The 72,089-nt window shown below is 46.5% G+C and overlaps 1 protein-coding gene and 1 non-coding gene across 4 annotated transcripts; one reads left to right on the top strand and one right to left on the bottom strand.

The window, feature by feature from the left end:
- The first annotated feature begins 24,700 nt into the window (after positions 1-24,700).
- Positions 24,701-55,463, top strand: b3gnt2b (UDP-GlcNAc:betaGal beta-1,3-N-acetylglucosaminyltransferase 2b). Of its 3 annotated transcripts, none has more exons than XM_071394517.1 (5): positions 24,701-25,083; positions 38,424-38,547; positions 43,083-43,222; positions 45,371-45,919; positions 49,404-55,463. In XM_071394517.1, exons 3-5 carry the CDS (start codon positions 43,103-43,105, stop codon positions 49,968-49,970), a joined length of 1,236 nt encoding a protein of 411 aa, XP_071250618.1. In that variant the 5' UTR covers positions 24,701-25,083; positions 38,424-38,547; positions 43,083-43,102; the 3' UTR covers positions 49,971-55,463. The 3 variants fall into 3 exon arrangements, with proteins under 3 accessions (XP_071250618.1, XP_071250619.1, XP_071250620.1); XM_071394518.1 differs by lacking the exon at positions 24,701-25,083 and adding an exon at positions 25,320-25,752; XM_071394519.1 differs by lacking the exons at positions 24,701-25,083; positions 38,424-38,547 and adding an exon at positions 38,806-38,823.
- trnaa-ugc (transfer RNA alanine (anticodon UGC)) lies at positions 34,798-34,874 on the bottom strand. Its single transcript has one exon. It is a non-coding gene; the product is annotated as a tRNA-Ala (tRNA).
- Positions 55,464-72,089: the final 16,626 nt, after the last annotated feature.

Here is a 72,089-nt window from a genome sequence, read left to right as displayed (position 1 = left end):
TTGGTCTGGTGGTCATCGTGTCTGCCTTGGTCTGGTGGTCATCGTGTCTGCCTTGGTCTGGTGGTCATCGTGTCTGCCTTGGTCTGGTGGTCATCGTGTCTGGCTGGACTCTGGTGGTCATCGTGTCTGCCTTGGTCTGGTGGTCATCGTGTCTGCCTTGGTCTGGTGGTCATCGTGTCTGGCTGGACTCTGGTGGTCATCGTGTCTGCCTTGGTCTGGTGGTCATCGTGTCTGCCTTGGTCTGGTGGTCATCGTGTCTGCCTTGGTCTGGTGGTCATCGTGTCTGGCTGGACTCTGGTGGTCATCGTGTCTGCCTTGGTCTGGTGGTCATCGTGTCTGCCTTGGTCTGGTGGTCATCGTGTCTGCCTTGGTCTGGTGGTCATCGTGTCTGGCTGGACTCTGGTGGTCATCGTGTCTGCCTTGGTCTGGTGGTCATCGTGTCTGCCTTGGTCTGGTGGTCATCGTGTCTGCCTTGGTCTGGTGGTCATCGTGTCTGCCTTGGTCTGGTGGTCATCGTGTCTGCCTTGGTCTGGTGGTCATCGTGTCTGCCTTGGTCTGGTGGTCATCGTGTCTGCCTTGGTCTGGTGGTCATCGTGTCTGCCTTGGTCTGGTGGTCATCGTGTCTGCCTTGGTCTGGTGGTCATCGTGTCTGCCTTGGTCTGGTGGTCATCGTGTCTGCCTTGGTCTGGTGGTCATCGTGTCTGCCTTGGTCTGGTGGTCATCGTGTCTGCCTTGGTCTGGTGGTCATCGTGTCTGCCTTGGTCTGGTGGTCATCGTGTCTGCCTTGGTCTGGTGGTCATCGTGTCTGCCTTGGTCTGGTGGTCATCGTGTCTGCCTTGGTCTGGTGGTCATCGTGTCTGCCTTGGTCTGGTGGTCATCGTGTCTGCCTTGGTCTGGTGGTCATCGTGTCTGCCTTGGTCTGGTGGTCATCGTGTCTGCCTTGGTCTGGTGGTCATCGTGTCTGCCTTGGTCTGGTGGTCATCGTGTCTGCCTTGGTCTGGTGGTCATCGTGTCTGCCTTGGTCTGGTGGTCATCGTGTCTGCCTTGGTCTGGTGGTCATCGTGTCTGCCTTGGTCTGGTGGTCATCGTGTCTGCCTTGGTCTGGTGGTCATCGTGTCTGCCTTGGTCTGGTGGTCATCGTGTCTGCCTTGGTCTGGTGGTCATCGTGTCTGCCTTGGTCTGGTGGTCATCGTGTCTGCCTTGGTCTGGTGGTCATCGTGTCTGCCTTGGTCTGGTGGTCATCGTGTCTGCCTTGGTCTGGTGGTCATCGTGTCTGCCTTGGTCTGGTGGTCATCGTGTCTGCCTTGGTCTGGTGGTCATCGTGTCTGCCTTGGTCTGGTGGTCATCGTGTCTGCCTTGGTCTGGTGGTCATCGTGTCTGCCTTGGTCTGGTGGTCATCGTGTCTGCCTTGGTCTGGTGGTCATCGTGTCTGCCTTGGTCTGGTGGTCATCGTGTCTGCCTTGGTCTGGTGGTCATCGTGTCTGCCTTGGTCTGGTGGTCATCGTGTCTGCCTTGGTCTGGTGGTCATCGTGTCTGCCTTGGTCTGGTGGTCATCGTGTCTGCCTTGGTCTGGTGGTCATCGTGTCTGCCTTGGTCTGGTGGTCATCGTGTCTGCCTTGGTCTGGTGGTCATCGTGTCTGCCTTGGTCTGGTGGTCATCGTGTCTGCCTTGGTCTGGTGGTCATCGTGTCTGCCTTGGTCTGGTGGTCATCGTGTCTGCCTTGGTCTGGTGGTCATCGTGTCTGCCTTGGTCTGGTGGTCATCGTGTCTGCCTTGGTCTGGTGGTCATCGTGTCTGCCTTGGTCTGGTGGTCATCGTGTCTGCCTTGGTCTGGTGGTCATCGTGTCTGCCTTGGTCTGGTGGTCATCGTGTCTGCCTTGGTCTGGTGGTCATCGTGTCTGCCTTGGTCTGGTGGTCATCGTGTCTGCCTTGGTCTGGTGGTCATCGTGTCTGCCTTGGTCTGGTGGTCATCGTGTCTGCCTTGGTCTGGTGGTCATCGTGTCTGCCTTGGTCTGGTGGTCATCGTGTCTGCCTTGGTCTGGTGGTCATCGTGTCTGCCTTGGTCTGGTGGTCATCGTGTCTGCCTTGGTCTGGTGGTCATCGTGTCTGCCTTGGTCTGGTGGTCATCGTGTCTGCCTTGGTCTGGTGGTCATCGTGTCTGCCTTGGTCTGGTGGTCATCGTGTCTGCCTTGGTCTGGTGGTCATCGTGTCTGCCTTGGTCTGGTGGTCATCGTGTCTGCCTTGGTCTGGTGGTCATCGTGTCTGCCTTGGTCTGGTGGTCATCGTGTCTGCCTTGGTCTGGTGGTCATCGTGTCTGCCTTGGTCTGGTGGTCATCGTGTCTGCCTTGGTCTGGTGGTCATCGTGTCTGCCTTGGTCTGGTGGTCATCGTGTCTGCCTTGGTCTGGTGGTCATCGTGTCTGCCTTGGTCTGGTGGTCATCGTGTCTGCCTTGGTCTGGTGGTCATCGTGTCTGCCTTGGTCTGGTGGTCATCGTGTCTGCCTTGGTCTGGTGGTCATCGTGTCTGCCTTGGTCTGGTGGTCATCGTGTCTGCCTTGGTCTGGTGGTCATCGTGTCTGCCTTGGTCTGGTGGTCATCGTGTCTGCCTTGGTCTGGTGGTCATCGTGTCTGCCTTGGTCTGGTGGTCATCGTGTCTGCCTTGGTCTGGTGGTCATCGTGTCTGCCTTGGTCTGGTGGTCATCGTGTCTGCCTTGGTCTGGTGGTCATCGTGTCTGCCTTGGTCTGGTGGTCATCGTGTCTGCCTTGGTCTGGTGGTCATCGTGTCTGCCTTGGTCTGGTGGTCATCGTGTCTGCCTTGGTCTGGTGGTCATCGTGTCTGCCTTGGTCTGGTGGTCATCGTGTCTGCCTTGGTCTGGTGGTCATCGTGTCTGCCTTGGTCTGGTGGTCATCGTGTCTGCCTTGGTCTGGTGGTCATCGTGTCTGCCTTGGTCTGGTGGTCATCGTGTCTGCCTTGGTCTGGTGGTCATCGTGTCTGCCTTGGTCTGGTGGTCATCGTGTCTGCCTTGGTCTGGTGGTCATCGTGTCTGCCTTGGTCTGGTGGTCATCGTGTCTGCCTTGGTCTGGTGGTCATCGTGTCTGCCTTGGTCTGGTGGTCATCGTGTCTGCCTTGGTCTGGTGGTCATCGTGTCTGCCTTGGTCTGGTGGTCATCGTGTCTGCCTTGGTCTGGTGGTCATCGTGTCTGCCTTGGTCTGGTGGTCATCGTGTCTGCCTTGGTCTGGTGGTCATCGTGTCTGCCTTGGTCTGGTGGTCATCGTGTCTGCCTTGGTCTGGTGGTCATCGTGTCTGCCTTGGTCTGGTGGTCATCGTGTCTGCCTTGGTCTGGTGGTCATCGTGTCTGCCTTGGTCTGGTGGTCATCGTGTCTGCCTTGGTCTGGTGGTCATCGTGTCTGCCTTGGTCTGGTGGTCATCGTGTCTGCCTTGGTCTGGTGGTCATCGTGTCTGCCTTGGTCTGGTGGTCATCGTGTCTGCCTTGGTCTGGTGGTCATCGTGTCTGCCTTGGTCTGGTGGTCATCGTGTCTGCCTTGGTCTGGTGGTCATCGTGTCTGCCTTGGTCTGGTGGTCATCGTGTCTGCCTTGGTCTGGTGGTCATCGTGTCTGCCTTGGTCTGGTGGTCATCGTGTCTGCCTTGGTCTGGTGGTCATCGTGTCTGCCTTGGTCTGGTGGTCATCGTGTCTGCCTTGGTCTGGTGGTCATCGTGTCTGCCTTGGTCTGGTGGTCATCGTGTCTGCCTTGGTCTGGTGGTCATCGTGTCTGCCTTGGTCTGGTGGTCATCGTGTCTGCCTTGGTCTGGTGGTCATCGTGTCTGCCTTGGTCTGGTGGTCATCGTGTCTGCCTTGGTCTGGTGGTCATCGTGTCTGCCTTGGTCTGGTGGTCATCGTGTCTGCCTTGGTCTGGTGGTCATCGTGTCTGCCTTGGTCTGGTGGTCATCGTGTCTGCCTTGGTCTGGTGGTCATCGTGTCTGCCTTGGTCTGGTGGTCATCGTGTCTGCCTTGGTCTGGTGGTCATCGTGTCTGCCTTGGTCTGGTGGTCATCGTGTCTGCCTTGGTCTGGTGGTCATCGTGTCTGCCTTGGTCTGGTGGTCATCGTGTCTGCCTTGGTCTGGTGGTCATCGTGTCTGCCTTGGTCTGGTGGTCATCGTGTCTGCCTTGGTCTGGTGGTCATCGTGTCTGGCTGGACTCTGGTGGTCATCGTGTCTGCCTTGGTCTGGTGGTCATCGTGTCTGGCTGGACTCTGGTGGTCATCGTGTCTGCCTTGACTCTGGTGGTCATCGTGTCTGGCTGGACTCTGGTGGTCATCGTGTCTGCCTTGGTCTGGTGGTCATCGTGTCTGCCTTGGTCTGGTGGTCATCGTGTCTGCCTTGGTCTGGTGGTCATCGTGTCTGCCTTGGTCTGGTGGTCATCGTGTCTGCCTTGGTCTGGTGGTCATCGTGTCTGCCTTGGTCTGGTGGTCATCGTGTCTGCCTTGGTCTGGTGGTCATCGTGTCTGCCTTGGTCTGGTGGTCATCGTGTCTGCCTTGGTCTGGTGGTCATCGTGTCTGCCTTGGTCTGGTGGTCATCGTGTCTGCCTTGGTCTGGTGGTCATCGTGTCTGCCTTGGTCTGGTGGTCATCGTGTCTGCCTTGGTCTGGTGGTCATCGTGTCTGCCTTGGTCTGGTGGTCATCGTGTCTGGCTGGACTCTGGTGGTCATCGTGTCTGCCTTGGTCTGGTGGTCATCGTGTCTGCCTTGGTCTGGTGGTCATCGTGTCTGCCTTGGTCTGGTGGTCATCGTGTCTGGCTGGACTCTGGTGGTCATCGTGTCTGCCTTGGTCTGGTGGTCATCGTGTCTGGCTGGACTCTGGTGGTCATCGTGTCTGCCTTGGTCTGGTGGTCATCGTGTCTGCCTTGGTCTGGTGGTCATCGTGTCTGCCTTGGTCTGGTGGTCATCGTGTCTGGCTGGACTCTGGTGGTCATCGTGTCTGCCTTGGTCTGGTGGTCATCGTGTCTGCCTTGGTCTGGTGGTCATCGTGTCTGCCTTGGTCTGGTGGTCATCGTGTCTGCCTTGGTCTGGTGGTCATCGTGTCTGCCTTGGTCTGGTGGTCATCGTGTCTGCCTTGGTCTGGTGGTCATCGTGTCTGCCTTGGTCTGGTGGTCATCGTGTCTGCCTTGGTCTGGTGGTCATCGTGTCTGCCTTGGTCTGGTGGTCATCGTGTCTGCCTTGGTCTGGTGGTCATCGTGTCTGCCTTGGTCTGGTGGTCATCGTGTCTGGCTGGACTCTGGTGGTCATCGTGTCTGCCTTGGTCTGGTGGTCATCGTGTCTGCCTTGGTCTGGTGGTCATCGTGTCTGCCTTGGTCTGGTGGTCATCGTGTCTGCCTTGGTCTGGTGGTCATCGTGTCTGCCTTGGTCTGGTGGTCATCGTGTCTGCCTTGGTCTGGTGGTCATCGTGTCTGGCTGGACTCTGGTGGTCATCGTGTCTGGCTGGACTCTGGTGGTCATCGTGTCTGCCTTGGTCTGGTGGTCATCGTGTCTGGCTGGACTCTGGTGTGGTAAGAGAAACTGTGGAGAAACAACATTTGAATCATTCGTTTTAAATGACAGTTATTTCTCAACTCAGAAGTCATGCGTTTTTCAGTGTGTGACACCGACTGTGTGGCTCAGTTGGTAAAGCATGGTGCTTACAACATCAGGATGCTCCTGCTAGAGCAACTCATTAAAGGCATACCGTGTTTATACAGTTTTATGGTTCGACAAAGCAAATTACAAGATAGAATTTCCCCCCTCAGCTGGAACCGAAACACTTCAGTGGCCCCTGCGGTTCGTCAAAGGAGACCCCAATAAACTGGTAACAGTGAGATCAAGTGAGGAATGACCCTGCCTGCTCACACCACAGAGGATATGTAGATGGCTGGACCTTTAGGGTCATAACCCGATTTGACGCCTTGGTAGAGGTACGCCTCCTTCACACACACAGAACGATAATGGTCTATAAACAAAGACAGACAGATATATTAAAAAAAGAAGGGCTGTCAAGGATGTCCAATTTTATGGGAGGATATTCCCAAGGCGTCTATCTGGTCAGCAGTTTTATTGTTCTTCTGGCAGAGGGGATATTCCTATTTTAAACACACCATGTAAACACACACGTGGTGACAGAGTATTCATGCTGAATTCAGTGACCTTGTGATGTTACCAGTGGCAACAAACGATCTGCAGGAACTCTGAGTTCCATATGAGACACAAATTCAACCACTTCAGAGAGAGAGAGAGACGTGTTTCACCAGTTCGGCTTCTCACCATCTGACCAAAAGGGGTAATAGTTGTTAAGAGTTTGATGTACTGGTGCCCGAGCTCACCACCTTCTGTAGCGCCTTCCGGGTCGGTTGCCTTGCAGTTGCCGTACCAAGCGGTGATGCAGCCAGTCAAGATGCTCTCAGTGATGCAGCCAGTCAAGATGCTCTCAGTGGTGCAGCCAGTCAAAATGCTCTCAGTGGTGCAGCCAGTCAAAATGCTCTCAGTGGTGCAGCCAGTCAAAATGCTCTCAGTGGTGCAGCTGTAGAACTTTTAGAGAATCTGAGGGCCCACACCAAGAACAGAATATGACTTGGCCTACTGTATGTTATCTGGCAATGCTCCATCTCATTGGCTGTAGGCTTGTTTAGCTGACAAGATATGCTTTCAAGTCCCATGCAATTATTATTATTTTTAATGATTTTATAGTAAGAAGAATATAATTGAACATTCTTGAGCGAGTGTGCTTATGAAGTGCCTATGTTTAGTGTAAAAGTGATCATTTGAAACTGGTCCTATATGCTAGATTTAGAGTTATTTGGCAACTTTAGATGTGACTGATACAAACCTTAGAATGTCTTAGAAATCAGAACATATATGGGCTGCATGATGTGAATATAGTCTATTGATGATTTGAGAAAGTAGCACAAAAAGATTGTGTTCTGTTCCTTGCCTCAGGCTGCAACAGCTGTTCTCTCATCAAGTGATCTTATTTTAACCCTTCAGACTATTCTCGATTTTATCTTGTCTTTACTAATGTGTAAAATTAGTTTTGATTTAGAATGGTCCATTATTAAATGGGGAGGAACAAGGGCAGGGGGAAAATACATGTCCTCTGTATCCCCTCGATTAGCAAACGCGGCAGTTAGCCTAGTGGTTAGAGCGTTGGACCAGTAACCAGCAGGTAGCCTAGTGGTTAGAGCGTTGGGCCAGTAACCAGCAGGTAGCCTAGTGGTTAGAGCGTTGGACCAGTAACCAGCAGGTAGCCTAGTGGTTAGAGCGTTGGGCCAGTAACCAGCAGGTAGCCTAGTGGTTAGAGCGTTGGCCCAGTAACCAGCAGGTAGCCTAGTGGTTAGAGCGTTGGGTCAGTAACCAGCAGGTAGCCTAGTGGTTAGAGAGTTGGACTAGTAACCAGCAGGTAGCCTAGTGGTTAGAGCAGGTAGCCTAGTGGTTAGAGCGTTGGGTCAGTAACCAGCAGGTAGCCTAGTGGTTAGAGCGTTGGGTCAGTAACCAGCAGGTAGCCTAGTGGTTAGTAAGTTGGGCCAGTAACCAGCAGGTAGCCTAGTGGTTAGTAAGTTGGGCCAGTAACCAGCAGGTAGCCTAGAGGTTAGAGCGTTGGGCCAGTAACCAGCAGGTAGCCTAGTGGTTAGAGCGTTGGGTCAGTAACCAGCAGGTAGCCTAGTGGTTAGAGCATTGGGCCAGTAACCAGCAGGTAGCCTAGTGGTTAGAGCGTTGGGCCAGTAACCAGCAGGTAGCCTAGAGGTTAGAACGTTGGGCCAGTAACCAGCAGGTAGCCTAGTGGTTAGAGCGTTGGGCCAGTAACCAGCAGGTAGCCTAGTGGTTAGAGCGTTGGCCCAGTAACCAGCAGGTAGCCTAGTGGTTAGAGCGTTGGGTCAGTAACCAGCAGGTAGCCTAGTGGTTAGAGCGTTGGCCCAGTAACCAGCAGGTAGCCTAGTGGTTAGAGCGTTGGGCCAGTAACCAGCAGGTAGCCTAGTGGTTAGAGCGTTGGACTAGTAACCAGCAGGTAGCCTAGTGGTTAGAGCGTTGGCCCAGTAACCAGCAGGTAGCCTAGTGGTTAGAGCGTTGGGCCAGTAACCAGCAGGTAGCCTAGTGGTTAGAGCATTGGGTCAGTAACCAACAGGTAGCCTAGTGGTTAGAGCGTTAGGTCAGTAACCAGCAGGTAGCCTAGTGGTTAGAGCGTTGGACTAGTAACCAGCAGGTAGCCTAGTGGTTAGAGCATTGGGTCAGTAACCAGCAGGTAGCCTAGTGGTTAGAGAGTTGGACTAGTAACCAGCAGGTAGCCTAGTGGTTAGAGCATTGGGTCAGTAACCAGCAGGTAGCCTAGTGGTTAGAGCGTTAGGTCAGTAACCAGCAGGTAGCCTAGTGGTTAGAGCGTTGGACTAGTAACCAGCAGGTAGCCTAGTGGTTAGAGCGTTAGGTCAGTAACCAGCAGGTAGCCTAGTGGTTAGAGCGTTGGACTAGTAACCAGCAGGTAGCCTAGTGGTTAGAGCATTGGGTCAGTAACCAGCAGGTAGCCTAGTGGTTAGAGAGTTGGGCCAGTAACCGACAGGTTGCAAGATCGAATCCCTGAGCTGACAAGGTAAAAATCTGTCATTAACCCACTGTTCTGAGGCCGTCATTGAAAATAAGAACTTGTTCTGAACTGACTTGTCTAGTAGAATAAAAATATATAAACAGAGACCACACGCTTTCCCACTGGTTGGTGTTTCGATGATAGGTAGGTTACTTCGTTCTTATAGCGGAGCATCTGCTAAGAATTAAATACAGGAACACTTTCCACGCAATATAACACACTCCACGCATCGACCATTGTTTGAGGAGCATGTTCTTGCTGTGCGCCAGGTGATATTCTGCCCAAACTCTGTGTACCATGGGCTCTCCGACCCTTTTCCTGCAGCCCAAACTCTGTGTACCATGGCCTCTCCGACCCTTTTCCTGCAGCCCAAACTCTGTGTACCATGGCCTCTCCGACCCTTTTCCTGCAGCCCAAACTCTGTGTACCATGGCCTCTCCGACCCTTTTCCTGCAGCCCAAACTCTGTGTACCATGGCCTCTCCGACCCTTTTCCTGCAGCCCAAACTCTGTGTACCATGGCCTCTCCGACCCTTTTCCTGCAGCCCAAACTCTGTGTACCATGGGCTCTCAGACCCTTTTCCTGCAGCCCAAACTCTGTGTACCATGGGCTCTCCAACCCTTTTCCTGCAGCCCAAACTCTGTGTACCATGGCCTCTCCGACCCTTTTCCTGCAGCCCAAACTCTGTGTACCATGGCCTCTCCGACCCTTTTCCTGCAGCCCAAACTCTGTGTACCATGGGCTCTCAGACCCTTTTCCTGCAGCCCAAACTCTGTGTACCATGGCCTCTCCGACCCTTTTCCTGCAGCCCAAACTCTGTGTACCATGGCCTCTCCGACCCTTTTCCTGCAGCCCAAACTCTGTGTACCATGGGCTCTCAGACCCTTTTCCTGCAGCCCAAACTCTGTGTACCATGGCCTCTCCGACCCTTTTCCTGCAGCCCAAACTCTGTGTACCATGGCCTCTCCGACCCTTTTCCTGCAGCCCAAACTCTGTGTACCATGGCCTCTCCGACCCTTTTCCTGCAGCCCAAACTCTGTGCACCATGGGCTCTCAGACCCTTTTCCTGCAGCCCAAACTCTGTGTACCATGGCCTCTCCGACCCTTTTCCTGCAGCCCAAACTCTGTGTACCATGGCCTCTCCGACCCTTTTCCTGCAGCCCAAACTCTGTGTACCATGGCCTCTCCGACCCTTTTCCTGCAGCTACTGTACCAAGCGCTTCATTTGGGAAACCAAGTGTGAACATCGATAGTAACATATGCATGCGCTCTAATATGTTCATGGGTGTTCTGAATGAATCATAATCTTAGTAAGCGCTGTCCGTTTGGTTGTGTTAGGCTTTAAAACAACATCCACAACGGACATGTTTTACACTCAGTTTGCAACCTGCGGTTGAACTGCTTTCTTCAAATTGATCATCACAGTGAGGTGAGTTTTAAAAGAATGATTTTGATGTTTTGATGATCAGTGTTTGATGTGATTTTAGAATGCATTTGCAATGATGTCACAGTGATTAGAGGAACAATTGAGCCCTGAGTACCAGACCATTGGGACCTGATGGAGGGACAATAGAGCCCTGAGTACCAGACCATTAGGACCTGATGGAGGGACAATAGAGCCCTGAGTACCAGGCCATTAGGACCTGATGGAGGGACACTAGAGCCCTGAGTACCAGACCATTAGGACCTGATGGAGGGATATTAGAGCCCTGAGTACCAGGCCATTAGGACCTGATGGAGAGACACTAGAGCCCTGAGTACCAGGCCATTAGGACCTGATGGAGGGACACTAGAGCCCTGAGTACCAGGCCATTAGGACCTGATGGAGGGACACTAGAGCCCTGAGTACCAGGCCATTAGGACCTGATGGAGGGAAACTAGAGCCCTGAGTACCAGGCCATTAGGACCTGATGGAGGGAAACTAGAGCCCTGAGTACCAGGCCATTAGGATCTGATGGAGGGACACTAGAGCCCTGAGTACCAGGTCATTAGGATCTGATGGAGGGACACTAGAGCCCTGAGTACCAGGCCATTAGGACCTGATGGAGGGACAATAGAGCCCTGAGTACCAGGCCATTAGGGTCTGATGGAGGGACAATAGAGCCCTGAGTACCAGGCCATTAGGATCTGATGGAGGGACACTAGAGCCCTGAGTACCAGGCCATTAGGACCTGATGGAGGGACACTAGAGCCCTGAGTACCAGGCCATTAGGACCTGATGGAGGGACACTAGAGCCCTGAGTACCAGGCCATTAGGACCTGATGGTAGTTAGCTATTTGGATTCTACCAAAGCATGTCCAGAGATGCATAACAGGAGATTACAGTGACATGGAATTTTACTGCTGTCTTGACTCATGACTGCTGGTGTGGTGGTAATACGGTCACTGCAACAGCCCTAATACAAGGTTCATTTACTAAACAATATAAGACAAATAGAAACTCTCTCGCACTTCTTCAAACAAAATCAATCAGGTGATTTATAATGTTAACATAAGATCTTACTGTTTACCACTGAAGAGAGGATCATCAGCATTCTGAATGTCTGAGTCACTTCCTGGTAGTGACTCAGGCTGCCTCTCTGAAACTGAAAGTTAGAACGTTTTCCCAGAAGCTAAAAACTCCATAACAAGAAAGTTATCACATGTTGCCACAATAGTGACTTATTTTTTACACCCGTGTGTTCTCCTAGCAATCCCCATCTGCAAACACACACAAAATACACTCCATTTAATCACATCTGATTTTGGGTGGAAACAACCCTTTTAAAAGCTTTTTTTAAGCATGCTTAATTGTGTAATATATACCATTTAGCTGACACTTTTATACAAAGCGACTTTCCTGCGTATATTTTCGATATGGGTGGTCCCTGCTGGAATCAAACCCACAATGCTGGCGTTGCAAGCGATGTACAATTGTGTGTGTATATCAGATGACTTAAAAGCCTTCACTAAGAGATGTGGAAAGTACCTGATCCAAAGTTATTGACTGTATAAACCTAATCTCTGTCAGGCTGATACAGGCCCTGGGGTTCTGTTCAATGTCCCAGGATCAAGGTTTCCTATGAAGCCATATCGTGACGAAGAGGCTTTCGTGGGGTAAACAGACACAAACAACGGGTGTGGTGTGTGTGTGTGTGTGTGTGTGTGTGTGTGAGGTGGGCTGCAGCTGGTAGGTTCACACACAGCTGCTCTCTGTGTCTGGTTCTTTCTCTGTCTGTCAGCTAATCACCAACAACATGCAGTGTGTCTCACACACACACACACACACACACACACACACACACACACACACACACACACACACACACACACACACACACACACACACACACACACACACACACACACACACACACACACACACACACACACACACACACACACACACACACACACACACACACACACACACACCTCATAATTAGCCAATCAGCAGCCCCTGCTCACATATTATGACCCAGGACAAGGACCATTCTCTCGCCGACCCATCTTGTTAGATTCATTCAACCAAACAAACGTACAGATCACCTCAGAGATCACGTCATCAGAGTTCACAGCTGAACACGGTATGTTGGAAACACTAAGTTTGTTGTTTTTCTTGTTTTTGGAAAAAAGAAAAAAAAATCTTCGTAAGATTTAAATACTGAACATGTTTTTGCATGGATTCCGCAACGCGGTTAGCTTTTAACAGCTAGGACCGCTATTTCTTGTCCCGGGATCCCACTTAATAGATGCTTGCTTGACAGAGTCCCCGCTAGTTAAGCTGCTAGCCATCAAGCTAACGAAGTTAGTCCCAGATGAGTTTTGCAATGGAGCCCTTTTTGTCTGGAGAAGTAAATGAATGGTTCCAGCGCTGTAGGAGCTGTATCTACGGTGTTTCGGGACAAGCTGGATCACTCTGAGTTCCAACGCGCCGAGGATTATAGGATTTAAGTGGCTTCCTTGATCAAGCAGATCGCCAGTCTACGTAAGAAACTGGAAACCGCAGAGTGGAATGTTTTACATTTTCTACGCCGGTGGCTGGACAGCGTTCGCGCTTGTTGGATGCATCTCCACCTTGCCGTTTGTCATTGTCCAACTGGCCGGTGTTGCCCAGAGTTCGTTCGCCAGGGGAGCCATCTCCTGCCTCTCCTCCCCCATCTGATAGCGGAGTCAAAGGAGCACAGCAAGAAGAGCATGCTAATCAATGATGGGCGCATGTCACGAGCAGCGGAAGCCGAAGACAGCGGCCACCCACAAAGCAGGCTACACTCCCAACGAGAGGCCTGGAGCAGATACAAACAATGAATAGTTTCGCTGCCCTGGAGCCTGATCTTCCTGCACCTTCATCGATGTGGGTACCTGTGTCTGCAGCCTGATCTTCATCGATGTGGGTACCTGTGTCTGCAGCCTGATCTTCATTGATGGGGTACCTGTGTCTGCGGTTGCTGTGCCTACTCCTTCCCCTATGATTTCAAAGTCAACGCCGGAAATCTTCCGTCCCTGCTCTGGATTGAGCGGGGCTTCTCCATCTGTCGAACGCCTGCACCAGGCGCTGGGAGCTACGGGCTCAAGTTATCCTGCTGCTCGCCCGTCCTTAAAGAATTCTTAGAATCCTGTGAAGCGTGGGAGTGGGCGGATTTTCTTGTCCTTCTCACCAGCCGTGATTTTGGGCAGCTCCGTGGTAAGAAATGTCACTGTTCCTGGTGCATAAACACTGTCCTATCCCGGAGCCCGAGTAAATTACATTACTAAGCTGCTCCCAAATGTTCTACACCCCTGTCACGCCCTGACCTTAGAGAACCTTTTATTTCTCTATTTTGGTTAGGTCAGGGTGTGACTAGGGTGGGTAGTCTAGTTTTTTATTTTCTATGTTGGCCTGGTATGGTTCCCAATCAGAGTCAGCTGTCTATCGTTGTCTCTGATTGGGGATCATATTTAGGCAGCCTTTTTTCCACCTGTGTGTGTGGGATCTTGATTTTGTATTGTTGCTTTTAGCCCTACAAAGCTGTACGTTTAGTTTGTTACTCTTTCTTGTTTTGTGCCGGTTATCATAAATAAAAATGGTTAATCTACCCCACGCTGCATCTTGGTCCGACCATCCTTCCAACAACGATCGTTACAGCCCCATGTAAATCGATTCTATCGTAGTCCATGTGGGTTTTAATGACATTATGAAGGATTTTAAAAGAGGTGATTGATTCTCTGCTAGAAACGTATAAAAGACCCATCATATCTGGCCCTGGGCCATCTCTGAATCATATCTGGCCCTGTGCCCTTTCTGAATCATATCTGGCCCTGTGCCCTCTCTGAATCATATCTGGCCCTGTGCCCTCTCTGAATCATATCTGGCCCTGTGCCCTCTCTGAATCATATCTGGCCCTGTGCCATCTCTGAATCATATCTGGCCCTGTGCCATCTCTGAATCGTGGCATTGAACGCTTTAGCAGGATGATTCTCTTCACAACAGCTACGTGATTATCGCAGCTTAATTGGTGTAACTTTTGTTGACAATTTCGATACCTTTTGGTAACAAAACACATTTTATAAGGAGGATGGGATCCACCCGAATAATTTGGGTTCCTGGATCCTTTCACAACATTATAAGGGTGCGTTGAGACAATGACTTATCAATGACCCAAGCCCAGCTCAGTCAATCCCTACCATTGTGTCGCTGAGTTGTCATAATGCTTCAACAAATGTACATTATCCCAGGGACGTTGGTAGACACAATGTAAGTAACCTAACTTATGTCCCTCTTACTGCCCTGAATGCCTCTGCTGATCCCACAGCTATTGTATACAGTATCATGTGCCTATGATCCAGCGTTATACTGTTAGCACTGAGGCGGTGTGCCCTAGTAGGAAGTCCATTGTGTGCAGCTCACCCGACACTAACATAAATAACATGAGCATGTCTACTTCTGCTATGCTTCCAGTAAAGCAATGAAAACAATCAAGCATCACAGAAAAGTGCAAAAAATAGCCCACAATCAATAACTTGGTAGAAACAGATGACATTCGTATTCTGACAATCTCAAACTCAGTTAGATGAATACCTTTGATACAGTGGTAGCAATACCTGGTTATAACATCTACAGAAAATACAGAAATACCAATGGCGGAGGTGTTGCTGTTTTTATTCAGGACCACATTCCTGTAACGTTTAGAGAGGATCTCATGTTATTAAATACTGTTGAAGTAATATGGCTACAGGTTCATCTGCCTCACCTAAAGCTCATTCTTGTGGGAATATGCTATAGACCACCAAGTGCTAACAGTCAGTATCTGGATAACATGTGTGAAATGCTTGAAAATGTATGTGATATCAACAGAGAGGTATATTTTGTGGGTGATTTAAATATTGACTGGCTTTCATCAAGCTGCACCCTCAAGAAAAAGCTTCAAACTGTAACCAGTGCCTGCAACCTGGTTCAGGTTATCAGTCAACCTACCAGGGTAGTTACAAACAGCACAGGAATGAAATCATCAACATCTATTGATCACATCTTTACTAACGCTGCAAAAATGTGCTTTAAAGCAGTATCCAAATCCATCGGATGTAGTGATCACAATATAGTAGCCATATCTTGGAAAACCAGTTCCAAAGGCTGGGCCTAATATTGTCACGCCTACCCCCGCTCTCCATCTCTGGCACTCGAGGGCGCCAGGCTGCCCTTCATTACGCACACCTGTCACCATCATTACGTGCAGCTGTGCAATATTGGACTCACCTGGACTCCATTACTTTGTTGATTACCCCCTCTTTTTCTGTCTGCTCCTCAGTTTGTTCCCTGTGTCAGCATTGATGTCGTTATTTTTCCCCTGTCCAGACGCTGTTCCTGTTCTGTTTCATGTCCGTATTTCATTAAATGTTCACTCCCTGTACCTTCTTCTTGTCTTCAGCGTTGGTCCTTACAAATATAGTGTAGAAGAGGTCATACAATACGTTTTGTAGTGATTCCTATGTTGTTGATGTAAAGAATATTCATCACAAAACCCACTGATATTGCCAATTACTTTAATTATTTTTTATTTGCAAGATTAGAAAATGTAGGCATAACATGGCAGCAGCAAACGCTGACACTACACATCCAAGTATAACTGATCAAATGAAAGACAAGCATTGCACTTTTGAATTCCGTAAAGTGAGTGTGGAAGAGGTTCAACGATTGTTGTCTATCAACAATGACAAGCCACAGGGTCTGACAACTTGGATGGAAAATTACTGAGGATGATAGTGGACAATATTGCCACTCCTATTTTCCATATATTCAAATCTAAGCCTACTAGAAAATGTGTGCCCTCAGGCCTGGAGGGAAGCAAAAGTAAAACCGCTACCAAAGAATAGTAAATGCCCCTTTACTAGCTCAAATAGCCGACCAATTAGCTTGTTACCAACCCTTAGTAAACTTTGGGAAAGAATTGTGTTTGACCAGATACAATGCTATTTTACTGTAAACAAATTGACAACAGATGTTCAGTGAATAAAGAGTTACCTGTCTAACAGAACACAGAGGGTGTTCTTAATGGAAGTCTCTCCAACATAATCCAGGTAGAATCAGGAATTCCCCAGGGCAGCTGTCTAGGCCCCTTACTTTTTAAAATCTTTACTAATGACAAGCCACTGGCTTTAAGTAAAGTCGGTGTGTCTATGTATGCGGATGACTCAACACGTCAGCTACTACAGCGGGTGAAATCACTGCATTACTTAACAAAGAGCTGCAGTTAGTTTCAGAATGGGTGGCAAGGAATAAATTAGTCCTAAATATTCCAAAAACTAAAAGCATTGTTAAGCATCATGCATCATTCACTAAACCCTAAACCTCAACTAAATCTTGTAATAAATCATGTGGAAATTGAGCAAGTTGAGGTGACTAAACTGCTTGGAGTAACCCTGGATTGTAAACTGTCATAGTCAAAACATGTTGATACAACAGTAGCAACGATGGGGAGAAGTCTGTCCATAATAAAGCGCAGCTCTACCTTCTTAACAACACTATCAACAAGGCATATCCTACAGGCCATAGTTTACTCTGGACAACTAAGAATCCATAATAAACCCCAGGAAGAGTAGCTGCTGCCTTGACAGGAACTACTGGGGATCCTTAATAAACCCCAGGAAGAGTAGCTGCTGCCTTGGCAGGAACTAATGGGGATCCTTAATAAACCCCAGGAAGAGTAGCTGCTGCCTTGGCAGGAACTAATGGGGATCCTTAATAAACCCCAGGAAGAGTAGCTGCTGCCTTGGCAGGAACTAATGGGGATCCATAATAAACCCCAGGAAGAGTAGCTGCTGCCTTGGCAGGAACTAATGGGGATCCTTAATAAACCCCGGAAGAGTAGCTGCTGCCTTGGCAGGAACTAATGGGGATCCATAATCAACCCCAGGAAGAGTAGCTGCTGCCTTGGCAGGAACTAATGGGGATCCATAATAAACCCCAGGAAGAGTAGCTGCTGCCTTGGCAGGAACTAATGGGGATCCATAATAAACCCCAGGAAGAGTAGCTGCTGCCTTGGCAGGAACTAATGGGGATCCTTAATAAACCCCAGGAAGAGTAGCTGCTGCCTTGGCAGGAACTAATGGGGATCCATAATAAACCCCAGGAAGAGTAGCTGCTGCCTTGACAGGAACTAATGGGGATCCATAATAAACCCCGGAAGAGTAGCTGCTGCCTTGGCAGGAACTAATGGGGATCCATAATAACCCCCAGGAAGAGTAGCTGCTGCCTTGGCAGGAACTAATGGGGATCCATAATAAACCCCAGGAAGAGTAGCTGCTGCCTTGGCAGGAATCGCCCCACTGTCATCATGAATTGCTTTGAGAGGGTAGTTAAGGATCATATCAGCTCCACCTTACCCGACACTCTAGACCCACTACAATTTGCATACCGCCCCAATAGATCTACGGACTACGCAATCTCACTGCACACTTCCCTCTCCCACCTGGACTAGAGGAACACCTAGTGTTGTGCCCCCCTGTGGTGTGGCCGGGGAATGCAGTTAGGCCGCAGTGCCACACCTCAAGCCACTCAGCCTTGTTAGGCTGCAACACACCTGGGGCTTATAAGGGGATGTTTCAGTTCAGCACAGGAGAAGCTCTTGGCCGGATGCTGAGCTTGCCTGACATTTGGTGGAAGTCCACGGGCATGGACTTCTGACTGCAGAAAAGCCGGAAAGGACAATCGGTTGGATATCAGCCCAGCTATTTAGTCTTTAAGTTAAGTTCCAGCCTAAGTTAAGTTTATCCCCTGTTTATCCCCTGTTTATCCCCTGTTTATCCCCTGTTTATCCCCTGTTTATCCCCTGTTTATCCCCTGTTTATCCCCTGTTTATCCCCTGTTTATCAGCGCATTTGTAACAGCTGTATATTCGATCAAATAAGCCTCACGTAGCAAATCTGTGCGTAAATACAGCCGGATATAAAGTAATCTTGTCCAAGAGAGATTGGCATAGTTACCAAAACGTCACGCCAGAGTAAGCCTATACCAAACACAGCCCTTATTTGAAGTGTTTCTAAAAAAATTACCTATTTTGGAAAAATGAATGGTGGAAAAACAATTGGAACCATTTCCTTGTTTGACTGCTAGGTGTTATGGGTATTATGACACCTCCACTGTTGGGCTCTATAATGAATGCACCACAGAGTGTGGTCTATATAAGCTACCATATGCATGATTCATATTCAGAGCGTTGTTCATATTCTTGACTGAAACTGTGGATTGGCTGACAGTAAGCTACAGGGCCAGTGGCAGACCTTACCTTACCGTGAGGGCCGGGGGCAGACCTTACCGTGAGGGCCGGGGGCAGACCTTACCGTGAGGGCCGGGGGCAGACCTTACCGTGAGGGCCGGGGGCAGACCTTACCGTGAGGGCCGGGGGCAGACCTTACCGTGAGGGCCGGGGGCAGACCTTACCGTGAGGGCCCGGGGCAGACCTTACCGTGAGGGCCCGGGGCAGACCTTACCGTGAGGGCCCGGGGCAGACCTTACCGTGAGGGCCCGGGGCAGACCTTACCGTGAGGGCCCGGGGCAGACCTTACCGTGAGGGCCCGAGGCAGACCCTACCGTTAGGGCCTGGGGCAGACCTTACCGTGAGGGCCTGAGGCAGACCTTACCGTGAGGGCCGGGGGCAGACCTTACCGTGAGGGCCGGGGGCAGACCTTACCGTGAGGGCCGGGGGGCAGACCTTACCGTGAGGGCCGGGGGCAGACCTTACCGTGAGGGCCGGGGGCAGACCTTACCGTGAGGGCCGGGGGCAGACCTTACCGTGAGGGCCCGGGGCAGACCTTACCGTGAGGGCCCGAGGCAGACCTTACCGTGAGGGCCGGGGGCAGACCTTACCGTGAGGGCCGGGGGCAGACCTTACCGTGAGGGCCGGGGGCAGACCTTACCGTGAGGGCCCGGGGCAGACCTTACCGTGAGGGCCCGGGGCAGACCTTACCGTGAGGGCCTGGGGCAGACCTTACCGTGAGGGCCGGGGGCAGACCTTACCGTGAGTGGGTCTTGAGCTTTATCCAAAGTATTTGCTTTCTATTTTGCAACTGATATTGTTTTTGTTGTGAAAATAACACAGGATGAGATGATAGTTCAACAGTCTTGCCGTAAATAAATAACTAAATAGACAGAGTTTGTGCATATTGTCGAAATATATTGTTTAATATAAGGACTTGAGAAATTGAAAAGGATATCTTGAAAAAAAACTGGTTAAAAACGTCAACTGAAAAGCGTGAAATCCTTGGAGAGTGATTAGTCTCTGAAATGAAAGACAGTAGTTGTGAATTAAAATTCACAAGAAAGGTCTGTTGTTGCCCTCGTGTTGTGCAGCTGTGGCTCAGAGACCCAGAAGGGAGTATGCCCTCAGCACAGACCGCCACAAGGTGCTCTCTGGTTGGGGAAGCAGAGCGGGGGTTCCCCTCCCCCCTGCTGTGGAGCTGCCTACTACCCATGATGAATGAGAGAGAGACCCATCTGCCTCAAGGAAAAACCCATCTGCCTCAAGGAGAAACTCCCTCAAAACACACAAACACAGACATGCATGCGCACTCACACACCCACACACAGAAGAGAGTGCTGAGAGTAGGCCTACTGTAAATACACAACTAATACAAACACACACACAGAGGGGGTGGTTGTTTAGCAACAAAACCGCCGCCTATGCAACTTAGGGGCAAAACAGACGGGTTGGTTAGACTGCTGACAACATGTCAACTAGATTTAGTCTCCAGTGTTTATTGAAAACATAAATCAAGTTGCACAATGAGCACTTGTTGTCTCTCAGATACATCGTTACAGTTGTTGGTTAGCTAGCGAGCTAATTTTAGCCATAAACCAAAACACCTCAAAACAAGATGGGGTGGCAGGGAGCCTTGTGGTTAGATTGTTAGGCCAGTAACCGAAAAGTTGCTAGATCAAATCCCTGAGCTGACAAGGTAAAAATCTGTTGTTCTGCCCCTGAACAAGGCAGTTAACCCACTGTTCCCCAGTAGGCCGTCATTGTAAATCAGAATTTGTTCTTAACTGACTTGCCTAGTTAAATAAAAAATGAAGAACAAGATAAAAGTAGCTGAATCGAGCCACTTACGATTCCCCACATGCCACTTTCTTGTCATTGTTGCTATCTGACCGTTTAGAATTACAACACCACACGACCTTCTGACCCATGGTAGTGTGCGCGTCCTTTTTGTGACGTTCTCAGCTAACCCGTTCTATAGGAACCATTCAAAAAAAATCCATTACAATAGGATACATTTTACATTTGTCTTTTTTTTTTTATGACTTGAAACCTACATTTCGATGTTAACGAGGCGCCGAACTAATCAGGGACATTTGCATGATGGATGAGCATGTCATTGAGCTGGTATCACTGTAAATCATTAGGCTATTGTCAATGTCCAATACACCTCCCGGTCCTGGAATAAACCACACAGGATGTGTTCTACCTGTAGTTCTCGTCTGTATGTCCTCGTATCTGTTAGATGATGTGTTCTACCTGTAGTTCTCGTCTGTATGTCCTCGTATCTGTTACATGATGTGTTCTACCTATAGTTCTCGTCTGTATGTCCTCGTATCTGTTAGATGATGTGTTCTACCTGTAGTTCTCGTCTGTATGTCCTCGTATCTGTTAGATGATGTGTTCTACCTATAGTTCTCGTCTGTATGTCCTCGTATCTGTTAGATGATGTGTTCTACCTGTAGTTCTCGTCTGTATGTCCTCGTATCTGTTAGATGATGTGTTCTACCTATAGTTCTCGTCTGTATGTCCTCGTATCTGTTAGATGATGTGTATTTATGTTTGCACAGAGCCACAACCAACATTTCCCCACAGGGATAATAAAGGCATTGTATTTTTTTATAGACACATTCAAAAGGCCAACAAATAGATTGAAGAGAAAGTGTCTAGTAGAGAGATGTGATCTTCCAGTCAGTCAGTGTGGTTTTTACGGAGGCGTTGTCGAACTGAAAATAACACCTACTTACTTTTCATACAGCAGTACACCAGCGGGTTAGATCTGCTTCTCAAATGGCACCCTATTCCCTAATTAGTGCACTACTTTTGACCAGAGCCCTATGTGACCTGGTCAAAGGTAGTGCACTATATAGGGAGCCACGACCCACGTGTTCCCCCACCACTACATTAGCATGGCAGAGATAGTCACCGTAGCACACTGAGCATAGTGAGCACAGCTACGTGAATTTCAACATGTCCCTGTTCAGAGAGAGAGAGAGGGGGGAGAGAGAGAGACAGAGAGAAAAGGTGGAGGGGTGAAAAGAGCGAAAGAGAGAGAGAGAAGAGAAAGCGAGAGAAGAGAGAGAGAGCGAGGGGGAGAGAGGGAGGAGGGGGGAGAGAGAGAGAGAGAGAGAGGGAGGGGGAGAGAGAGAGGGAGGAGGGGGGAGAGAGAGGGAGGAGGGGGGAGAGAGAGAGGGAGGAGGGGGGAGAGAGAGAGGGAGGAGGGGGGAGAGAGAGAGGGAGGAGGGGGGAGAGAGAGAGGGAGGAGGGAGGGGGGAGAGAGAGGAGAGGGGAGAGGGAGGAGGGGGAGAGAGAGGGAGGAAGGGGGAGAGAGAGAGTGAGGAGGGAGAGAGAGAGGGGGAGAGATGGAGGAGAAAGAGGGGAGGGGGGAGAGGGAGAGGAGAGCGAGAGAGGGGGAGAGAGAGAGGGGGGAGGGGGGGGGAGGGGGGGGGAGAAAGGTGCCTACAACTTTATTTGTTGCTGTTCTAAAGTCACTGTGTTACCTGCTCTGTGTAGTGTGTTGTGTGTGGTGCCTGCTCTGTGTAGTGTGTTGTGTGTTGCCTGCTCTGTGTAGTGTGTTGTGTGTGTTGCCTGCTCTGTGTAGTGTGTTGTGTGTGGTGCCTGCTCTGTGTAGTGTGTTGTGTGTGTTGCCTGCTCTGTGCAGTGTGTTGCCTGCTCTGTGTAGTGTGTTGTGTGTTGCCTGCTCTGTGTAGTGTGTTGTGTGTTGCCTGCTCTGTGTAGTGTGTTGTGTGTGTTGCCTGCTCTGTGTAGTGTGTTGTGTGTGTTGCCTGCTCTGTGCAGTGTGTTGTGTGTTGCCTGCTCTGTGTAGTGTGTTGTGTGTGTTGCCTGCTCTGTGTAGTGTGTTGTGTGTGGTGCCTGCTCTGTGTAGTGTGTTGTGTGTGTTGCCTGCTCTGTGCAGTGTGTTGCCTGCTCTGTGTAGTGTGTTGTGTGTGTTGCCTGCTCTGTGTAGTGTGTTGTGTGTGTTGCCTGCTCTGTGCAGTGTGTTGCCTGCTCTGTGTAGTGTGTTGTGTGTGTTGCCTGCTCTGTGCAGTGTGTTGCCTGCTCTGTGTAGTGTGTTGTGTGTGTTGCCTGCTCTGTGTAGTGTGTTGTGTGTGTTGCCTGCTCTGTGTAGTGTGTTGCCTGCTCTGTGTAGTGTGTTGTGTGTGTTGCCTGCTCTGTGTAGTGTGTTGTGTGTTGCCTGCTCTGTGTAGTGTGTTGTGTGTGTTGCCTGCTCTGTGTAGTGTGTTGTGTGTGTTGCCTGCTCTGTGTAGTGTGTTGTGTGTGTTGCCTGCTCTGTGTAGTGTGTTGCCTGCTCTGTGTAGTGTGTTGTGTGTTGCCTGCTCTGTGCAGTGTGTTGTGTGTGTTGCCTGCTCTGTGTAGTGTGTTGTGTGTGTTGCCTGCTCTGTGTAGTGTGTTGTGTGTGTTGCCTGCTCTGTGTAGTGTGTTGTGTGTGTTGCCTGCTCTGTGTAGTGTGTTGCCTGCTCTGTGTAGTGTGTTGCCTGCTCTGTGTAGTGTGTTGTGTGTGTTGCCTGCTCTGTGTAGTGTGTTGTGTGTGTTGCCTGCTCTGTGTAGTGTGTTGTGTGTGTTGCCTGCTCTGTGTAGTGTGTTGTGTGTGTTGCCTGCTCTGTGTAGTGTGTTGTGTGTGTTGCCTGCTCTGTGTAGTGTGTTGTGTGTGTTGCCTGCTCTGTGTAGTGTGTTGTGTGTGTTGCCTGCTCTGTGTAGTGTGTAGTGTGTAGTGTGTTGCCTGCTCTGTGTAGTGTGTTGTGTGTGTTGCCTGCTCTGTGTAGTGTGTTGTGTGTGTTGCCTGCTCTGTGTAGTGTGTTGTGTGTGTTGCCTGCTCTGTGTAGTGTGTTGCCTGCTCTGTGTAGTGTGTTGCCTGCTCTGTGTAGTGTGTTGTGTGTGTTGCCTGCTCTGTGTAGTGTGTTGCCTGCTCTGTGTAGTGTGTTGCCTGCTCTGTGTAGTGTGTTGTGTGTGTTGCCTGCTCTGTGTAGTGTGTTGTGTGTGTTGCCTGCTCTGTGTAGTGTGTTGCCTGCTCTGTGTAGTGTGTTGCCTGCTCTGTGTAGTGTGTTGTGTGTGTTGCCTGCTCTGTGTAGTGTGTAGTGTGTGTTGCCTGCTCTGTGTAGTGTGTTGCCTGCTCTGTGTAGTGTGTTGTGTGTGTTGCCTGCTCTGTGTAGTGTGTTGCCTGCTCTGTGTAGTGTGTTGCCTGCTCTGTGTAGTGTGTTGCCTGCTCTGTGTAGTGTGTTGTGTGTGTTGCCTGCTCTGTGTAGTGTGTGTTGCCTGCTCTGTGTAGTGTGTTGCCTGCTCAGTGTAGTGTGTTGTATGTGTTGCCTGCTCTGTGTAGTGTGTTGCCTGCTCTGTGTAGTGTGTTGCCTGCTCTGTGTAGTGTGTTGCCTGCTCTGTGTAGTGTGTTGTGTGTGTTGCCTGCTCTGTGTGTGTGTTGCCTGCTCTGTGTAGTGTGTTGCCTGCTCTGTGTAGTGTGTTGCCTGCTCTGTGTAGTGTGTTGTGTGTGTTGCCTGCTCTGTGTTGTGTGTTGCCTGCTCTGTGTAGTGTGTTGCCTGCTCTGTGTAGTGTGTTGCCTGCTCTGTGTAGTGTGTTGCCTGCTCTGTGTAGTGTGTTGCCTGCTCTGTGTAGTGTGTTGCCTGCTCTGTGTAGTGTGTTGCCTGCTCTGTGTAGTGTGTTGCCTGCTCTGTGTAGTGTGTTGCCTGCTCTGTGTAGTGTGTTGCCTGCTCTGTGTAGTGTGGTGTGTGTGTTGCCTGCTCTGTGTAGTGTGTTGTGTGTTGCCTGCTCTGTGTAGTGTGTTGTGTGTGTTGCCTGCTCTGTGTAGTGTGTTGCCTGCTCTGTGTAGTGTGTTGTGTGTGTTGCCTGCTCTGTGTAGTGTGTTGCCTGCTCTGTGTAGTGTGTTGCCTGCTCTGTGTAGTGTGTTGCCTGCTCTGTGTAGTGTGTTGTGTGTGTTGCCTGCTCTGGATTTGTTTTACTTGGGCATTACTTTGCAGTGAGCTGTTGCAGTTGCAGTGCGTTCTGTGTGGTACATACAAAGGATGTATCTAACGTATGCATCAAACTGTGTGTGTTAAAACAGCTTGACAGAAACGGTAGCAGAAGGCGAATGTTGAACTTTTGTTGCCCACATATCCAGATGAAGCTGCATACCATTTTGCGCGAGAAACACTGTCGGTGTGATCAAGGTGTATGTAAAATGTAGTTTATGACGATAACCTGTGTGCATGCAGCATTAGCCTACCACATATGTCCCTATAACAAATTATTACATCAAGGTATTTTTACTAAAACTCACTCCATCATTTTTGTTTACCTGCCTTATGAATTTAAAAAAGAAATATATATATATATTCCTGAGGGGGGTAAATATCCCTAACAAAGGCAACGTCATACCTTATTTTTTAGGAGGAGTCTGGTTTTCCAGCCGTCAATCATCAAAGCTGTGTCACCGGTGCGAGGAGGAAGGCTAAGGAACTCTCGATGACAGAATCTAAACTCTAAACTGGAATAAACCTCGTTTGTCCTCGAGGTATTAGTGAAAATTTCGCTTAAAAAGTGAAGTAATCAACGGTGGGCTTATAGCCTATTAGTCATTGGACGATACGTCTACGGAAAGTTTGAACGCTACCTTTTACAGCACCGATGTCAGATGCGCCATCTCCATGCGCGAAAGGGTTGCACTTTTCTGAAGGAGAGTTTTCGTTTTTTTGGGGAGGCGACTTGGAGACAATTAACTTCATGATGAGAGAACGAACCTGGGTTTAGGATTCAAAGACAAGGTAGCTATGATTGTTTACGATTATTAATGTGATTTATCAGCCAGATTGAGAGGTTACTAATCTAGTTTCTCCAATATCCAGTCTGAATATTTCGTTTTTGTCAAACGTATTTCTGATCGCTTGACGCACGTCTTTGCTCACTCCGTCCATTTCTCTTGGATTTTCGGAGTTCGCTTGTGCGTAGTGGTTGCATCACAAACATATGCTCTCTGTGGAAATCAGTCATATGGTCAAATATTTTCCTAAGTTAATACGCAGACGTCTCGTTGTCTTCATGGGCATATTGCAAGTTTATTTTACTAAGTACGATAAAGAGGAGGAGCATAATGAAACCCGTAGTGGGAATTCCTTCCCTACAATAAGTAGTCTATGCTTCTAAAATACTGTCGAGACCGGCTGTAGAGTGATTGGATTATCAACAGTCACTCAACAGATGGACAGTTCAGAGGGCAACGAGTAGGATACAGAACGCTCAGATAGAAAACCAACGTACAGAACAGCTGAGAACCCGCTCTACACATAAACAACAGGAGAGACGAGACAGACAGCTCTATAGGCTACTTTTCTATCGTCAGAATGTTGCATCCCACACAGAATAAGCAGTAGTAGTCTGGAGAGTTCACTATCGTGACATGACGTTACTGTAGTAGACGGAGCGTCTCTGGTGCAGTGAGTACACAATTCTCAGATATTTTTGTTGTATAAACAGGCACAGTTCTATACATACCATCTCCTAAAATATGCACCCCATTGCCACAGTTTAAGACCCAAATTGTCTGTTTTTCATGGGCTGTACAAGTTTCAATGGGGGAATATCCCTTTTTGAGATAACATAGTTAAATAAACCCTGCTAGCATTGTCTTTTGGTGACATTTTTACCACCAAGGTCATTTTGTAACTTTTGAGTCAACCATTACACCTGGAAATGCCTGGCCGTTTGGGGGAGTGTCTTGCATAAGTATCCAGGTTGGAATAGACTTGGCACACATGTACCTAGTTCCAAACCCAGAGTGGAGATGTCCACTAGAGTGACTGTGCTGCGTGAAGGGAGCTGTGTATACTGGTAGAGCGAGACAAGTAGAAGGATCCAGACAGAGAGTGACTGTGCTGCGTGAAGGGAGCTGTGTATACTGGTAGAGCGAGACAAGTAGAAGGATCCAGACAGAGAGTGACTGTGCTGCGTGAAGGGACCTGTGTATACTGGTAGAGACAAGTAGAAGGATCCAGACAGAGAGTGACTGTGCTGCGTGAAGGGACCTGTGTATACTGGTAGAGACAAGTAGAAGGATCCAGACAGAGAGTGACTGTGCTGCGTGAAGGGAGCTGTGTATACTGGTAGAGCGAGACAAGTAGAAGGATCCAGACAGAGAGTGACTGTGCTGCGTGAAGGGAGCTGTGTATACTGGTAGAGAGAGACAAGTAGAAGGATCCAGACAGAGAGTGACTGTGCTGCGTGAAGGGAGCTGTGTCTACTGGTAGAGAGAGACAAGTAGAAGGATCCAGACAGAGAGTGACTGTGCTGCGTGAAGGGAGCTGTGTATACTGGTAGAGAGAGACAAGTAGAAGGATCCAGACAGAGAGTGACTGTGCTGCGTGAAGGGAGCTGTGTATACTGGTAGAGAGAGACAAGTAGAAGGATCCAGACAGAGAGTGACTGTGCTGTGTGAAGGGAGCTGTGTATACTGGTAGAGCGAGACAAGTAGAAGGATCCAGACAGAGAGTGACTGCTGCGTGAAGGGAGCTGTGTCTACTGGTAGAGAGAGACAAGTAGAAGGATCCAGACAGAGAGTGACTGTACTGCGTGAAGGGAGCTGTGTATACTGGTAGAGAGAGACAAGTAGAAGGATCCAGACAGAGAGTGACTGTGCTGCGTGAAGGGAGCTGTGTCTACTGGTAGAGAGAGACAAGTAGAAGGATCCAGACAGAGAGTGACTGTGCTGCGTGAAGGGAGCTGTGTCTACTGGTAGAGGGCGACAAGTAGAAGGATCCAGACAGAGAGTGACTGTGCTGCGTGAAGGGAGCTGTGTATACTGGTAGAGAGAGACAAGTAGAAGGATCCAGACAGAGAGTGACTGCTGCGTGAAGGGAGCTGTGTATACTGGTAGAGCGAGACAAGTAGAAGGATCCAGACAGAGAGTGACTGTGCTGTGTGAAGGGAGCTGTGTATACTGGTAGAGCGAGACAAGTAGAAGGATCCAGACAGAGAGTGACTGCTGCGTGAAGGGAGCTGTGTCTACTGGTAGAGAGAGACAAGTAGAAGGATCCAGACAGAGAGTGACTGTGCTGCGTGAAGGGAGCTGTGTATACTGGTAGAGAGAGACAAGTAGAAGGATCCAGACAGAGAGTGACTGTGCTGCGTGAAGGGAGCTGTGTCTACTGGTAGAGAGAGACAAGTAGAAGGATCCAGACAGAGAGTGACTGCTGCGTGAAGGGAGCTGTGTCTACTGGTAGAGGGCGACAAGTAGAAGGATCCAGACAGAGTGACTGTGCTGCGTGAAGGGAGCTGTGTATACTGGTAGAGAGAGACAAGTAGAAGGATCCAGACAGAGAGCGACTGCTGCGTGAAGGGAGCTGTGTATACTGGTAGAGCGAGACAAGTAGAAGGATCCAGACAGAGAGTGTGTGCTGTGTGAAGGGAGCTGTGTATACTGGTAGAGCGAGACAAGTAGAAGGATCCAGACAGAGAGCGACTGCTGCGTGAAGGGAGCTGTGTATACTGGTAGAGCGAGACAAGTAGAAGGATCCAGACAGAGAGTGACTGTGCTGCGTGAAGGGAGCTGTGTATACTGGTAGAGAGAGACAAGTAGAAGGATCCAGAGAGTGACTGTGCTGCGTGAAGGGAGCTGTGTATACTGGTAGAGCGAGACAAGTAGACGGATCCAGACGGAGGAAGACTGATCTGATACAGAGGTAGAGGGAGGAGTCTGAAGCTAACACAGATACACTGTGAACCAGAGTTCCCAAACAAGGAGAACCTGGGAAGACCCAAATCCGCTGATGAGGAAAGCAACGTCGGTGTGCCTCTAACAGCTTCCTCCACTGTCCCCCTTAGTGGGATCAAACCAGGAGTCCTCTGACTGCCCTCCTTCACAGCCTATCCAACCTGTTATGCTATATAGAAAAGGACCCAATTTGCCAGTTCCGTTAGCAACATTTCAAGTCGGCTGTGAAGTGGTCTTGCAGCATGTTATCTCTGTTACAAAGGCAGACCCAGCGATATGTAGCAGTGATGTACTAGTCTGGTGTGTTTAGGGCTGAGGAGACGCACCCTACCTGATGCAGTGTGTTTTATGTAAATGACCTGGTATTATTCATATTCAGTTCGTCCTTAGTTTGTTCAACTGGTGTTTCCAAATCATTAGTCAGTGACGGGCTGACCGCAGCCGGGGACAGGTAGTTCCAACAGCCCTCGTGGCCTCAGGCAGCTGGAGTTGTGCCTTTTAGGGCGGGGCAGCTGGCTGCACTTCCATGATCAACTGACTCTCTCAAATTCAGGAATTTAACATGATGACGCAAAGGCAATTAACACCTGACAGAGAGAATATTGTCAGGGTTCTCTCACACACACACACACACACACACACACACACACACACACACACACACATTCCTTTTACAGAGACGGCTGACCTAGTGTCTGCCTGGTTGTCTAGTAGAGGTTGCTCTATGCAGGTATCGGTGTAAAACACCACAGGAGAACTTTGGTCAGATGTTTTTAATCCAAACATACTTCAAATACACTAGTGAGTGTGTCCATTTTTATTATGTGTATGTGGTCACCTGAGGGAATTGAACCCTTGACCTTTGGCTGCACTCAGAACCACATGAGTACCACCAATAGGGCTGGGCGATATGGCCCATATATCATATTTCTAGATTTGTCTTTATTTTGATTGTATGGCGGTATGTTACTCTGTTCTATGTTTCTGAATACGTTTTATGACTGGTGCATGGACCCTAGACCGGCAACAAATGAATTATAAGTGCTTTTAAATGGTCTTTCTCCATGCTGATGGGTTTTCCACTCAGCCAAGCTAGGACAGAACTGACAGCTAAGTGGTCCAATTTAGTTGAACTTTTCAGTTATTTAACAGTGTATAAAAAGGTATTTTTGTTCTAGAGGGTATTGTACCAGTCTGTAGATCCATACCTGTTTACTGGGATTGATGATATATGGTCCTCCTTGTATGTGGCTTCATTCATGTGTAATGAATCCTCCTGTTATTATTTTAGGAAGGACTCGGGCAGAAAGCATTTCTCAGTGATGTCTACACCCTTTAGATTCACCACGTGACAAATACAAGTTTTATTACATTTTAATATATCTCCAAGATCTAACCACCAGTATGTGCTGTGTGCTCCTATCTGACTGCCATCCATACAAGGCTTTGGCTACACTGCGCTAGATTGAGAGGGATGCTAACTCGATCAAACTGGATTTCTGCATCAGACAGGCAGAGTATCCTAATGAAGACCTTTTGAGGAACATAGTGTGACCCGTTTTAGTTACATTATATCAGACTAAAGGAACAGGGAAGTGTTAAAACGCCTGGTCAATATCGTTATAGCCTCATGTCGTTCCTCTTTTATACACACGCAGGAACAGTTAGAACAGGATGTTTGGTGGCTGTTCTACTAGAGCCAACAATCCTTAGTGTTCTTAGAGATGACTTATATGAGCTGTCTCGTCTAGAGTCATGAAACACAGACACCGGTGAGGAGAGAGATGATGGTAGGAAATCCTGCTTCCGTGTGTTCTGGTAGAGAGGGTGTGAGAGAGTAACCACTAACATGTCTTGTAAATGTTCATTTGAAAGGTGATTGTTGCAGTAGTCCCACCACCTTCTACTAACAGGTTTTATCCCGTGGCTGTTCAGTGTCTTGTTTGACCGGCCGTCTACTCACTCTGACTACTTCTGGGGCTGGGTTGAGGCAGCAGGATATTGGGCTTTGGGGAGGGAGAGTGTTTTGGGAAAACACAAACACATGAGCAAGCGCAGTCCACACACCCTTTAAAGATGGCCAGACATGCTGCACAGAAGTTGCACAAACCGTGGCACAAACACTTGGCAGATCAGGCCACACATACTTTTGGAGCGGAGACAGTGTCCGCTATATCTGAAGTGTGATAGATGTATTGTGTGTATCCCAGGCTTCGTCCCAAATGGCATCCGTTTCCCTAAATAGTGCACTACTTTTGACTAGGGCTCTAGGGCCCAGTTCCCAAGAACACGTGCACTGAGTGTACAACACTTTAACGCCTTCCTAATATAGAGTTTTTCGGGTTTCCTGCTCGGGTTTCCTGCTCGGGTTTCCTGCTCGGGTTTCTTGCTCAGGAAACTTCAGCCTTATGTCATTTTATATTCTATTCTACGTCTTTACTAACATAAGTTATGAGCCCATTTAATTGTTTTATTTATTTGTTAATAATGATATATATTTTAAATATTTTTTACTTAACCAACAATGCAGTTAAACTGTGTTAAGGGCTTGCAAGTATGCATTTCACTGTAAGGTCTACACCTGTTGTATACGGCAGATGTGACACATTACGATTTGATTTAAGTATTTAACGTTAAATAATTTCTGGGATATCACCTGATCTCTTTCCCAGAGCTGTTGGGCAGAATCCCAGAGGTTTTCTAGCACATTCCAGGAGTGTATGACTGCTTGTTGTGTTTCTAGGAATACCATTGGGCCATGTCCGTACAGTACCATTGGGCCATGTCCGTACAGTACCATTGGGCCATGTCCGTACAGTATTATGGCTTCGTGTGTGTTACTCTTTGTAAATTAAAAAAAAATTAAAAAAAGACAAACCTTTTATTTTGTAATGGATAAAATACCATCAAATTATTGTCCATATTAATTGTAACTGTTCAGGTGTAATGTTTCAAAAAACGTTTTCCAAGACCATTAACATTTTTGTTATCATAACGATTTCTCATTACTGTAACATGTTCATAACCTGGATTTAATTTAAATTATTTATGTTATAAACTATTATTCATATAAAGAAAGATTGTCCTGTGAATGAACTCATCCGGATTGACTGACCTTCATGTCTTAAAGTAATGGACTGTCGTTTCTCTTTTTTAATTTGAGCTGTTCTTGACATAATATGGACGTAGCCCTATTTGGTAAAAGACTATCCTCTGAATAACACCCCTAACCATCACAACACAACTGATTGGCTCAAACGCATTAAGAAGGAATTAAATTAACTTTTAACAAGGCACACCTGTCAATGGAAATGCATTCCAGGTGACTACCTCATGAACCTGGTTGAGAGTGCCAAGGGTGTGTGAGTGTGCAAAGGGTGGCTACTTTTTGAAGAATCTCAAATATCAAATCAAGTTTATTTTATATAGCCCTTCGTACATCAGCTAATATCTCGAAGTGCTGTACAGACACCCAGCCTAAAACCCCAAACAGCAAGCAATGCAGGTGTAGAAGCAATATATAAAATATATTTTGATTTGTTTAACACCTTTTTGGTTATAGCTTTGATGTCTATACTATTTTACACTGTAGAAAATAGTAAAAATTAAGAAAAACCCAGGAATGGGTTAAATGTATTTTCTAGCTCAGTAAAGTTACTTTAAGATGATTTTATCCTGAAATGCCATTATCATGGATATTTACTTGGTTTTGTGCTGTAAATGCAACACAGCTGGAGACAGTGACCAGGTAAACAACACCTAAGCATGGATCTCTGTAAACCAATATGTCCTTTGTGTGACCCAAACAGTGAGAGGTGCTGACTAACAGTCTACTGTAGGCTATTAAAATAGACCCCAACAGAGTCTAGGCTATTAAAATAGACCCCAACAGAGTCTACTGTAGTCTATTAAAATAGACCCCAACAGTCTACTGTAGGCTATTAAAATAGACCCCAACAGAGTCGACTGTAGGGACGGACCCCAACAGTCTACTGTATGAGCTGACAGTCATTTGTGGGTAAATCACCAATGTCTCAGCATCCTCTTATATGCATCTGTGAATATCAACGTTTTGTCAGATGTTTTCCCACCTCAACAGTAGTGTTTGTTTATTTAAACTTTAACTAGGCAAGTCAGTTTAGAACAAATACTTATTGACAATGACGGCTTATTAAAAGGCAAAAGGCCTGCTAAAAATATAGGACAAAATACACATCACGACGAGACAACATGAAGAGAAACACATGACAACACAGCACCATGGCAGCAACACATGACGACACAAGCATGGCGGCAGCAACACAACATGGTAGCAGCACAAAACAGGGTACAAACATTATTGGGCCCAGACAACGGCACAAAGGGCAAGAAGGTAAAGACAATACATCACGCAAAGCAGCCATAACTGTCAGTCAGTGTCCATGATTGAGTCTTTAGTGTCATGTCAAGATGAGTCCACTTCGCAGGTCAACAATTACAACATTGTGCTATATGACTTAACACCCAATGAGGGATAAGATGCGCGCCACAAATCAGGAAATGACTTGGTGCTTATCTTTTCTAATCATTTAGGATTGTTGACATACAGCTGGATCGACAGAATAGATGGTCTAGGATGAGGACATTTGTTGACAGACCACTTTCAAGTTCTGAAACACTTAAAATCAAGCGTTTTATGTTATGTACTTTTTCTTTAATAGCCTCTAAATCAGGGAGGTCAACTTTTATAGGCCCACGGATCAATTTCCAGAAACGGGGCCCCCGACCTTTTGGAACGCAGTTAGAATAGTAGACTAGACCAAGTGCCATTTTGAAATGTGTTTGTCCATCAGCAGTTACTCAGTCATGTCAGCTGACACGTTTCTGTTGTTGATTTGTAAGTTAGTCTCGTAGTGCTGAGTGATTAACCAACCTCTCTTTTTTGGAGGGGAGGGGTTATTAAACAACTCATTGACAGACATCGGTTCAGTTTCTTGGATTCCATTTTGTTTTTTGTGTGAGCCCAGCGCTAGATTTCATTCACCAGAGAAATCAAGTCCAGAACGATGTGGGACGCTGGGCTGAAGGGAGTTGTTTTCATTAAGCAAATATTCACCCTAGTTCAGTGTAGAAACTTTGTAATTAATTACAATAACCATAATCCATTGCGGCAGTTTTTCCCAGCTCAGGGACGAAGAGGCGACCCGAGAAGTTTCACTCTCGCCAAAATCTGGCCTAAATAAACCCAATGCGTTTCTATAGGCTTATATTGAACATAAAGTTGTCTCCTGCCTTTGGGACAACGACTCCCATTGTTAGGGCAGAGACGTGAGCATCTCCTCATGGTATACACTGCTCTGGATGGATAGGCCTACACTTTATTTATGCCTGCTATGTTAGGTTATTTACACACAGACTTCGAGAGAGGAATGAACACAACGACGAGAGAGACAGAGAGAGAGAGAGGGACTGAGACGACAGTTTGTGAAAGTATACCTCATCTACTTTGAAGAACTAGTGAAAGGATTTTGTCAGAATTATTTCATATACATTTGACTATTTCATAGTAATTTCCTATTTTTCTATTTGGACCTGACAGACAATGGAATATTTTCAATGTTTTGGCAATTAAATGTTCACTAATTTTGGCTTTGGAATTTCCATTAAAAAGCTAAAATCATTAACGTCATTATTTCATAATACATTTATGGGAAAAAAATTAACTTCCAGGATACGTCCACCATATTGCTTAAATGTCACATGATTAACTTCCAGGATACGTCCACCATATTGCTTAGACCTGTCACATGATTAACTTCCAGGATACGTCCACCATATTGCTTAGACCGTCACATGATTTCCAATAAGTCCAGATGGAGAAGAGATGAAGCCACTTTAGACTGATGCACAATGGGAGAATCTCAATTGCATACTCTTCTCGTACTCTCCCTCCTCGCTTCCTTCTCAAAACCCATTGGAGGAGAAGGTCAGAGGGGAGAGACATCTGGCTTTCTCATCCAATGGGTTTTTGAGGAGGAGAGAGGACGCGAGGAGTATCTAATTGAGATTCTCCCATTGTCTGGCTGGACAACTCTCCTAACACGCTTCATTCAGCATGACATCATTCTGCTTAGACTCCACTTGCATTGCACACTACGAAAAATTATATTTTGCATTTCAAACTACTCCATTTTATTTGTATTCTTCATCAGCCAACAGTCAGAGCTGTATTATGGTCAGAGGTAATGAGGGTGTGTGTTTGAGTTAGACTTCCTTCCTGCTGTTATCTCGTATAATTGTTTAATGAGGTCTTTGGCCGCGACTCCAGTCTTCAGAGACTGATTTAGGACTTATTCAAATTGAAGAGATTTCTAGCAGAGGCACCGTGATGAGATTCAAATGTACATAATATTAACATCAAACTTTTCAATTTACATTAGCAACGGACTGTCCTGTGCCTGCCGAGAGAGAGTTTGGGGGCTTGGCAACGGACGTTCTTGCACTGTAGTTTTAAAATGTACTGTAAATATCCCAGTAACGTAGACAACTAGCCAGTAGCTAAGCACGCTTACAACAAACTATTCCACTATGCAAGCAACTTTTCATCTCAGCCATATTACACTCTTGAATAACGCAACAATTCACAAGCATGTGCAAACAATTAAAGGGTTTATGTTCCTGTCGCTAACGTTACACTCATTACTTTTTATCATTTACATTTACATTTAAGTCATTTAGCAGACGCTCTTATCCAGAGCGACTTACAAATTGGAAAGTTCATACATATTCATCTTGGTCCCCCCGTGGGAATTGAACCCACAACCCTGGCGTTGCAAGCGCCATGCTCTACCAACTGAGCCACACGGGACCATTATCTTCGAGACGAGAGCACAGTTACTACAGCGAACCACGTCTTCATCAAGTAACGTTAGCCGATCAAAAATTAGTGATTAGCTCCACCTCTCATACAAATATAAAGTACAGTAGGCCTACCTTACAACATTAGAACAAACCAGGCTCCATTTTTATCAATATCATGCAAGTCATTACATATGGTAAAGTAAACTCCGACTCAAAACGTGGGTAATTCGGTGTGAGTTGACATCAGCTGTTTTACATGGCTCACTGCAGCCAGACAAAGCACCGAGGACTCTTTTTTTAAAATTATTTTTATAAAAAATAAATTTAAGCTACTGCAAAAATGTCAGAATGTAACAGGCTGTTACTGCAATTTCAGTTAAAATCTCGATTTAAAAACAAGTCTCATATCTATACATTTTCAGCTGTTTCAAAAACATTTACTCTGCTATTAAGATTTTTACTGTAGGAGTGTTGTGCTCAATGAGACTGTGTTTCTGCTGCTCTGAGGGGAGTGACTGGAGGAAGGATCACCCATAACCCCCGGAGGTAGTGGTCGAGACGGAGGAAATGATCACGTTTACGTTACAGTCATGTCTCTGGAATCTCCCGAAAGGACTAGTTGACTATTTTACAACTTGACATTAGATGGTTCCTCATTCTGAAGGTAGTAGATGAACCAGGAGAAACTGTCATCCATTGTTCAGTTCTCTTTAAACAGCCGTTACATACTTCATGCTAACTTTAGCTACCACTAGCTAACAATCAATGGACATGGTGGGGGCAACTGGGTGGGGACAACTGGGTGGGGGCATCTGGGTGGGGGGAAACTAGGTGGGGACTAGAATGGAAATAGGTCTTGGCCTAAATTCACAAAATGTCTCAGGGGAGGGGGGGGTGAGTGTGTGACTCACTGCCATCAGTCTGACAGTGTGTGAATAGTGTGGTCCACTCTACACATTTTTGGTGTGCTGACACAAACCTAGACCTCGGCCTACGTCTCTCTATCACCCTTCGTCATTTGTGGTTACACACTTATAGTAGGGTTACACACTTATAGTAGGGTTACACACTTATAGTAGGGTTACACACGTATAGTAGGGTTACACATACACATGTATAGTAGGGTTACACATACACATGTATAGTAGGGTTACACATACACATGTATAGTAGGGTTACACATATACATGTATAGTAGGGTTACACATATACATGTATAGTAGGGTTACACATACACATGTATAGTAGGGTTACACATATACATGTATAGTAGGGTTACACATATATACATGTATAGTAGGGTTACACATATATACACGTATAGTAGGGTTACACATATACACACGTATAGTAGGGTTACACATATACACACGTATAGTAGGGTTACACATATACACATGTATAGTAGGGTTACACATATATACATGTATAGTAGGGTTACACATACACATGTATAGTAGGGTTACACATATATACATGTATAGTAGGGTTACACACTTATAGTAGGGTTACACATATACACATGTATAGTAGGGTTACACATATATACATGTATAGTAGGGTTACACATATATACATGTATAGTAGGGTTACACATATACACATGTATAGTAGGGTTACACATATATACACGTATAGTAGGGTTACACATATACACACGTATAGTAGGGTTACACATATACACACGTATAGTAGGGTTACACATATATACATGTATAGTAGGGTTACACACTTATAGTAGGGTTACACACTTATAGTAGGGTTACACACTTATAGTAGGGTTACACACTTATAGTAGGGTTACACACGTATAGTAGGGTTACACATATATACATGTATAGTAGGGTTACACATATACACATGTATAGTAGGGTTACACATATATACACGTATAGTAGAGTTACACATATACACATGTATAGTAGGGTTACACATATACACATGTATAGTAGGGTTACACATATACACACGTATAGTAGGGTTACACATATACACACGTATAGTAGGGTTACACATATACACACGTATAGTAGGGTTACACATGTATAGTAGGGTTACACATATACACACGTATAGTAGGGTTACACATGTATAGTAGGGTTACACATATACACATGTATAGTAGAGTTACACATATATACATTATAGTAGGGTTACACATATATACATGTATAGTAGGGTTACACATATACACATGTATAGTAGGGTTACACATATACACATGTATAGTAGGGTTACACATATACACATGTATAGTAGGGTTACACATATACACATGTATAGTAGGGTTTAGGCCTGGGCGGTATAACGGGCTATTTGGAAATGGCCAAAGGGATGATTTTTACAATACCGTCAACAATGTTAAGTATTTATTTTAAAGTTTTATTACATTTTTATAAATGTGAATGCTGTTTAAGTAAATACCTGAAGTCAGCTTGTGAAATACGTTAGGAGATAAAGAAGATTATGTCCTTCATTTCACCGATCACAATTTTTCATTATGAAGCATAGCGCTAGTCCCCCGTCATTTGGTGTTTGTTTACAAGCACACAACGAGAGACCGGAGCCTTGTGAGTCACTCACTGTTGTGCAGTAAGTGCCAGGTGATGTAGTTACATTAAGCAATTCACAACTAAATGTTTGCCAGCTAGATAATTTGGTTGATAACTGTCTAAAATGTGCTAAATACTCTGCAGTTGTGCATTTTGGATTGCTAATTTAGTAGCTCGTTAGGGGGGCCACAGGGGGCCTGAAGTGGTTAGCTTCTTCCAAAATCAAGTTTCGCTTGGTAACAGCAGATAATCCCCTCCTGGATCAAGATCCTTCCTGTCTATTTGTTTTGTGTGTGTGCAGCAATCTGTGAGGTAGCATTTTTGAGATCCTTGTATAACTTTGAGCTGGGATGTCTGTCCTGCTAATCAATGCGCTCATTAGCATTTCGTTAGCATTCTCTATGGGATTTTACATGTACTTGTTAGCATTGCTAACCTTTGGATTACAGTAGCACCCCTTAGTGTTCAGTGCCGGTATTCCCGGATATCCCATTATGGCACAAGGTTGGTATGACAGTCTGGATACCTCCCAAGCCTAGTAGGGATTAACATGGGTAACCAGGATCCCGGGACGGTCCTGGGATCACTTTTCACATGTCCCACAGTGTGTTGAGTGGCTGCCTGCTTTTTCTTGTTGCTAACCCCTCTTGTTTGCTCAGAAAGCCAATAAGTTAATGATTATCACAGTTCTCTGTACCCTGCTGTAGAGCATGAGACCAGGACCATCATGCAACAACATGTCTAGGTGGCACTGAAATGAGAGTCCACAGAATGTCTGATTGATTGTAAATAACAGAAGCCCTCAGCAGTGGTAGAATGAAAGAAATGACACAACAAATCCACAAGGCAAGAATTTAGACTCGTCTTGAGGCCTTGGGTGGGAATAATATTTGCCTCTCTCGTTCTGTGTGTTTGAGAACAGCTTAGTTCTGAACACAGTGTCTCATACTGTTCTTGGTCATCTCTATCGTGAGGTGTTGACACAGTTGGTCTTTCTTGCCTACAGGTTAGTGCCAGACCCCTCCCCCCTCTTTGTACCATTGGCTGCTGTTGCCCAGGGGGTGGGACTCAGTATGGGTTAAGAGCTGTGAGGACCGTGAAGCCTGAAACACACTCCACCCGCCACACAGGTAAGACCAACTCCCGTTACACACACACACACACACACACACACACACACACACACGCACAGAGAGACTCCACTCACCGCACAGGTAAAACCAACTCCCGTTACACACACACACACACACACACACACACACACACACACACACACACACACACACACAGAGAGAGAGACTCCACCCGCCACACAGGTAAGACCAACTCCCGTTACACACACACACACACACACACACACACACACACACACACACACAGAGAGAGAGACTCCACCCGCCACACAGGTAAGACCAACTCCCGTTACACACACACACACACACACACACACACACACACACACACACACACACACACACACACACGCACAGAGAGACTCCACTCACCGCACAGGTAAAACCAACTGTTATGCTCACTCACACACACATTCTACCTGTAACACACTCCACCTACACAGGTAAAACCAACTGTTATGCTCACTCACACACACATTCTACCTGTAACACACTCCACCTACACAGGTAAAAGAACAGTAGGTAGTCAATGCAGTAAAGATTGCTTGTGCACTATAGGTGTGAGGGGAGGATGGCTGAGGGGGAGAGAATGAAGAAGAGGGAGGATGAGAGGACACATGGGGCCTGAAAGCACTGGGGCAGAGTTGTTGCTAGGAGGCAGCGGAACTGAAACACAAGACAGTGAAAGGGTAGAGTGAGGGAGAGATGAGGAAGCAAGATAAAGGACACCTGGAAGTAGTGAGAGGAAGAAATCAGACATTGAGGGGGGAGGATTATGGTGGGTAAGAGGAGGGCATTGTGTTTCAATGAGAGCAGTACTCTGAGAAGGGTTAGTGGGGGAGGGAGAGAGCCTGCTTTCAGCCTTGCTCAGGTGGGTTGTTCTGCTCATTCCAACTCGAGTAGCAAGAGAAGAATGTAAATATTTGATTTTGTCAGAACAGGAATCCTGTCTTTTTTGTGTGATGCCGACCAGGTGGTGACCAGGTCTTAGCAGCAGTTCAATACAACACAATATGTTCTTGTCAACAAAATCAAAGCAAACGTTTAGCCTCAGTTTAAATGCAAATTATTTGCCCATTTTTGCATTTCACTGGTGTCAGTGCAGACAATAACTAGTAAATGAATTAACCCAGTGATGGTGTCAGTAGAGATAATAACTAGTAAATGAAGTAACCCGGTGATGGTGTCAGATAATAACTAGTAAATGAAGTCACCCAGTGATGGTGTCAGATAATAACTAGTAAATGAAGTCACCCAGTGATGGTGTCAGATAATAACTAGTAAATGAAGTCACCCAGTGATGGTGTCAGATAATAACTAGTAAATGAATTCACCCAGTGATGGTGTCAGTAGAGATAATAACTAGTAAATGAAGTCACCCAGTGATGGTGTCAGTAGAGATAATAACTAGTAAATTAATTAACCCGCTGATGGTGTCAGTAGAGATAATAACTAGTAAATGAATTAACCCGGTGATGGTGTCAGTAGAGATAATAACTAGTAAATGAAGTCACCCAGTGATGGTGTCAGATAATAACTAGTAAATGAAGTCACCCAGTGATGGTGTCAGATAATAACTAGTAAATGAAGTCACCCAGTGATGGTGTCAGTAGAGACAATAACTAGTAAATGAAGTAACCAGTGATGGTGTCAGATAATAACTAGTAAATGAAGTAACCCAGTGATGGTGTCAGATAATAACTAGTAAATGAAGTAACCCAGTGATGGTGTTAGTAGAGACAATAACTAGTAAATGAAGTCACCCAGTGATGGTGTCAGTAGAGACAATAACTAGTAAATGAAGTAACCCAGTGATGGTGTCAGATAATAACTAGTAAATGAAGTCACCCAGTGATGGTGTCAGTAGAGACAATAACTAGTAAATGAAGTCACCCAGTGATGGTGTCAGAGACAATAACTAGTAAATGAAGTCACCCAGTGATGGTGTCAGTAGAGATAATAACTAGTAAATGAAGTCACCCAGTGATGGTGTCAGTAGAGACAATAACTAGTAAATGAAGTCACCCAGTGATGGTGTCAGAGACAATAACTAGTAAATGAAGTCACCCAGTGATGGTGTCAGTAGAGATAATAACTAGTAAATGAAGTCACCCAGTGATTGTGTCAGTAGAGATAATAACTAGTAAATGAAGTAACCCAGTGATGGTGTCAGATAATAACTAGTAAATTAAGTAACCCGGTGATGGTGTCAGTAGAGATAATAACTAGTAAATGAAGTCACCCAGTGATTGTGTCAGTAGAGATAATAACTAGTAAATGAAGTAACCCAGTGATGGTGTCAGATAATAACTAGTAAATGAAGTAACCCGGTGATGGTGTCAGTAGAGATAATAACTAGTAAATGAAGTAACCCAGTGATGGTGTCAGTAGAGATAATAACTAGTAAATGAAGTAACCCAGTGATGGTGTCAGATAATAACTAGTAAATGAAGTAACCCAGTGATGGTGTCAGTAGAGAACCTGTTGAGTCACTCTGAGATGAGGTCCAGATTAGTGAGGGGGTGTTGAGGGGGAGGTTTAGGGAGGGGGATGGGTGTGTACCCCCACAACCACATCCTTGTGGTTATGATTCCACCTTGGTTGGCTGTATCAGCTGTGCTCTTGCAGGGTTGGAAGCCAAACCTGCACAGCCAGTATGTCTCCTAGGTTGTGCAGTTGTCATCAGACCAGGACCACAGATTAGGATCATGAGGCTTTCTGGAATATAAAGCACATGATCAGTGATTTGCTGCCTAGAAACATTGAATTTCCCTAAATAACCTTTCCAACTGTCGTGAAAGACTTTCTGGCCATTTCAAAATACATTTTTCAAATGTTCAAACATCTCAATCTTAGAGTCAAGCAGAGTTTGAATGAATAGTAGATTTGAATAAATAGTAGATTTGAATAAATAGTAGATTTGCAGTGTGATTACCATTCGGCTCAAATTGCTCATGCATTCTGTGGAAATGGTTAGTCATTATTCTGGAGCATTGATTCTTAGAAACCCGTGTTCTCTTGAAGTGAAGACATTACATCCTCCCCCGAGGCCTTAAAAGTAGAATGAAATGTGGGCTATTTGTAGTCATGTGTTTTTACACTAACTGGCCATATTAACTGAGGAGATTTCCATCCTATTAAATGTTTTAATGAAGAGTTGACCACTAATTCGTGTGTGTAAAGCATTTAAGCATTTTGTTGCATTGTGTATATGACAAATAAACCACCTTGAATGTGTCCCTCCTATCTCTCTCTCCCTTGTCTATCTCTCGCTCTCCCCTCTCCCTTGTCTATCTCTCTCTCCCTTGTCTATCTCTCTCTCCCTTGTCTATCTCTCTCTCCCTTGTCTCTCTCTCCCTTGTCTCTCTCTCTCCCCTTGTCTCTCTCTCTCCCTTGTCTCTCTCTCTCTCCCTTGTCTCTCTCTCTCTCCCTTGTCTCTCTCTCTCTCCCTCGTCTATCTCTCTCTCTCCCCTCTCGCTCTCCCCTCTCCCTCTCCCCTCTCTCTCTCTCCCCTCTCGCTCTCCCCTCTCCCTCGTCTATCTCTCCTCTCTCCCCTCTCGCTCTCCCCTCTCCCTCGTCTATCTCTCCTCTCTCCCCTCTCGCTCTCCCCTCTCCCTCGTCTATCTCTCCCCTCTCCCCTCTCCTCTCTCCCCTCTCCCTCGTCTATCTCTCCTCTCTCCCCTCTCGCTCTCCCCTCTCCCTCGTCTATCTCTCCTCTCTCCCCTCTCCTCTCTCTCTCCCTTGTCTATCTCTCTCTCCCTTGTCTATCTCTCTCTCCCTTGTCTCTCTCTCTCCCCTCTCGCTCTCCCTCTCTCCCTTGTCTCTCTCTCTCTCCCTTGTCTCTCTCTCTCTCCCTTGTCTCTCTCTCTCTCCCTCGTCTATCTCTCTCTCTCCCCTCTCGCTCTCCCCTCTCCCTCGTCTATCTCTCCTCTCTCCCCTCTCGCTCTCCCCTCTCCCTCGTCTATCTCTCCTCTCTCCCCTCTCGCTCTCCCCTCTCCCTCGTCTATCTCTCCTCTCTCCCCTCTCCTCTCTCCCCTCTCCCTCGTCTATCTCTCCTCTCTCCCCTCTCGCTCTCCCCTCTCCCTCGTCTATCTCTCCTCTCTCCCCTCTCCTCTCGCTCTCCCCTCTCCCTCGTCTATCTCTCCTCTCGCTCTCCCCTCTCCCTCGTCTATCTCTCCCCTCTCGCTCTCCCCTCTCGCTCTCCCCTCTCGCTCTCCCCTCTCCCTCGTCTATCTCTCCTCTCTCCCCTCCTCTCTCCTCTCTCCCTCGTCTATCTCTCCTCTCTCCCCTCTCCTCTCTCCCCTCTCCCTCGTCTATCTCTCCTCTCTCCCCTCTCGCTCTCCTCTCTCCCTCGTCTATCTCTCCCCTCTCCCTCGTCTATCTCTCCCCTCTCCCTCGTCTATCTCTCCTCTCTCCCCTCTCGCTCTCCCCTCTCCCTCGTCTATCTCTCCCCTCGTCTATCTCTTCCCTCTCCCTCGTCTATCTCTCCCCTCTCCCTCGTCTATCCCTCGTCTATCTCTACCTCCCTCTAGGTGGCTAGAGATCAGAGGTCATGGCGGGCCTGAGGAGGAAGCTGAAGTTTCTGGTGACGTTGATGACGGTCAATCTCTTCATCTTCATCCTAGTGTTCCACAGAGGAGGAGGAGGAGGACAGGACAAGGGACACAACAAGGTGAGAAGGGACAGGACAAGGTGAGGAGGGGGCACCACAAGGTGAGGAGGGGGCACCACAAGGTGAGGAGGGGGCACCACAAGGTGAGGAGGGGGCACCACAAGGTGAGGAGGGGGCACCACAAGGTGAGGAGGGGACACCACAAGGTGAGGAGGGGGCAGGACAAGGTGAGGACAAAGGGTGGGGGGGGTGGTGACAGGACAAGAGCGGACACAGCAATATTCATTGTGATGTAAAACGGTGCTTCTCAAACCTCTCTTCTGTGACCCCCAGAAGTTTCACAAAGTTCAGTGATACAAAAACAGATCTCCCCTGATTCACACTAATCAAGGGCTTGATGATTAACTGATGATTGGAGGTGTCTGACTTGACAGTTCATGCAGCTTTAGTATTCTGATCAGAGAGTTCTGGACACATGTATCTATGTGTAAATGTGTCTACCGGGTCACAGTGTGTCCCAATCCCCTTTTCCTGCTCTATATTCCATTTCAACTATGCATTCTACCAACAGTGCCCACTGTACGTGCTTTCGGTAGCCTGATTTTACGTCTGTTACGTTCCCCAGTTTCTGTGTTGTGGGTTTGTATGTTCATTTCAGGAAATGGCTTCCTGGATTCTAAGCAGCTGATTGGTCAGCCCCATTGTGGATTGAGCTCTGACCCCTCCCTCTCGTCAGGGGATACAGCTGTCTCTTCATTACCAACTCCTTCTCCAGCTTGATAAAAGCCAGTGTTCCTTTGTCAGGGGAAAATAGCTTCTTTTTATGTCCTGTGTTGATTGTTGTGACGGGCAGTAAAAGTTGTGGATATTATTTTGTAGCCGCTCCTTCCGGGGTATGTGTATCCCAATAGGACTTAGTGTTTTTGGTTATTGAAATTGTTCACTTAAAGTATTAGTCATTTTTCTGTTTCATTTGTTCCCGGGGGGGGGACTCACCTTGGGAACGTTTAGGCAAGAGGCCCGCGGGCATACGTGACCCGTAGTGTTGAATCTGTCTATGCACACTAGGTAAGACCTGGGTGGATCACCACCTGTATTTTGGTTATCGCACCAGGTGGTGCGTAAGGTTAGGTAAGACGTGGGGAGGCGGGGTAAGACGTGGGGAGGCGGGGTAAGACGTGGGGAGGCGGGGTAAGACGTGGGGAGGCGGGGTAAGACGTGGGGAGGCGGGGTAAGACGTGGGGACTCTAACTTTAACTTTCTTTGCTTTGGTTCCGTCCAGCCCCTTTTCCCCACCTTACCGTGTGAAGGAAGAATACATTCCCTGTAAACAGTGTTTTTCTCTGCCTCCGTCGTCCTTCCCTGCACCTCCGATCACCACACTGTTTCACTCCACGGGGAGCTGAGATGTAGCAGGGTGTCGCGTTCCCTCCTCCAACGTACGCAACAACGTCCAAAACCTCCTGAAGTGGTCAGCCAGATGGGAAACGCAGTCAGACCACCAAGCCACTTGTGCGTTTACACCGGTCTTTTCAATGTGATCCTTGTATTCTGATAGCAGAAGTCACATGTAAGTGTCAAGTCTAGACACAAGCGTACATGGAATGCAGTGGAGGCTGCTTTGCGAATACGACGGGGCCTGTTGACTCTTTTTGTGTTTTGAATAATATTTCCACACGAACCATGTTTCACTTGGAGGATGAAATAAGACTGAAAATGATGATGATGCCCTTTTTTAGTGTAAAAGCTTTAAAAAAAAATAATAATAATAATTAACGCTTGGATTTTTTTTGCATGTTCAGGTGGGATGGAGTTTTTGGCCCTCAGCATGACATCACAATCTGATCTGATTATTCTGACCTATGACCAGTCATCTCTTATTTGCATATGTATCCTCCTCCTTTGAAGGGAGGTAGGATCTCTACAGTCAACACGCCCACACGATCAGACTCAGCGTTTCCATAGCAAGAGGAGGCTCGGGGGGAAATAAATAATAAAACATATTTGGAGTTCATGAAATGAACAGTGATACTGTGATTTTTAAATATGAAATTAATAAGACAGCACAGGGCTTTAATTGTTGAATTGTGTTAAATCATCAGTGTTGAATTGCCTTTTTTAATCCTCTTTTTTAATGTATGTATTGTTGTTCTCGGTTTAGGACACTTCATTTATTTATTAATTTCGTCCTTCCTTCCTCCATTCAAGGTCCTTGTCCCCTCCAAGCGCTTCTGGTCCAAACTGGCTCCTAGTCAGGCCTACTGGAACCGCCAGCAACAGAGACTGGACCTCCAACACAACCCCATCCTCGCCTCCTCCAACAGTAACAACACTAGCGATGAGTTTGTCAGACCTGTCCCTGATTGGCTCAACGACACGGGACTGAACCCTGACCCCTGCCAACCGGACTACAGAGTCACCACTGACGTGAAAGACTACAATTCCCTACCTCCCCGTTTTAAAGACTTCCTGCTCTACATGCGCTGTCGGTCGTACCCTCTAGTGGTGGACCAGCCTCACATCTGCCAAAAGACCCGGAGAGGGGAGTCGCCCTTCCTCCTACTGGCCGTCAAATCCCTTACTCCGCACTTTGACCGCCGCCAGGCCATCCGCCAGTCGTGGGGTCAAGCCGGCGTCCTCGCCAACCGGACGGTTGTCACGGTGTTCCTGCTCGGCAACACCACGGCCGTGGACCACCACCCAGATCTGTCGGCGATGCTGCGCTATGAGAACGCTCACCACCACGACGTCCTCCAGGTATCAATAATATACATGTTAACGTCCTCCAGGTATCAATAATATACATGTTAACGTCCTCCAGGTATCAATAATATACACGTTAACGTCCTCCAGGTGTCAATAATATACACGTTAACGTCCTCCAGGTATCAATAATATACACGTTAACGTCCTCCAGGTATCAATAATATACACGTTAACGTCCTCCAGGTATCAATAATATACACGTTAACGTCCTCCAGGTATCAATAATATACACGTTAACGTCCTCCAGGTATCAATAATATACACGTTAACCTCCTCCAGGTGTCAATAATATACACGTTAACGTCCTCCAGGTGTCAATAATATACATGTTAACGTCCTCCAGGTATCAATAATATACACGTTAACGTCCTCCAGGTATCAATAATATACACGTTAACGTCCTCCAGGTGTCAATAATATACACGTTAACCTCCTCCAGGTGTCAATAATATACACGTTAACCTCCTCCAGGTGTCAATAATATACACGTTAACCTCCTCCAGGTGTCAATAATATACACGTTAACCTCCTCCAGGTGTCAATAATATACACGTTAACCTCCTCCAGGTGTCAATAATATACACGTTAACCTCCTCCAGGTGTCAATAATATACACGTTAACCTCCTCCAGGTGTCAATAATATACACGTTAACCTCCTCCAGGTGTCAATAATATACACGTTAACCTCCTCCAGGTGTCAATAATATACACGTTAACCTCCTCCAGGTGTCAATAATATACACGTTAACCTCCTCCAGGTGTCAATAATATACACGTTAACCTCCTCCAGGTGTCAATAATATACACGTTAACCTCCTCCAGGTGTCAATAATATACACGTTAACCTCCTCCAGGTGTCAATAATATACACGTTAACCTCCTCCAGGTGTCAATAATATACACGTTAACCTCCTCCAGGTGTCAATAATATACACGTTAACCTCCTCCAGGTGTCAATAATATACACGTTAACCTCCTCCAGGTGTCAATAATATACACGTTAACCTCCTCCAGGTGTCAATAATATACACGTTAACCTCCTCCAGGTGTCAATAATATACACGTTAACCTCCTCCAGGTGTCAATAATATACACGTTAACCTCCTCCAGGTGTCAATAATGTACACGTTAACCTCCTCCAGGTGTCTATAATGTACACGTTAACCTCCTCCAGGTGTCAATAATACACCTACTCATTCCAGGGTTTTTATTTATTTTTACTATTTTCTACATTGTAGAATAATAGTGAAGACATCACAACTATGAAGTAACACATATGGAATCATGTAGTAACCCCAAAGTATTTAACATCTCAAAATATATGTTATATATTTGAGATTCTTCAAAGTAGCCACCCTTTACCTTGACAGCTTTGCACACTCTTGGGATTCTCTCAACCAGTTTCATGAGGTAGTCACCTGGAATGCATTTCAATTAACAGGTGTGCCTTGTTAAATTGTAATTTGTGCATTTTCTTTCCCAGTGGAATCCTCATACAAGGGCAGTGTGAGTAATAAGACAACGGAGGCTTTCGCTTTTCTAAACCCTTTTTTATATATGTTTTACTTTGAAGAGGACTTTATGCGAAAACCCCCTAAAAGGTAGGGAGAGGGGTAGGGGTTGTAAGCTGAAATATAATTGTTTTAATACGGTCATACCATACCAAAAAAAAAGATTTGATAAAATATAGAATTTGTCATTTTACTACCAAATCCCATAGAAACGCATTGAATAACACATTCATAAATGCCAGAAAAGACAGTCAAAAAACAAATCATAATGAACCAGGTTTTGAAGGGTCTGTCCTATATCAAGGACATATAAGAAAGCTCAGGAAATGTTAGATATTTGTTTTTACATTTTTAACCCCCTTTTTTTGTGCAAAACAGATCTCTATCTGAAACTGGCAGATTTTGTTGGGGATTTATTTTATTATGTTACTTAGATTCACACACCGGTTCATCAATCGACAAGGGGGGTGTTTTTAAATATAATATCGGATTTGTGTGGTAATGTATTGTCTTTCGAACTCACTGAGTGGTCCACAATGTTGGTTTTGATCTGTAATACAGTTGAAGTCGGAAGTTTACATGCACCTTGGCCAAATACATTTAAACTCCGTTTTTCCACAATTCCTGACATTTAATTCAAGTAACAATTCCCTGTCTTAGGTCAGTTAGGATCACCACTTTATTTTAAGAATGTGAAATGTCAGAATAATGGTAGACAATGATTTATTTCAGCTTTTATTTCTTCACATTCCCAGTGGGTCAGAAGTTTACATACACTCAATTAGTATTTGGTAGCATTGCCTTTAAATGGTTTAACTTGAGTCAGACGCTTCGGGGAGCCTTCCATAAGCTTCCCACAATAAGTTGGGTGAATTTTGGCCCATTCCTCCTGACAGAGCTGGTGTAACTGAGTCACATTTCTAGGCCTCCTTGCTCAAACACGCTTTTTCAGTTCTGCCCACAAACAGTTCTATTTTTGTTTCATCAGACCAGAGGACATTTCTCTAAAAAGTACGATCTTTGTCCCCATGTGCAGTTGCAAACCGTAGTCTGGCTTTTTTATGGCGGTTTTGGAGCAGTGGCTTCTTCCTTGCTGAGCGGCCTTTCAGGTTATGTCGATATAGGACTCGTTTTACTGTGGATATAGATACTTTTGTACCTGTTTCCTCCAGCATCTTCACAAAGTCCTTTGCTGTTGTTCTGGGATTGATTTGCACTTTTCGCACCAAAGTACGTTCATCTCGAACACAGAACGCGTCTCCTTCCTGAGCGGTTATGACGGCTACGTGGTCCCATGGTGTTTATACTTGCGTACTATTGTTTGTACAGATGAACGTGGTACCTTCAGGCGTTTGGAAATTGCTCCCAAGGATGAACCAGACTTGTGGAGGTCTACAATAATTTTTCTGAGGTCTTGGCTGAGTTCTTTTGATTTTCCCATGATGTCAAGCAAAGAGGCGCCGAGTTTGAAAGTAGGCCTTGAAATACATCCACAGGTACACCTCCAATTGACTCAAATTATGTCAATTAGCCTATCAGAAGCTTCTAAAGCCATGACATAATTTTCTGGAATTTTCCAAGCTGTTCAAAGGCAGTCAACTTAGTGTATGTAAACTTCTGACCCACTGGAATTGTGATACAGTGAAATAAACAATTGTTGGAAAAATTACTTAGATGTCCCAACCGACTTGCCAAAACTATAGTTTGTTAACAAGAAATGTGTGGAGTGGTTGAAAACCGAGTTTTAAGGACTCCAACCTCAGTGTATGTAAACTTCTGACTTCAACTGTATGTCTTGCCAAATGTTTCGGTATTGGTGAGTGACACTCTGGGACACAGGGACACTCGGACTCTAAGTGTGCTGACATATAAAATGGGATAAACAGTGGAGTAATGAACAAAATACTCAAATCTGTATATTGTTTTTTTTGTAAAATAAAAAATGTTTTAACTCTACCTCCAGTGGGACTACCGGGACTCGTTCTTCAACCTGACTGTCAAGGAGGTGCTCTTCCTGGACTGGATGACCACGCACTGCCCTGGAGCTCAGTTCATCTTTAAAGGAGACGATGACGTCTTTGTCAATACGTTGAGGATCCTGGCCTTCCTCAAGGGCCTCTCGGGGCCCCGGGCAAGGGACCTGTTTGTAGGGGATGTGATCACCAACGCGGGGCCAAACAGGGATAAAAAGGTCAAGTACTTCATCCCAGAGAGTCTGTTGGTTGGCAAGTACCCGCCCTACGCGGGTGGAGGAGGGTATCTGTACTCCGGGGACCTGGCCAAGCGGCTCCACGGGGCCTCGCAGCACGTACCGCTCTACCCCATCGATGACGTTTACACAGGGATGTGTCTGAGGAAACTGGGGCTGGGGCCGGAGAAACATAAAGGCTTTAAGACGTTTGACATTGAGGAGAAGTACAGGAGGAACCCGTGTGCCTATAAAGGTCTGATGCTGGTGCATAGCCGGACACCGCAGGAGATGATCCAGATCTGGGCCTGGCTCAATGACCCCAACTTGACTTGTCAGTAACTACCCAGCCAGTGTCCATTTTGACTTGCGCTACCAGAAACAACAGGTGTCTGTGGCCATTTTTGATTTGAGCTGTCAGTAACCAGGGAAGACAGGTGACTTAAACTGCCTGGACCAGATACCATGACAAGCGGCCATTTTGTTATGTTGGTTGTTCTAGTAACACTGTGAGAGGTCAGTGGCCACTGTCTTGTGACACTTGGTAGGGTTGTTACATTCTAAAGGTCAGCCACCATTTGAGACTTTTTATATTTATATATTTTTTGAGGGTAGGATTATTACTCTAGGAGGGTCAGTCGAACATTGGCAGCTTTAATGTTGTTATTATCATGGTTGTTGATGTTAACCATCTTCAAAGTTGAATCTTGGATAAACAGTTCAGGTTTTGAATCCCGAGATAAAGAGGGCGTGATTGTGATGGCGGCACAACGGCAGACCAACGCGTCTCTGAGCTTTCTGAAGGGTCAAGACGGGGTTGTGATGGTGAAGTCTGATGGACCTTTCATGATTCCCCACTGTGTGTCTGACGGCACAAAGAGCCTGTACCTTGCCGTATTATGAGGAGTTGGAGACAGAGGTTGTGTGAATGAGCAGCCTGATCCCAGATCTGTTTTGTGTGAAAATGACCTTAAAGAGTTGGCAAGACTGGCACAAACTGATCTGGAACCAGGCTAATGGATGAGTGCTCAGCTGGTCTGGGCCGTGCTAGATAGAAATGTCCACAAAGATGTTTGGTCGTTCCACCAAACGAGTCCCTCTTGGATGATGTCACTTGGGAAAATAAATCCAATAAAAAGAGCACATGTTCAACTGAAAAACACAACACTTCTTCCACTCTGAAGAGATCTGACGGACCTTTATGATGATACTTTAACACTGTGTGTCTGACGGCACAGAGAGCTTTTAAAATGCTGTAAAACACTGACTATAGTAAGTGCCAAATAAAGTAACCGGGGGTTGACCGTAACCGGGGGTTGACCGTAACCAGGGGTTGACCGTAACCAGGGGTTGACCGTAACCAGGGGTTGACCGTAACCAGGGGTTGTCGAGTTCATCTTAAATCAGCCATAAATCTCTTTGTGACGGGGGGAATGGAAGCTTGTTGTGCAACAGGGAGGGGCATTTAAATGCAAACTTATTTTAAAAATGTATATATTTCTGGGTAACATGTAACGTGTTCTGCTCAACCCACTCAGTTTCCCATCAGAACACGTCCAAAAAGAGCAGAACCGGCTCACCTGCTTTCACACTGATTTCACTATTCGATGTTCAATGTTTCTTTTGGGAAAAAAATCATATTTAAGAAGGAATAGTTTCACCATATTAAAGCGAGAGTTCAGTTCATGTAAAATCAGGGACAGGTGTGTTTTATTTTACCTTAAAATAAATCACTAATCACATTAAATGAATGAATCTCTAGAAATGACTTTGTCAAAGCAACAGAATGACTAGGGCTTTACGATGGTGGTGACAACTTTTGGGGTTTAAAGGGGCAGTCAGCAGTTGCTACGTCCATTTTTGATTCTTGAAGAATATAACTGATAAATACCTTCCGTGAGCTTAGTTCCACTGTCACAGCACATCAGTCCTTGCATCCATAGCCCTGTCTATTGAATTTGAGTGGTTACATTTCTTCAGTAATTTATTGTTTCTACTGCTGATTGCAGCTTTAAGTGGGTTAAAAATCTTCCTAGAAGTCAAAGGGAAATGCCAAAATACTGACTTTATGGCACCGTAGCAAGTCTTTTCATATTAAAAGTCAGATTTTGTGGTCTATATTAAAGGGCACTTCATTTAATATAGAAGGCTGTTAAAATACAGTATTGGTGCACAGTTGTTACTTAAATATCAAAGGGATGCAAAATAAACGTTTGTGGAACAACCCTGTTCAGTGTTGCTTCAGGTCCTCCTGCTTCAGGTCCTCCTGCTTCAGGTCCTCCTGCTTCAGGTCCTCCTTATAAACCAGCCATCTTCATTAACAAAGAAACTGTCACGCTGAAATGGCTGCTTATAGCATATTTTCACAATATTTTCACATATTTCCCCCCCCCCCACAACCTATAACCAAGATAAAGCTTGAACCGTGACCAAGGCGATTGGCTAGTGGGTCATTCATGTTTTTAAGCTTTTGTTTTGCAACTGTGTTTACTGCCTGTTTGCGAGTAGATCAGAGAGATATACTGTTTTATTTATCCACAATAATTACTGTTCTTGTCAGATGGTAAAAAAACAAACATGTCAAAGGTCAAATCCAGAATGTTCTATCCCACCGCTGCCTTAACGGGTTATAGGAAGACGGGTGTCAGATTTCCTTCCATTTATGTCAGAGAATTTCCATTATTGAAATGGGAATGTTGATGTAACTAACATTTGATCTCCTCGCAGTGATCTGCATCGAGGACGATCTAACCTAAAGAGCTGTATGTTTTATATAAAGTGTTTATTTATCAACTAATGTATTAATCAACTGTCTGCCCAATTTCTTATTGGGTGGCAATTATAGTACATTTTGTTTTTGTGTATTTTACTGTTGAAAGAAATGGATGTTGAATAAGTTACATATATACACTGTGCCCAGGTCAGGAATGACTTGCGTCAATTAATATATCTATATGCTGTACGTTGAGGGGCGTTGTGCCGGGAAGATGGGCTGTACGTAGAGGGGTGTTGTGCCGGGAAGACGGGCTGTACGTAGAGGGGTGTTATGCCGGGAAGACGGGCTGTACGTAGAGGGGCGTTGTGCCGGGAAGACAGGCTGTACGTTGAGGGGCGTTGTGCCGGGAAGACAGTGATAATGATCCATTCCCCCTGGGGGTGCGCGTTCAGCAAGACACAATGTTTGGGAACGTTCAGATAGAAATATGCTATGTAGAACAAACATGCCTCTCTGACCTGTAGGATAAGGAATCATGTTGGCTCTATTTCTGGTGTTTCTATCTGCAGCGTTTTGGCTGCTGAACGTGGCCCTGGGGTTCTATTGACGTAACCAGGAAGTGGGCAGGAAACAGTGAGGGCAGGGCCTCTGCTTCAAAGAGGGCGGAAGTCAGTCTCCAAAAACCCCTCTGTTAGACTGTCCAATGTGTACAGTAAAAGAGTTGGTGCTGTTTTATTGAAAACACTGAATCTGTTCAACTGTTTTATGTACACAGCGTGCAGCAAAACCAATCCCTGATTTATTGCAACCTCGTAGAGACACGCCTCATGACTCTGCTGGCGAAATGGAACCAATGAAATGACTCCCCTGTTTGCCTGGGTCGGTGTACAGGGACGTATTCCTCTTGTCACCCTGAAGACAGAGATCCTGTTGAATTCTTCCTTCAGTCCTTTCTTGGTGATTTATATGTGGTTGTTTTCTCTCATCACATATTCTGTCACCAGACCATGTCAAATCAGAACAATTATAAAGGAAGGAAGGAAGGAAGGAAGGGTATAGAGGCATTTGTCAAAACTATAACAGGGCTGAAGACCTGGTACAGCCTAATGGTGCTGAGTGTTCTCTGATCTGTACTAGTCCAATAACAAACCATTTAGGTTACAAAAGTTTTCAAAGCTATTTTCAATGGTGTACCCTAATCAGAAGTGTAAGCTAAGAAGCTCGCAAATGAGTTTTTCCTATGAGATTTTGGGGCGAGATACTAGTTACCCCAGCCATGAAGTCGTAAACCCTGCCCATTTCTTCAATTCATTTTCGTAAAATGTTATTTTAAACCTAACCTTAACCACACTGCTGACCTTATGCCTAACCTTAACCACACTGCTGACCTTATGCCTAACCTTAACCACACTGCTGACCTTATGCCTAACCTTAACCACACTGCTGACCTTATGCCTAACCTTAACCCCACTGCTGACCTTATGCCTAACCTTAACCACACTGCTGACCTTATGCCTAACCTTAACCACACTGTTGACCTTATGCCTAACCTTAACCACACTGTTGACCTTATGCCTAACCTTAACCACACTGTTGACCTTATGCCTAACCTTAACCACACTGTTGACCTTATGCCTAAAAAAATAGTTGATGGATTTTTAATTGACTTTGTTACTGCGGTAAAAATCTCCCAGGAAAAACAAATATGCAAGCAGCTCTCACTACTTACTTCCTGTGAGGTCATGTGAATTCCTGTTTCCCTGGCGTTCATTGGGACTTACTGTAGCTCTCAGCACAAGTCGAACCAAAAACAGTAACAGGATGTCGTCCATGCATGCTGTATCAAACCAAAATATGACGTGGCCTGTCAGGTGGTTAGAGTACGTTTACATATAATGTATGTTATTTATAATCCTGATTTTTAAAGTCTGCTATGCCGGTATAATTCGAGCTACTGCATTACAGACGAGGCTTTCAGTATATCACGTTGTTATTTATCTGACTGAGGCTTAAAATCAGGCAATTGGTGACTTCCTGATAATATCGCTTCTTTTTCTACCCCACCTTTCTGTTTCTCCTCTCGCCCCTCTATTGGATCACTTGTCCTGTTTCTCCATGGTCTTGATGAAAGACTAACATTAATTCGTTCTCCTAATTTCTGTTTGAATGTGCAATATTCCTCTATTGCGACACAACTGAACAAAAATATAAACGCAACATGTAAACACTAAATGACGTTATGGTAGCGATATTAACATTCAATCCTCTGGCAACAGCTCTGGTGGACATTCCTGCAGTCGGCATGTCAAGTGTGACACAACCGCACATTTTAGAGTGGCCTTTTATTGTTCCCCAGCACAAGGTGCACATGTGTAATGATCATGCTGTTTAATCAGCTTCTTGATATGCCACACCTGTCAGTTGAATGGATTACCTTGGCAAAGGAGAAATGCTCACTAACAGGGATGTAAACAAATTTGTGCACAAAATGAGAGAAAAGCTTTTTGTGTGTATGGAACATTTCAGCGATCTTTTATTTCAGCTCATGGGACCAATAGTTTACATGTTTCGTTTTATATTTCTGTTCAGTGTACATATTGGTACACTCTACATATCCAGAGTGTCTATTTCCATGGTCGAAAACCCTTGTTTCCATGGTTATGAAACATTACAAAATCATCAACCACATGATTGTTCATGTCCTCTCCTGACCATAACATTCCTGTAATCTGGTGGAATTGTGTATGACTTAGTGTTGTAAAATTTCAGTAACTTTTTCCCAAATCCCCATATTCTCTAGAAATCCAGGTTGGAGGGAACAAGGAAGAAATCTAGCATCCTCCAACTAGGATTCCTGGAAAACCCGGGAATATGGGGAAAGTTACCCGAAATGTTTATTTTATTTTTCTGCAACACTATAAGACTTGATTTGGACGTATTCTGCACTGTAGATATATCTATATATTATATACCAATACATGCCTTTTGTTTCTTGTTACCCATTTGAGTCTGTTTGATTTGTTTTTCACCTGTGATTTCTCAGAACCATGCCATGTGTGGTTCTTTTGCTATGACCTAGATTTATTTTTTTCAATAAAGAATATTTTGCTGTTTTTGTAGATGGTGTTGGATAATGGTGTTTATTATAGAAGAAATGCTATCCCTGTTTTTAAAAGATTTGTACAAACTTCTAATACAAACAGAAAATCTGGGCAATGTTTTTAAACTACCACAGCTGGTGGTCAAGCTACTTCTAGTTATTTAAATTCTATATTCAACCACTGAAGAAGATAAGAAACAGCTGAGTGATGTTTGTAAACTACTTTAAGGCTGGTTGCAAGGCCCACACATTGACATGACCTTACCCGAGGTACAACAAAAATCAACTACGTTTAGATTATAATTTTTTTTAATCTTCTCACATCTGTCTCATTTATGAAATGGAGGGTTATGTAAAAATATTTTGAGGTTCAGTGGTTGTTGGTAGATCTAGTCTTTAGTGACCTCTGTAGGAAAGATGTGGTAGTGTATTTAGTGACCTCTGTAGGGAAGATGTGGTAGTGTATTTAGTGACCTCTAGGAAAGATGTGGTTGTGTAGCCTTACTGTCCTCAGAACAAGGTGCACCTGTGTAATGATCATGCTGTTTATCAGCTTCGTGATACACCTGTCAGGTGGATAGTGAGCGTTTCTCTTTAGATAATCTAACGGGGATGTGTCAGGTGGATAGTGAGCTGTTAGATAATCTAACGGGGATGTGTCAGGTGGATAGTGAGCTGTTAGATAATCTAACGGGGATGTGTCAGGTGGATAGTGAGCTGTTAGATTATCTAACGGGGATGTGTCAGGTGGATAGTGAGTGTTAGTGATCTAACAGGGATGTGTCAGGTGGATAGTGAGTGTTAGATAATCTAACGGGGATAGTGAGTGTTAGATAATCAAACAGGGATGTGTCAGGTGGGTAGTGAGCTGTTAGATAATCTAACAGGGATGTGTCAGATGGATAGTGAGTGTTAGATAATCTAACAGGGATGTGTCAGGTGGGTAGTGAGCTGTTAGATAATCTAACAGGGATGTGTCAGGTGGATAGTGAGTGTTAGATAATCTAACAGGGATGTGTCAGGTGGATAGTGAGCTGTTAGATAATCTAACAGGGATGTGTCAGGTGGATAGTGAGTGTTAGATAATCAAACAGGGATGTGTCAGGTGGGTAGTGAGCTGTTAGATAATCTAACAGGGATGTGTCAGGTGGATAGTGAGTGTTAGATAATCTAACAGGGATGTGTCAGGTGGATAGTGAGCGTTAGATAATCTAACAGGGATGTGAACAACATCTGAGGAATAAGCTTTGTCTGGAATCTTTTTCTCAGCTCAAGAAACATGGGACCAACACTTTACATGTTGCGTTTTATATTAAACAATTTATAATAAAACTAAATAAACAAAAGATATTGGAAACTGTTTCCACTGGACAGTTCTCACCACCAGGGGGCAGAAGTGATATGAAAGTGGATGTTATTCACGTCAAGACTACAGAGGAACATACAACAACCAAAGGATTTCTCAGATGTTCCCAAAACAGGTGGTTAGTTATGTCCCTAACAACCACAGCAATACCATCTCATCCTGTTCCATTTAGTTATGTCCCTAACAACCACAGCAATACCACCTCATCCTGTTCCATTTAGTTATGTCCCTAACAACCACAGCAATACCATCTCATCCTGTTCCATTTAGTTATGTCCCTAACAACCACAGCAATACCACCTCATCCTGTTCCATTTAGTTATGTCCCTAACAACCACAGCAATACCACCTCATCCTGTTCCATTTAGTTATGTCCCTAACAACCACAGCAATACCACCTCATCCTGTTCCATTTAGTTATGTCCCTAACAACCACAGCAATACCACCTCATCCTGTTCCATTTAGTTATGTCCCTAACATCCACAGCAATACCATCTCATCCTGTTCCATTTAGTTATGTCCCTAACATCCACAGCAATACCACCTCATCCTGTTCCATTTAGTTATGTCCCTAACAACCACAGCAATACCACCTCATCCTGTTCCATTTAGTTATGTCCCTAACAACCACAACAATACCACCTCATCCTGTTCCATTTAGTTATGTCCCTAACAACCACAGCAATACCACCTCATCCTGTTCCATTTAGTTATGTCCCTAACATCCACAGCAATACCACCTCATCCTGTTCCATTTAGTTATGTCCCTAACAACCACAGCAATACCATCTCATCCTGTTCCATTTAGTTATGTCCCTAACAACCACAGCAATACCATCTCATTGTTCCAGTTATGTCCCTAACAACCACAGCAATACCATTTAGTTATGTCCCTAACAACCACAGCAATACCATCTCATCCTGTTCCATTTAGTTATGTCCCTAACAACCACAGCAATACCACCTCATCCTGTTCCATTTAGTTCATGTCACTTTGATGGCACCATGATGTCAGCTTGTAACATTACCACATAACAGCAGGGTGATGTTCTCTGAGAGTAGAGCTGCAGTTACCTTCCCTGGCAATGACACACACACACACACACGTCCTTCATACACCTTCCTAACACCGTAGTTTAAGAAAACACACACACACACACACCTCGTCATCAGCCTCACCCTCATCACATTTTGGGAGGAGGGAGGTGGTTGCCACGACGACCGTCTCTGAGGACACTGCTAATTCACCCTGGTTCAGATGAACGAGCCCCAGAGCGCTCTCTTCTTTCTCTCTCCCTGGAATGTCTAAACAGTTAGAGGAGGAGATAAGAAGTGAATAAGCAACATGGATAAAGTATGTCGGAGAGGCAAAAACAAAGAAGATAAACAGAAGCTGCTTAGTCCTTGTTGATCTGGGTTTCATTATCCAAGAGAACCACCGATCCCTCTTCTCAGAGCACCATTTAGAAGCTGCTTAGTCCTTGTTGATCTGGGCTTCATTATCCAAGAGAACCACCGATCCCTCTTCTCAGAGCACCATTTAGAAGCTGCTTAGTCCTTGTTGATCTGGGCTTCATTATCCAAGAGAACCACCGATCCCTCTTCTCAGAGCACCATTTTTTCCATCTTTCCTTTCTTGGAAGTTGATGTGGCTGGAACTCAATCCAACGCACCAGAACGATGTCTTTGTTTTCACTACTACGACTACAGCCTGTACACACACACACACACACACACACACACACACACACACACACACACACACACACACACACACACACACACACACACACACACACACACACACACACACACACACAACTGTCTAGGATTCCAACCTGCCTGCTGGCCCCTGTAGAGAATGGGAGGGCCCACAGAGTTATAACATCACTGTCTCGTATTCCACTGTCCTTTCTAACAGCCTTGTCTTTCTCTTTTTTTACATTCACATTTAACTTGGCACACTGCGAAGGCTTGGAATTTAATTTTGGCGCTGTGGCTATGACTGTCTGTGTGACTGGCTGTGTGACTGGCTTTGTGACTGGCTGTGTGACTGTGGCTATGACTGTCTGTGTGACTGTCTGTGTAACTGTCTGTGTGACTGTCTGTGCACTTCCACATGGAATTGGAGGGCCTCTCAGTCCCTCTCTTTCTCCATCTATTTCTATTTCCTTGCACTCTCTCTGTCCCGCCCCTTTAAATGTGCGTGTGTGTGTGGGTGGGGGGGGGGGGGGCTATGAAAGGAGATCAAGTTATATACACAGGAAATGAGATGCTGATCCTGATGCTTCAGTGGGGCTTTCTATCTCTCTTTCTCCTCCTCTCTCTTTCTCCTCTCCTCTCTCTCTGCACTCTCTCCTCTCCTCTCTTTCTCCTCTCCTCTCTCTCTGCACTCTCTCCTCTCTTTCTCCCCTCCTCTCTCTCCTCTCTCTTCTCTTGTTCTCCTCTCTCCTTTGTTCTCTCTCCTCTGTTCTCTCCTTTCAATTCAATTTGCTTTATTGGCATGATGTAACAATGCACATATTGCCAAAGCTTACTTTGGATATTTACAATATTAAAATAATAAGATAAAAAATTGTCAACGGTACAACAGTAACATCAATAACCAAGGGTCAAAATAACCATACATTGAACAATAAGTATAGAGGACATGTGCAGGTTGGTTGGTCTGTCAGACACTGTCCCTCATCTTATGGCAGGCAGCAATGTAGTGCGCTGCCAACCCACACCTCTCTGCGTCCTCCCCCAACAGGACGGGCAGTCTATCCTCATCAGAGAGGTCTTTGAAACCTTGAATATGAGTTTCAAATTTGGGGGAATTACACAAATGTTATTTTTTTGACATTTTGTCAGGAATTGCAGCTCCGTCTCAGGTTCTGCTGTTGTGCAGTGGTTGCACAGTCTTTCCTCTACAGGGAGCCAGGTTTTCCTGTGTCTACCCTTCTCAATGGCAAGGCTGTGCTCAATGAGCCTGTACTTTGTCAAGGTTTTTCTAAGGTTTTCATCAGTATCCATGGTCGAATAGTTAGACACGGTGTACTGTTGATTTAGGGCCAGATAGCTTTGCATTGTGCTTGTGTTTCCCAATAAGCAATGTAGTTTTGATTGAGTTGTAATTTGGTTTATTCTGATTGGTTGGATGTTCTGGTCCTGAGGTTTCAGTGTGTTAGTAGAACTGGTTAGTGAACTCAGCCCCAGGACCAGCTAGATGAGGGTCCTGAGGCTTCAGTGTGTTAGTAGAACTGGTTAGTGAACTCAGCCCCAGGACCAGCTGGATGAGGGTCCTGAGGCTTCAGTGTGTTAGTAGAACTGGTTAGTGAACTCAGCCCCAGGACCAGCTGAATGAGGCTCCTGAGGCTTCAGTGTGTTAGTAGAACAGGTTAGTGAACTCAGCCCCAGGACCAGCTGAATGAGGGTCCTGAGGCTTCAGTGTGTTAGTAGAACTGGTTAGTGAACTCAGGACCAGCTGGATGAGGGTCCTGAGGCTTCAGTGTGTTAGTAGAACTGGTTAGTGAACTCAGGACCAGCTGGATGAGGGTCCTGAGTTTTCAGTGTTAGTAGAACAGGTTAGTGAACTCAGCACCAGGACCAGCTGGATGAGGGGACTCTTTTCTTTGCTCAGCTCTTGGCATTGCAGGGCTTGGTAATGATATGAGAGGGGGTCACTGTATTTTAGATGTTTCCAAAACTGAATTGCTCTTTTTTGATTTTTTATTATTCGTGGAATCGGCCTAATTCTGCCCTGCATGCATTGTTTGTAGTTTTTCTCTGGACATTTAGGAGAATCTTACAGAACTTTGCATGCAGGGTTTCAATGGGGTGTTTGTCCCATTTGGTGAAATCTTGTTTTGCAAGTGGACCCCACACCTTGCTGCCATAAAGAGCAATTGGTTCAATGACACATTCAATTCGTTTTAGCCAAATTTGAATAGGTATTTCAATTAGAATTCGTTTTTTAATGGTGTAGAACGCCCTGCGTGCTTTCTCTCTCAGTTCATTCACTGTGTCATTAAGGTGTCCAGTTGAGCTTATTTTTAAACCTAAGTAATTGTAGTGTGTGCAGTACTCTATATATTTTGTACCAATTGAGAACTTCGGTCTAATTCCCTGAGATCTGGATCTTCTCTGGAAAATCATTATTTTAGTATTTTTGGGGTTTACTTTCCTCTCCTCTCTCGCTTTTCATTCCATGATACATTCTTAGCACCTTTTATTCTATCTAGAACCTAAAAGGGTTCTTCTGCTCTCCCCATTGGAGAACCCTTTGAAGAACCCTTTTTGGTTCCAGGTAGAACCCTTTTGGGTTCCATGTAGAATCGTTTCCACAGAGGCTTCAACTTAAAACCAAAAAGGGTTCTACCTGGAATCAAAAAGAGTTCCCCTATGTGGACGGGTAAAGAACCCTTTTGGACCTCTTCTTCCTAAGTGTAGGAAAGCCGGTAGAAATGACTAACAACCATGTCAAGACGTTCCTTACACCCTCTGAAGATGTTTCCACTTCCTGCTGTGCTTTGGTTCTGTTCCAAATGGCACCCTATTCCCTATCTAGTGCACTACTTTTGACCAGGACCCTGTTCAAAGTAGTGCACTAAATAGGGAATAGGGTGCCATTTGGGACGTAGCTTTAGGGTGACGGGGCCGTTCATCTACTGGGTTTCAGAAAGCAGTGAATCTTGTTGTGGAGCCATCCTGATGACATCATCAGTGTGATGTCACGCAGGCTGGCAGAGAAAGGCTGTGATAAACCTGTAGTACACTTTAGATAAAAACCATAGGTGCTCGCTGAAGAGTTCCTCCCCTCTCTCACACACACACACACACACGGTTTATCTCCCTATACACACACACTCTCTCTCTCTCACACACCACTCCGAGTCCTGAGAGGAAAGGGAGCAGCTCATTCATCACAGAGGGAATGTAATCTCCCAGGAACTACAGAGCAGCAGGAACCATTCCTCCTCCTAGTACCTCATCCTGTCTGACGAGCCTCCTATACAGCAGACTCCTTCCTATACAGCAGACCTCTCAGCCCTCTGTCTTGACAAATCACATCTTGTACAATGACAAGGTATCTGGCATCACACTGTGTCCTGTAATGGAAAGACTAACAAGGTATCTGGCATCACACTGTGTCCTGTAATGGAAATACATTAACAAGGTATCTGGCATCACACTGTGTCCTGTAATGGAAATACATTAACAAGGTATCTGGCATCACACTGTGTCCTGTAATGGAAATACATTATTTTATTTATTTTTACCGTTATTTTACCAGGTAAGTTGACTGAGAACACGTTCTCATTTGCAGCAACGACCTGGGGAATAGTTACAGGGGAGAGGAGGGGGATGAATGAGCCAATTGTACACTGGGGATTATTAGGTGACCGTGATGGTTGAGGGCCAGATTGGGAATTTAGCCAGGACACCGGGGTTAACACCCCTACTCTTACGATAAGTGCCATGGGATCTTTAATGACCTCAGAGAGTCAGGACACCCGTTTAACGTCCCATCCGAAAGACTGCACCCTACACAGAGCAGTGTCCCCAATCACTGCCCTGGGGCATTGGGATCTTTGTTTAGACCAGAGGAAAGAGTGCCTCCTACTGGCCCTCCAACACCACTTCCAGCAGCATCTGGTCTCCCATCCAGGGACTGACCAGGACCAACCCTGCTTAGCTTCAGAAGCAAGCCAGCAGTGGTATGCAGGGTGGTATGCTGCTGGCAATAAATTAATGGCAATTAACAAGGTATCTGGCATCACACTGTGTCCTGTAATGGAAAGACTAACAAGGTATCTGGCATCACACTGTGTCCCGTAATGGAAATACATTAACAAGGTATCTGGCATCACACTGTGTCCTGTAATGGAAATACATTAACAAGGAATCTGGCATCACACTGTGTCCTGTAATGGAAATACATTATTACATTTACATTTAAGTCATTTAGCAGACGCTCTTATCCAGAGCGACTTACAAGTTGGTGCATTCACCTTATGATATCCAGTGGAACAACCACTTTACAATAGTGCATCTAACTCTTTTAAGGGGGGGGGGGGGTTAGAAGGATTACTTTATCCTATCCTAGGTATTCCTTAAAGAGGTGGTGTTTCAGGTGTTTCCGGAAGGTGGTGATTGACTCCGCTGACCTGGCGTCGTGGGGGAGTTTGTTCCACCATTGGGGTGCCAGAGCAGCGAACAGTTTTGACTGGGCTGAGCGGGAGCTGTACTTCCTCAGAGGTAGGGAGGCGAGCAGGCCAGAGGTGGATGAACGCAGTGCCCTTGTTTGGGTGTAGGGCCTGATCAGAGCCTGAAGGTACGGAGGTGCCGTTCCCCTCACAGCTCCATTATCAAGGTATCTGGCATCACACTGTGTCCTGTAATGGAAATACATTAACAAGGTATCTGGCATCACACTGTGTCCTGTAATGGAAATACATTAACAAGGTATCTGGCATCACTGTGTCCTGTAATGGTAGCAAGGTATCTGGCATCACACTGTGTCCTGTAATGGAAATACATTATCAAGGTATCTGGCATCACATGACCACCTCTCTACAGAGTCTACCACCATCCTCACCCACTGAAACACATGACCACCTCTCTACAGAGTCTACCACCGTCCTCACCCACTGAAACACATGACCACCTCTCTACAGAGTCTACCACCGTCCTCACCCACTGAAACACATGACCACCTCTCTACAGAGTCTACCACCATCCTCACCCACTGAAACACATGACCACCTCTCTACAGAGTCTACCACCGTCCTCACCCACTGAAACACATGACCACCTCTCTACAGAGTCTACCACCGTCCTCACCCACTGAAACACATGACCACCTCTCTACAGAGTCTACCACCGTCCTCACCCACTGAAACACATGACCACCTCTCTACAGAGTCTACCACCGTCCTCACCCACTGAAACACATGACCACCTCTCTACAGAGTCTACCACCATCCTCACCCACTGAAACACATTACCACCTCTCTACAGAGTCTACCACCGTCCTCACCCACTGAAACACATGACCACCTCTCTACAGAGTCTACCACCATCCTCACCCACTGAAACACATGACCACCTCTCTACAGAGTCTACCACCATCCTCACCCACTGAAACACATGACCATCTCTCTACAGAGTCTACCACCCTCCTCTCACCCACTGAAACACATGACCACCTCTCTACAGAGTCTACCACCGTCCTGTCACCCACTGAGACACATGACCACCTCTCTACAGAGTCTACCACCGTCCTCACCCACTGAAACACATGACCACCTCTCTACAGAGTCTACCACCGTCCTCTCACCCACTGAAACACATGACCACCTCTCTACAGAGTCTACCACCGTCCTCACCCACTGAAACACATGACCACCTCTCTACAGAGTCTACCATCGTCCTCTCACCCACTGAAACACATGACCACCTCTCTACAGAGTCTACCACCGTCCTCATCCACTGAAACACATGACCACCTCTCTACAGAGTCTACCACCGTCCTGTCACCCACTGAAACACATGACCACCTCTCTACAGAGTCTACCACCATCCTCTCACCCACTGAAACACATGACCACCTCTCTACAGAGTCTACCACCATCCTCTCACCCACTGAAACACATGACCACCTCTCTACAGAGTCTACCACCGTCCTCTCACCCACTGAAACACATGACCACCTCTCTACAGAGTCTACCACCGTCCTGTCACCCACTGAGACACATGACCACCTCTCTACAGAGTCTACCACCGTCCTCACCCACTGAAACACATGACCACCTCTCTACAGAGTCTACCACCGTCCTGTCACCCACTGAAACACATGACCACCTCTCTACAGAGTCTACCACCGTCCTCATCCACTGAAACACATGACCACCTCTCTACAGAGTCTACCACCATCCTCTCACCCACTGAAACACATGACCACCTCTCTACAGAGTCTACCACCATCCTCTCACCCACTGAAACACATGACCACCTCTCTACAGAGTCTACCACCGTCCTGTCACCCACTGAAACACATGACCACCTCTCTACAGAGTCTACCATCGTCCTCTCACCCACTGAAACACATGACCACCTCTCTACAGAGTCTACCACCGTCCTCATCCACTGAAACACATGACCACCTCTCTACAGAGTCTACTATCGTCCTGTCACCCACTGAAACACATGACCACCTCTCTACAGAGTCTACCACCATCCTCTCACCCACTGAAACACATGACCACCTCTCTACAGAGTCTACCACCCTCCTCTCACCCACTGAAACACATGACCACCTCTCTACAGAGTCTACCACCGTCCTCTCACCCACTGAAACACATGACCACCTCTCTACAGAGTCTACCATCGTCCTCTCACCCACTGAAACACATGACCACCTCTCTACAGAGTCTACCATCGTCCTCTCACCCACTGAAACACATGACCACCTCTCTACAGAGTCTACCACCGTCCTGTCACCCACTGAAACACATGACCACCTCTCTACAGAGTCTCCAACCGTCCTCTCACCCACTGAAACACATGACCACCTCTCTACAGAGTCTACCACCCTCCTCTCACCCACTGAAACACATGACCACCTCTCTGCAGAGTCTACCACCGTCCTGTCATCCACTGAAACACATGACCACCTCTCTACAGAGTCTACCACCATCCTCTCACCCACTGAGACACATGACCACCTCTCTACAGAGTCTACCATCGTCCTCTCACCCACTGAAACACATGACCAGCTCTCTACAGAGTCTACCACCGTCCTGTCACCCACTGAAACACATGACCACCTCTCTACAGAGTCTACCACCATCCTCTCACCCACTGAAACACATGACCACCTCTCTACAGAGTCTACCACCGTCCTCTCACCCACTGAAACACATGACCACCTCTCTACAGAGTCTACCACCATCCTCACCCACTGAGACACATGACCACCTCTCTACAGAGTCTACCACCATCCTCTCACCCTCTGAAACACATGACCACCTCTCTACAGAGTCTACCACCGTCCTCACCCACTGAAACACATGACCACCTCTCTACAGAGTCTACCACCGTCCTCTCACCCACTGAAACACATTACCACCTCTCTACAGAGTCTACCACCGTCCTCACCCACTGAAACACATGACCACCTCTCTACAGAGTCTACCACCGTCCTCTCACCCACTGAAACACATGACCACCTCTCTACAGAGTCTACCACCGTCCTCTCACCCACTGAAACACATGACCACCTCTCTACAGAGTCTACCACTGAAACACATGACCACCTCTCTACAGAGTCTACCACCCTCCTCTCACCCACTGAAACACATGACCACCTCTCTACAGAGTCTACCACCCTCCTCTCACCCACTGAAACACATGACCACCTCTCTACAGAGTCTACCACCATCCTCACCCACTGAAACACATGACCACCTCTCTACAGAGTCTACCACCGTCCTCTCACCCACTGAAACACATGACCACCTCTCTACAGAGTCTACCACCATCCTCACCCACTGAGACACATGACCACCTCTCTACAGAGTCTACCACCATCCTCACCCACTGAAACACATGACCACCTCTCTACAGAGTCTACCACCAGCACGTACAGTTTTGGAATAGGACCCCTGTGCTGTTGGTGAATGTCTTGTGCCTCGTGGGCTTGCAGTCAAACTGTGTGTGTGAGTTTGTGTGTGTGTGTGTGTGAGTTTATGTGTGTGTGTGTGTGTGTGTGTGTGTGTGTGTGTGTGTGTGTCACGTCGGTTATCAGGATTTAGGAGATAACACACTGACTCACCAAGCCGCCGGTGATAACGAGAACTCTTAACAATCCTTCATAATGAGCCCAACAAGCCTCTTAACGAGCTCTTGATAACAGGGAATATGATTACAGCTAGAGACAGGGTTTTTAGGTTTTTTTGTGCACTTCAAAAAGAAACACTGAATATTGAAACCGATTGTCTCCTGGACATTGCACTTTGCCCGGAGCATCGTTGTCAAGGTTACTGCAAACATCAACCGGAGTTAACTAACTAGGGCACAGTGGCTGTGTCCCAAATAGCACAACTTGCTCTGCTCTAAAGCAGGGCACTACGTAGGGAATAGGGGTCCATTTGGGAAGCAGTGTAAATGGGGGACTATGGGTCCTACAGGTATAACAGAATGGTATGATGGACGATCCCTCTCAGTTTTAAAGAACATGGACTCTACAGTGAGGGCTAAGGAGCTGTGTATAAACTGAAGGTGTCTCCTTAGAGAGAGAAGTTTTACCTGGGAACCAGTGTGTATGTTAAGGTGTTGTGTATGAGTTGAGGAGATGGTGAGAGAGGACAAGAGAGAGCGAGAAAGTCCCAGGTGAGCTATAGCTTAGGTTTTTGTCATCCACAGAGGAATAACATAATATATAAATTCAGGATTACCAATCATACGAGAGAGACTGTGATGTTGAAGGATGTTAGCTACCTACGCTAGCTAATGAGCTGGCCCTCTCTCTCTGTCTCTGTCTCTCTGTCTCTCTGTCTCTGTCTCTCTGTCTCTCTGTCTCCTTCCTCTCTTCCGACCTATTCATCCTCTCTCTTCTCCCAGGTGTCCCTCCTCCTTCTCGCTCCTCCTTCCTTCTCTCTCCTTTATCTTCCTCCATCCTTCCCTCCATCCTTCTCTCCCTCCTTCCCTCATCCTTCTCTCCCTCTCTCCCAGCTCGCCTGGATGGTGATGCAGTGTCTGGCGTGTCTCTGTCTCTCTCTCTCCTCACTGTCTTGTTTTAAATGTCTTCTCAACCTGGATCACAAGCTGAGCAGAGAAGGCAGAGTGTCAAATTAGAGTAGAGAGATGACAGAGCTCCGTCCATACCTGCAGGCCTAACCGGCGTTGAGGGAGACCATAAGGTCAGGTTTTATAGAGAGATTTGATTTGTTCTGTAAAGGAGACCGTTCCCTCCCCGTGTCTAGCAGGGTGACTATATCTGCTCTGTAAAGGAGACCGTTCCCTCCCCGTGTCTAGCAGGGTGACTATATCTGCTCTGTAAAGGAGACCGTTCCCTCCCCGTGTCTAGCATGGTGACTATCTGCTCTGTAAAGGAGACCGTTCCCTCGCCGTGTCTAGCAGGGTGACTTTATCTGCTCTGTAAAGGAGACCGTTCCCTCCCCGTGTCTAGCATGGTGACTATCTGCTCTGTAAAGGAGACCGTTCCCTCGCCGTGTCTAGCAGGGTGACTTTATCTGCTCTGTAAAGGAGACCGTTCCCTCCCCGTACCCAGCAGGGTGACTTTATCTGCTCTGTAAAGGAGACCGTTCCCTCCCCGTGTCTAGCATGGTGACTATCTGCTCTGTAAAGGAGACCGTTCCCTCGCCGTGTCTAGCAGGGTGACTTTATCTGCTCTGTAAAGGAGACCGTTCCCTCCCCGTGTCTAGCAGGGTGACTTTATCTGCTCTGTAAAGGAGACCGTTCCCTCCCCGTGTCTAGCAGGGTGACTATCTGCTCTGTAAAGGAGACCGTTCCCTCCCCGTGTCTAGCAGGGTGACTTTATCTGCTCTGTAAAGGAGACCGTTCCCTCCCCGTGTCTAGCAGGGTGACTATCTGCTCTGTAAAGGAGACCGTTCCCTCCCCGTGTCTAGCAGGGTGACTATCTGCTCTGTAAAGGAGACCGTTCCCTCCCCGTGTCTAGCAGGGTGACTATCTGCTCTGTAAACGAGACCGTTCCCTCCCCGTATCTAGCAGGGTGACTATCTGCTCTGTAAAGGAGACCGTTCCCTCCCCGTGTCTAGCAGGGTGACTATCTGCTCTGTAAAGGAGACCGTTCCCTCCCCGTGTCTAGCAGGGTGACTATCTGCTCTGTAAAGGAGACCGTTCCCTCCCCGTGTCTAGCAGGGTGACTATCTGCTCTGTAAAGGAGACCGTTCCCTCCCCGTGTCTAGCAGGGTGACTATCTGCTCTGTAAAGGAGACCGTTCCCTCCCCGTGTCTAGCAGGGTGACTATCTGCTCTGTAAAGGAGACCGTTCCCTCCCCGTGTCTAGCAGGGTGACTATCTGCTCTGTAAAGGAGTCCGTTCCCTCCCCGTACCCAGCAGGGTGACTATCTGCTCTGTAAAGGAGTCTGTTCCCTCCCCGTACCCAGCAGGGTGTCAGGCTGTCAGATAGGCAGGCAGTGGGAGAGAGTCCAACGATGTCACTGACTTAGAATGGAGTCAAGAACAAGTTAGAATGAGTAACTTCTGGAACGTTACGAGTTGTGAGAGGAGGGCAGAATGACTGTGTGTGTTCTACGTGTGTTCTACGTGTGTTCTACGTGTGTTCTGCGTGTGTTCTACGTGTGTTCTACGTGTGTTCTGCGTGTGTTCTACGTGTGTTCTACGTGTGTTCTACGTGTGTTCTACGTGTGTTCTACGTGTGTTCTACGTGTGTTCTGCGTGTGTTCTACGTGTGTTCTGTGTGTGTTCTGCGTGTGTTCTACGTGTGTTCTACGTGTGTTCTACGTGTGTTCTACGTGTGTTCTGCGTGTGTTCTACGTGTGTTCTGTGTGTGTTCTGCGTGTGTTCTGCGTGTGTTCTACGTGTGTTCTGCGTGTGTTCTACGTGTGTTCTGTGTGTGTTCTACATGTGTTCTGCGTGTGTTCTGTGTGTGGTCTGTGTGTGGTCTGTGTGTGTTCTGCGTGTGTTCTGCGTGTGTTCTGTGTGTGTTCTGTGTGTGTTCTGTGTGTGTTCTACGTGTGTTCTACGTGTGTTCTGCGTGTGTTCTGCGTGTGTTCTGCGTGTGTTCTGCGTGTGTTCTGCGTGTGTTCTGTGTGTGTTCTGCGTGTGTTCTGCGTGTGTTCTGCGTGTGTTCTGCGTGTGTTCTGTGTGTGTTCTACGTGTGTTCTGTGTGTGTTCTGCGTGTGTTCTGCGTGTGTTCTACGTGTGGTCTGTGTGTGGTCTGTGTGTGTTCTGTGTGTGTTCTGTGTGTGTTCTACGTGTGTTCTACGTGTGTTCTACGTGTGTTCTGTGTGTGTTCTGTGTGTGTTCTACGTGGAACGTTACGAGTTATGAGAGGAGGGCAGAATGACTGTGTGTGTTCTGTGTGTTCTACGTGTGTTCTGTGTGTGTTCTATGTGTGTTCTATGTGTGTTCTGCGTGTGTTCTGTGTGTGTTCTACGTGTGTTCTACGTGTGTGTTCTACGTGTGTGTTCTATGTGTGTTCTACGTGTGTTCTGCGTGTGTTCTATGTGTGTTCTACGTGTGTTCTGCGTGTGTTCTATGTGTGTTCTATGTGTGTTCTGCATGTGTTCTATGTGTGTTCTGCGTGTGTTCTACGTGTGTTCTGTTTGTGTTCTATGTACCAATCAAAAGTTTGGACACACCTACTCATTCAAGGGTTTTTCTTTATTTTTACTATTTTTAGTAAAAAAAACTATGAAATAACATAAATGGAATCATGTAGTAACCAAACAAGTGTTAAACAAATCAATCATATTTTATATTTGAGATTCTTCAACTAGCCTCCGTTTGCCTTGATGACAGCTTTGCACCCTCTTGTCTTTCTCTCAATATTGACTCCTGAACGTATTCAGGCCATAATAAAGGGGCTGAATACTTATTGACTCAAGACATTTCAGCTTTTCATTTGTAAACATTTTGTAAAAACATAATTCCACTTTGACATGAAGGGTTATTGTGCGTAGGCCAGTGACCAGCAACAACAAAGTCTCAATTTGATGCATTTTAAATTCAGGCTGTAACACAATGTGTAAAAAGTCCAGGTGTCTGAATACTGAAGGCAGTGCTGCTAGTTAGCCTGCTAGATAATATTATTGACAGGTGTGTTGTTTTAGCTTACACTCATTCAGACAGTTTTCAAGCAGAAAATGGGGCTCAGCAGACAACGTCTTCCAGGTAATATTTTCAAATGTCAGACAGCACATTGTGAGCCGGCCATCTTTTGATCGACACATTACTGTTTGTGAGATACCAGACAGATCAGTGCGTTGGAATAATTTCACTATCTGACGTAAGACGATGGCCCTGGCTATGAATTCTCCACACAGGACACACACACACACACACACACACACACACACACACGATGCTTCTTGTTCCCTCTGGCTAGTGATCCGTGTGATCTTCAGACCTGGGTTCAAATACTATTTGAAATCATTTCCATACTGAGTGAAACAGATAAGAGTGAGTGGAGTGTTAGTATAGAACCCAAACTCACTGTGTCGGCTAGAATAGATCTACTGTCATGTCAATAAAAGGTTTTTAGGTTTTAAAGATGTATACAGTCCCATAGACTCTCAAAGCAGGGTTGACTCACATTTAACCTTAACCATTCCAACGTATTTAATAGAACTAAAAAAAACACCAAAAATAAAGAACAATATTGACTGTATGGCAAAGTGTTGTTTTTGCTTTAGGTTCCTACAGGAAACATGCTTGTTACGGTCCCCGGGGTGTTACGGTCCCAGGGGTGTTACGGTCCCCGGGGTGTTACGGTCCCAGGGGTGTTACGGTCCCAGGGGTGTTACGGTCCCAGGGGTGTTACGGTCCCCGGGGTGTTACGGTCCCCGGGGTGTTACGGTCCCAGGGGTGTTACGGTCCCCAGGGGTGTTACGGTCCCCGGGGTGTTACGGTCCCCGGGGTGTTACGGTCCCCGGGGTGTTACGGTCCCCGGGGTGTTACGGTCCCCGGGGTGTTACGGTCCCCGGGGTGTTACGGTCCCCGGGGTGTTACGGTCTCCAGGGGTGTTACGGTCCCAGGGGTGTTACGGTCCCCGGGGTGTTACGGTCCCCGGGGTGTTACGGTCCCCGGGGTGTTACGGTCCCCAGGGGTGTTACGGTCCCCAGGGGTGTTACGGTCCCCAGGGGTGTTACGGTCCCCAGGGGTGTTACGGTCCCAGGGGTGTGGAGACAGACTCCCTGGCTCTGTGGCTCCTGAATCCAGAAGTGGAACGAGGTGTGTGTGTGTGTGTGTGTGTGTGTGTGTGTGTGTGTGTGTGTGTGTGTGTGTGTGTGTGTGTGTGTGTGTGTGTGTGTGTGTGTGTGTGTGTGTGTGTGTGTGTGTGTGTGTGTGTGTGTGTGTGTGTGTGTGTGTGTGTGTGTGTGTGTGTGTGTGTGACCCTCAGAGGGCTACCGTCTGGTTCCAATCAAATGTGTGTAATTCAATTAAATGTTCATTGTATCGCACATTTTGTAGAGTCGTTTGTCACGCACTGAGCACTTGATGTTGGAGAGAGAGAGAGAGACAGGCAGGCTGGCAGGCTGGCTGGCAGGCAGGTAGGTAGACTGGTCA

The sequence above is a fragment of the Salvelinus alpinus genome, chromosome 3 (assembly GCF_045679555.1).
Source record: "Salvelinus alpinus chromosome 3, SLU_Salpinus.1, whole genome shotgun sequence".
Classification (NCBI taxonomy): Eukaryota; Metazoa; Chordata; class Actinopteri; order Salmoniformes; family Salmonidae; genus Salvelinus; species Salvelinus alpinus.
The sequence above is the reverse complement of the archived record's forward strand: the minus strand, read 5'-3'. Positions and strand labels throughout refer to the sequence as shown.

Coding starts and splice junctions, on each gene's coding strand:
- b3gnt2b (XM_071394517.1), top strand. CDS start 43,103: ATGGCGGGCCTGAGGAGGAAGCTGAAGTTTCTGGTGACGTTGATGACG. Junction 43,223..45,370: donor AGGACAAGGGACACAACAAG/GTGAGAAGGGAC, acceptor CCTCCATTCAAG/GTCCTTGTCCCCTCCAAGCG. Junction 45,920..49,403: donor ACCACCACGACGTCCTCCAG/GTATCAATAATA, acceptor CTCTACCTCCAG/TGGGACTACCGGGACTCGTT.